Source organism: Zea mays, chromosome 2 (genome assembly GCF_902167145.1).
Source record: "Zea mays cultivar B73 chromosome 2, Zm-B73-REFERENCE-NAM-5.0, whole genome shotgun sequence".
In the NCBI taxonomy this organism is placed as follows: Eukaryota; Viridiplantae; Streptophyta; class Magnoliopsida; order Poales; family Poaceae; genus Zea; species Zea mays.
In genome coordinates this window covers 181,563,587-181,635,212 of record NC_050097.1, presented here as the reverse complement: position 1 = coordinate 181,635,212, position 71,626 = coordinate 181,563,587, and the positions used below count along the sequence as shown (strand labels likewise).

The window sequence follows — 71,626 nt, the reverse complement described above, 5'->3', positions numbered from 1 at the left end:
CCTTCGCTTCAGTCTATCATCCGCAGTCCAACGGGGTCGTGGAGCGTGCCAACGGGAAAATCTTCACGGCTGTCAAGAAGATGCTCCTCGATGAAAAAAAGGCAGATGGACTGATTTATTACCGGAGGCAGTCTGGGCGCTAAACACAACTGAGTGCAGGGCGACCGGGTTCACTCCTTTCCGCCTTCTATACGGATCGGAGGCAATGACCCCGCAAGAAATAAAGCACGGGTCCCCGCGTACAGTTCCGTCAGCCGTCCCCGACATGGACGAGCCAACTTCAAAAGATCTCATTGACGGAGACCGGGTCTTCGCCCTACAGGCCCTAAACAAATACCAAGCCCAGACCAAAGCATGGCGCGACCACGCAGTCATCCCAAGGGAGTTCAGCGAGGGGGACCTCGTACTCGTCCGAACAGCTCGGACGGAGTCTAAGGGCAAGTTGGAGCCCAAGTGGGAGGGCCCCTTCATAGTCAAGACAAAAGCTTCCCCCAGCGCTTACAGGCTCACAACGCCAAACGGCGAGGACCTGGAGCACTCCTGGAACATCGACAACCTTCGCAAATTTTTTGTTTGACCCTTTTAGGGCTGACTTCGCCCTTGTAATTCGCCGCAATCAAACTTATACCGGCCCGCACTCTTTTCCTCCCGGGGGGTGAGGTTTTTAACGAGGCGGAGCCATGTAATATATGTGAGAAAAATCCCCCGCAAAAACATGTGTCGAAAAAAGACCGCGACAACGGTCTTCGGCATTCGACCAATTCGAAGTCACCGCGAGGCTAAGCGCTAACCACCCTCGCGTGCGACAAATCCGCGCAGAAGTCGCCTAAGGGTGCAGCCGGACTAAGCACAACAAGTGCGAAAAAATTCGATGTCCATCGCGAAGACTATCCGCGCAGAAGTCGCCTAAGAGTGCAGCCGGACTAAGCACAACAAGTGCGAAAAAAATCCGATGTCCATCGCGAAGACTATCCGCGCAGAAGTCGCCTAAGGGTGCAGCCGGACTAAGCACAACAAGTGCGAAAAAATCCGATGTCCATCGCGAAGACTATCCGTGCAGAAGTCGCCTAAGGGTGCAGCCGGACTAAGCACAACAAGTGCGAAAAAATCCGATGTCCATCGCGAAGACTATCCGCGCAGAAGTCGCCTAAGGGTGCAGCCGGACCAAGCACAACAAGTGCGAAAAAATCCGAAGTCCATCGCGAAGACTATCCGCGCAGAAGTCGCCTAAGGGTGCAGCCGGACTAGCACGAGTACGAAAAAGCCCGAAGTCTATCGCAACACTCCGCGCAGAAGCCGCCTAAGGGCGCAGCCGACCTAGTACAACAAAAGCAGAAACGACAGCATCAAACCATCCGCGCCAAGACCGACTATAATCACAACGGCACAGCACAACCAACCATACCAGACAAAGTACACAGCGCCCTCGCAGGCACAGGCACGCGAGGGCACACAACTCCATCTTACAAGCCCTTACACATATACACGCGAGGGCACCACGCTCTACATTGGCTCAACCTTAGGAATAATTCCCATCTCCCTATAATTAAATAACATTATCCTAAGCTCTTCACCCGCAAAAAGACTGCGCAGTTCCCCTTCCCCTGTACCCACGGCGGCCGGCAAAGACAACAGCTCCTGCCGACCAGCCCTACTCACGCGAAGCCGAGCCCCTTCCTCCACACTAACCCTACGCTTTACAACCGCCCTTCGTCGTCGGCGCCTGGTACTAGGACCTGGCACGTCTGGCGCGTCCGCGGCGCGTGGCGAAGCCTCCGTCGCAGCCACATCCAAGGCCGCAAAATAATCCAAGTCCTCCTCCGACGACTCCTCAGTCCACTCAACCGAGCTCCCAGAGTCAGTAAAATCAGAAAACTCAGATACAGACCCACCATATTCATTCCCACCTTCCGCGGTCGAAGCCGCCAAAAACTCAGTAGTAGCGGTTGCGTGCGCAGGCCCAAAATCTTGAACCTGCGCAGCAACCAAAATTCAGCACAACATCCAAAAATTCCCCAACCCTAAACACCCACTACGCCACCTGCGAAGGCCCTGCCGCCGCGGGAGCCTCCGCCGTTGGCTCCGCCGCTGCTTCCGCCACCACCGCCGCGAGATCTTCAGCGCTCGGCGCAGCAGCTGCGGGGGCATCAGGCGCGCCTTCGGCCACCTTCGGGGGCAGGTCTTCGCCGGCCGCAGCAGATGTGGGGGCGCCTGGCAAGCCTGGCGCACCTTCCGCAGTCTCCGGGGTTGGTTCCAGGGTGACTCCAGTCGCAGCCTCCGCAGGGGTCGGCTCCGGGTCAGGCAGCGCGCTGTTCAGTGCCCCGAAGTCGTCCACCCGCTCGCCACGCTCCGCCTAAGACAAAACACACAAAAATTCAGCAAACACACGCACAGACCACATCCAGCAAACGCCGAACAAATGACAACGTTACCTGAGCCCTCGCAGCCTCGGCCCGCTCCCTGACCACCTCACGACCGCAAGGACCCCACATCCGGTCATAGAGGGCCCCGGCGGATTCCTTCACCACGGGGTCTTCGACCTCATAGATATCTCGCCCAAAATCTTCATCTGCCTGGTCGAAGGCCTCAAAGTGCCGGCACCCTTCGCGAGAGAGTGCGTTCATCGCCCCCTCGCAGGTGACCAGGGAGGTGAACGACATTAACCCCCCCCCCCCCCAAGACAGTGGGGAGCTCCTGCAGCTCCTCCTGCACCCATTCCAGACAGCGAAGCCCGGGCTCGCGCTCCGGCACCTCGAAGTCACCAGTCCGCGCACCCAGCTCGCGATATGTCGCCATCAGCTGTGTGCGCGTCCGTTCGGCCTCCGCTCGCATCGCAGCCTCGGCCCCCTTCGCGTGGCTCTCCAGGGCAGTAAGCCGCTGCTGCAGCTGACCGGCGAGCTCCTTGGCAATATTGCCTTCCGCCCTCGCCAGCTTGGCCTCCGCTTGCGCAGCCTGCTCTTTGGCGATGGCTTCGTTGGCCTCCCTCCTCTCCCCCGCCAGCTGGCGCCGGAGGTCAGCCTTCTCCTTCTCCAGGGCGGCCACCTTGTCCGCCAGTTTACGGCACTTGCTGTCGGAGGCCGACTTCTCACGGACAGCGTCAGCATGTTGCGTCCGAAGTCTCTCGACTTCGGCAGACAAAGCTGCCGTAAGGGCCCCCGACGCAGTACGGCTGGTGAAGTCAGCCACCTGTAGAGCACACGTAAGGCCGTTGCCTTAAAAAAAAAGAGAGAGAAGGGGGGTGGAGAGGGCATAGCTCAGCGGACCTGACTCAGCGCCTCCGTCACTCCCTTCAGCCGGCGGGTCGCCATGCCTGCCTCGTCCCTGACCAGCGCGAGGGCCGACACCTCGCCTCCAACGCCAAGGGTCTCACCCCTTGCCTTCGGCGCTAGCGCAGCTGTCGCGATCGCCGCGCCAGGCGCAACTAGAGCAAGCTGGCCCTCGTCCGACCCTGCAACGCGTCAACAAATTAAAAAAAATAAAAAAAATATATATATATATAGACTTACCCCCAAGATAATCATCCACATTAATCTCGGTGCCGAAGTCGGCAACGCGTTTGCCCGGCGGCGGCAACGTTCGAGCCGCCTTCGCAGCCTCCGCCACTCCGCTGGCCGACGGCACCACCTTCGTCAGTTTGGAGCCTCCGGCGCCCACCGTTGCCTCCGGCGCCTTGCTAGGTGCAGAGGCGCCCGCCTTCGCCGGCAGCGGCGGCTTGCCTCCGCCAGAGGCCACAGCCTTCGCCGTTCCCCGCTGCCTTTTCGGCCGGGCTTCGTGAATCCTGACAGTCGCCTGGCGTTTTTGCGCCGCCCCTTGGCGATCCTTGTCCATCACTGCCCACACAACAGCACCGATATTTCGCCCGTAAGGAAAAACTCTCCACTGATGAACCATACGAGATGTAAAACAGTCCTCCTCAGCCGCGCAGGGGATAGGAACATTTCTAGGCCAGCAACCCCCGGTAACCCTCAGCATCCGAGCCGAAGACTCCCGGAGCTCGGGCGAAGACATCCTCTCCCCCGGGGCCGCACACGTCCTCATTAACTCTCTAGCAAAACTATCAGACACCCCAAGTCCTCCCATCGCAGTACCTAATTTTCTCTTTTTTGAGGAGGGGGCGGCCGCCAGCGCAGGGTCGCCTCCAGTCTCCACCGCCGGCTTCTTCCCACGGCGGTCCGCTTCGTCTTGACCAGGGTAGCCGTCGTACGGCAATTGATTTAATTCGAAGACCCTGTTCAAACGTTCATTTGACCCGCGGATATCAAAGCTGCGCTGGCCTTCCGTCCTCGGCACGTAACGCCCCACGAGCCGCACCGCCAAGTCCTCCGCATCACGCACAAAGGCGGCCGGGTCACGGTTTCGCAAATTCAGTGCAAAGGCAGGACTTCGCACCACCCTTCCTCCGTGAAAAGGCATCTGGCGAGGGCACACTTCGCCCAGCGCCCAGCCGTGCGCCAAGGGACAAACCCCGTACGCCACGAACTCTTCAACTAAATCACGCCCACTGCTCTGGCCGGCGGCGCACCGAAGGGCCCCTTCGTCTGCATCCTCTTCTGCCACTTCAAAAGGCGGATACGCAGAGTAATAGTGAGAGCACATATCAGACACGGGGAGTCCTTCATGGCCTTCGACAGTAGCCTCAGCAACGTAAAACCAAAACTCATTCCAATTGCCCCACTTGTTGCGGGCGCACGGAACCAACTCCACTACTGGCATTATGGTCTTGCCGGTCTTCGGCGTGAATGTGCATGTCCCGAACTGGGCAACTCCGTCCTCAACCATCCTCTTCTGCCAATGCAAACAATAATTCTTCGCAAAAACTTCAACTGACGGCTGTCCACCGTACGAAGTCGTCGCCCAGACATACTTCGCCAGCGCCACCACGGCGTTCGGTGTCAGCTGATGTATTTGAACGTTGAATCTACGCAGGACTTCGCCAACAAACCGGTGCGCAGGCAAGCGGAGACCGGCGACGAAGAACGCCTCGAAAACAACCAACTCACCCTCCGGCTCAGGGACTTCCTCCGTCCCCGGAGCACGAGCGACTCCGCCGCCAAAGTAGCCCAACCGCTGCATATCTTCAATGCGGGCTGACGTCATCCGTGACACACCAAAATCAACAGAGTCGCCGGCGCGCAACTCCTCCACCATCACGCTACTCAACGTCTCCTCAGACGAGGCGGCGGCCGGCGGCGTGGCGTCGGCGGAAGAAGAAGAGGATGGCATTGCTACGTACCGTCGGCGGCGGCGGGCGGTCTGCTTCACTCGAGCCAGAACTCCGGCGAGCAAAAGGAGCAGCGGAGGAAGAGGAGCAGCAAGACGGCGGGCGGCTAGGGTTTTTACGGAGCGCGGAAGGCAAAGTTCAAACAGCGCCGACCCCCGCCCCCTTTTATAGGCAGGGCGCGGCTCTTCGGGAAACCCGCAATCCGACAGGGCGCGACGCTTCGGGAAACCCGCAATCCAACAGTACGCCGTCCATCAGCGGTCACATCAAAAACCCCCGCGGAACCACTTCGAGCGAGGGCAGCGTCTCCGCCATCTAGCGACGTCTTCGGCACCAGGTGACTTTGTCGAACTGGTCCCTCGGAGGGCAAATGTTGGGGCGAAGGCAAAGACGCCACCCTTCGCTCGAGGCCTCCGCCGCAGTCGCTGGTCCGACAGAGACAAAGCAGGCAGGGACACCCTTCGCTCCATTCGGCACTTTGACGAAGGCCTGCGGCGACGTCTTCCCGCGGCGCGGCCTCGTTCAGTCCTAAGGCCCACGCGTGATCTGGCCCATTGTAACGGGCCCTGCGTGGCCGCCTCTGTGTTACGGGCCTAACTTGTAAAGGCATACTTGTAATTACAGCTTGTAACCCTGCTTTATGGGAATATTCTGGGGATAAACCAGGTGTCTGAGGGCACATGCGTCCTTAACACAAGGCGTTGGGCACTCAGATACCTATAAATACCCCCGCACAGTGCCCGTGAGAGGCTAGATTAACAGAGCTCTTGCCCCCGAGCACGTAACCCTGTTGTCATCACTGTTCACCCTTGTTGGCCTCCTTGCTGCTGAGAGCAAGTTCCAACATGCAATATGGGAGTCGACTAGAAACATACCTACTATCACGCTGGGGGTTTCCTGAACTACTTCAGCCTCCAAGTGGTTCAGTTTCCCATGGTTATAGCGTGGCTGAGAGCGGTTGCCTGCTCCAGGCTGAGACACATTCTGCTTTGCTGGGGCGCCAGGGCCTGACTGCTGCTGGGCTGCCTTCTTCGGACATTGCATCACCCAATGGCCTTGCTGTCCACAGTGGAAACATGCCTGCTTCTGCCTTGAACTGGTGCTGCTTGATTGTTCTGCTGGTTTCTGGGACAGGAAGACGAGGTGCCTGCTGATTCTGCCTCTGGAACTGGCCTCCGCCTGACTGATTGTTCTGGCGATTCTGATGCTGGTGCTGAGGATACTGCCTTTGGAATTGCTGATGCTGAGGTGGACGCTGGTTCTGTCTGAACTGCTGAGGTGGATTGCCCGAGAAACGAGGGCGATTGCTGCTTCCAGGCTGAGGTCCACTGATCTTACGCTTGTGATCCTCCATTTCTTTACGCTTCCTCTCTGTCATGATTGCTCTGTCAATCAGGTGCTGGAATGTGGGGAAGGTATGATTCATCAGCTGATACTGCAGAGGGTCGACCAAGCCTCTCAGGAAACGATACTGCCGCTTGGCGTCGGTGTCGGCATCTTCAGGAGCATAGCGAGACAGCTGCAGAAACCTGTCTCGATACTCACTAACAGACATTGACCCTTGCTTGAGTGCCAGGAACTCCTCCTTCTTCACTGTCATCAGACCTGCTGGAACACGGTACTGACGGAAGCTATCTCTGAATTCTTCCCAAGTGATGGTGTCGGGGTTGGCATGAGTGGCGAGGTAAGACTCCCACCAAGACTGAGCTGCTCCTCTCAACAGACGGGGACCATACAGAACTTTCTCCCTGTCATCACATTGAGCGGTATGCAACTCCCGCTCCACAGTGCGCAGCCAGTCTTCAGCATCCATGGGGTCAGAAGAATGAGCGAACACTGGGGGATGACCTCTCATGAATTCAGCACGCTTGTCCTTGGGCATCTGAGGCATCTGAGGCTGAGGTGGTGGCTGCTGCTGCTGCTGAATGGCGGCTAGAGTCTGACCGATGGTTTGAACTGTCTGGGTCTGCATCATGAACATTTGCTCGATAGACATCGGGGGTGGGGGTGGCAGCTGCTGTTGCTGGGGTGCCTCATCCTGCGGTGCTGCCTGCTCCTGCTGAGCACGCCTTCCTCCTCTGCGCCTGTTTTCTGACATCTGCAGAATGCAATCACACATCAGAACTGATCTTGCAAATCTTGCAGCATAAGAAAAGAGTATAGAATTCTCCACAACACTGAACAGATGAACATCTTCACTGATCTCCAACACAGACCAACACAGCTTCTTAGATAAAGAGGAAAGTGGAATAAAAAGGCTTCCCAACAAGATAACTAACTTCATTAATATATAACAGAGAAACCAAAATGCAGGGGATACCCACACTCTGGTGACAGTCATTACAAAGATCCAACTCCGACATTGTTCATCATAACAAGCATGAAAGCACAGGATAAGAAAACTACCTTGTCTAACTAAGACTAACTAAGAGTAAAACTGAGGCTAAGACTAAGACTGAGACTAAGACTAAAACTTCTATATTAAGCATTTATTTTAGGACCCAACACTAACGATCTATGGTTCTAAATTTATCTTGGTCCTGCAGTCGGGGTTGCCATAATACTGGTGTCCACGCCGAGGTGAGCGGTACGGGTGCTGAGTCCCGACGGGAGCGGGGGAGCCATCCTCCAGGTGACGATGCTCCGCTCGCTCAGCCCGCAGCTGGGCGATCTCAGCACGAGCCCTACTCAGCTCGTCTAATGCATGGTCCAGCTTCGTGTTTAGCATGGCGGCTAGGTTGACTGTGCTACTCAACCTAGGATTGTCCTCGCCAACGGGTGAGACAATCACGCCTCCTGTGCTGCCAGATGGATGGCGGGGTAGTACTTCAGGTTGAGACCATCGGCTACCCCCCCGAGAACTAAGCAATAGTGCAAAAGCGCACGCCATGCGGATCTTGCATGGCCACCTCAGCTGAGTCCCGCTCAGAGATAGAGTAGTGCTATGAGCAGATCTCCGCACCCTGGAGGCTGTTCTCCGGACGACGCACCAAACAGGTCGCCTCTCAGCGGTCCGGATAGAACCCGCGACTGTGCTGGAAGACCACACAGCGATACTCGATTGACCAAGTACGCCGGTCGAGTGCCTGGCGTAGCAGGGTGTCGAGCGCGTCGTGGAAGTGACACCCGCGAGCAGCGTCGCGAGTGATGGGTCGAGCAACCCATCCTTCCGGCTCCTGGTCGATGGAAAGGTCTGTGCTGAAGCTCGAGCTATTGTCGCCACCTTCATCGTCTAGGTCTCCTCCAGCAGCTACTCCAGGGGCTAGGGCGCTCAGTGGTGGTGTAGGGGGTGCCTCCAGCGGGAGCACAGGGGAAGAGCTCCTCATAGACTCTATCTCCTGCTGGAGCGAGAAAGAAGAGCCATGTTGCTCCTGCTCCTGCTCTTGTCGTCGACGCTCCTGCTCCTCGTGCAGGCGGTGGTGCAGCCTCTCCAAGTGGCTAGACTGACCAGTCACTGGACGGCGAAGCGGACGCTCAGCGAGACGGGAGGGTAAGAAGGGGATGACAGACTTCCGTGCTGTGTGTCTAAGACGAGCCATCTACAAAAGACACTGTAAGCATAAGAGTGAGAACAGAACTAATATGACCAGCAAGTGAACCATAAATAAATGAATAAGGAATGAGAATAAACTAAACTTTAGCAAGGTATAATATATAGTAGAACATAGGTTTGGTCGATATGACCAACTTTTGAAGGGATACCAAAGTCAAGGTGATAATAGGGGTATATAATCCTTAGAACGACCATTCTACTTTAGGTTAGCGGTCCTACAGTCAACATGGCTTTGATACCACCTATGTCACACCCTGTTTTAGAAGGCAAACCGAATGCGAACCATGTACGTGCCAGGATCAGCAATTCACGTACACAGCAAATACATAACTGGACATCATCACACAGTGCTCAAATCATAGTATGAGAAGAGAATAATAGTCGATTACATCATATGTCTGAGACATCCACATAGTCTTTACATTAATCAAAGTGTGGAAAAGAAACGTAGATACACGCGGCCTTCACAGGCAGTACACTGGGGGTTGCCGCTAACCCACGCCTAGAACTCGTCGTAATCTTGGAACTCCTGGAAGTCTCCTTCCACGGCTTCATCTTCTCCTGAGCAGTGGTTGCAATGCTGACAACCTGGGGATGGGGGGTTGGTGTGTAGAGCAAGGGTGAGTACACATCAACATACTCAGCAAGTATCCTATTTGGCTGTAGTGGACTAGCTTTATGTGGGGATAAGTCAAGCAGTTGCTTTTAGTTGGTCAGATTATTATTACTAGTAGAGAGGGCCAAACTTTAGTATTAACCCACGTTATTAACCCAAACATACCCTTTCCAAACGGAAAGAATACCACTTACCATTACCATAGTCAAAACCATCATCCTCATTGCCACCTGTAATCCGAACATCTCTGATCAAGTATCACTAATCAATGGAGCTCCCTTGGCCGCTCACAACCGCGAGCATGGCTGATATATCAGTTTTCAAACACTCTGCAGAGGCTGCGCACTTTACCCACAAGCCGTGATTCCCTTTCTGCCCGGAGATCATGACTCTCTATTGATCACTACCAAGGTGACCCAGCAGGGTATCACTACGTAGCCTTTACAAAGATTCCCCGGGGCTGTAGCCGCCCGTTATGTTTCCTAAATGCACCGCACTCCTCCCCAAGGGGTGAACCAAACTTGGCAGAGTGAGCCGCATACACCGAGCCCCATTAACGGCACGACGGCTAAGCGAACTACACACTGGTTCCTCTAATTATTCAGCTAAGGGCGTCCCACTCCACCCTCATGGTTGCACTGTTTTCCCGGGCGGTCATCCAACGAACAGGTCCTTACGGAGAGGTACTCGAGAAACCGCTCGAGCCCCCTTAAATGCCACAAGTATAATATCATAATAAAGAAGGGAAACAACGTATCACTGATAAATCTCATCATGTTCATTGATTAGTGTTAAACACTAGCATGAAGCTAAACCATAATAATCCAACCCAAATAGGTAAACAAGGACATGGATAACAAAAGCTAGTCAATCCTTAGGTATAACTGTGTAAATGCGGGAAGTGAATATAGAATTGTATAGGACAGAGATAGGTCAAGGGACACTTGTCTCCACCAACCAGCTGCTGCTCAGAGGCTTCTCCTGCGAGTTCCTCGGACTCCTCAACCAGACCGTTCTCTATGCGAGCGCAAACATACATCCATCCATTTGAATTAGGAAATAAACAGTACACTATACAAGAGAGCAGATAAACTGAATATGCATAAGATATGACATACGATATTGCATTCGCCATGGCTAGAAAGAGAAGAAGGAAGGTCTCGCAGTGGTTAAAGCTATAATCGAAGCGTATTACGGGCAGATGCATAATTAGTCATTACGTGATCTAGTTCCACCTAGTTACACTAATAAGTGTTAATCACATGCACTGATAGAATTATCGTTATTTCCAATTGGTTGACATTAAACTAAGTTGATAATTAACTACATGAAATAACTAACGTAATCAATTTCTGAGTTGAGTTTCCATTTCATTGATATAAATAACGTGATCACTACACATGGAATACACGGGGGGTAGACGGGCGGCTAGGGGTAGACGGGCACGTCTAGGGGTAGACGAGCGCGCCGAGGACACGGCGAGCCGTGCCAAAGCACCGCGTGCACCACGTGAGCACGCGCGCGCAAGGCCGCGCTGACGCGCCGCGAGCAGGTAGCGGGGCCACGACGGTACCGAACGCGTGGGGCTGCGCGCTGGCCGAATTCAAGGCCGCGTGCCATAGGCACACCGGGCCGAGCTCAAGGCCGCATAGGGGCGAGCAGGCCGTGGCCACGCTGGGGGAGCAAGGCCGGGCCGCGCCGAGGTGAGGCCACGCCGGGATGGGGGCCGGGGCTGGGGAGCCGCGCAGGGCGGGGGCACGCCGCGCTGCGCCGCGAGTAGGGGCGGCGAGCCAGGCGGGCGCGCCACCGCCGTGCCGGGGCAGGGGCGAGGTCGGGTGGGGGGGAGCCGCGCCCTGGCGGGGCTGCACCGGGGCGGGGCAGGGGAGGCCGCGCCGGGCAGGGGCATGCCGCGGCCGCGCCACGGCCGCGCGCCATGGCCAAGCCGGGGCCGAGCCAGACGGAGGCGGGGCGGGGGAGGGGGAGCCGCGCGGGCGCGCCGCCGCGCTGAGCAGGGGGTCCGCGCCGCGGACGGCGGCCGAGCGGGCCGGGGCAGGGGAGCCGCGCCACGGGCGGTGCCGCACGGGCACGCCACTGCGTCGGGGAAGCCACGTCGGGGCCGGGCACGGAGAGGGCGAGCGCGCCGGGGCCGGGGAGGGCGAGCGCGTCGGGCCGCCGAGGCCGGCCACGCCGGGACGGGGGCCGAGGCCGGGCCGCGCGCCATGGCTGCCAACACCGAGGCGGGCGAGGCCGAGCCGGACCGCGCGCGAGGGAGGGGGCCAGGGCCGCGCCATGGCCGGAGAAGGGGAGGGGGGCTTACCGCGTGGGGGGGCGAGGGCAAGCGGCGGTTCGGCAGCGAGCGGGGGAGACGAGGGCGAGCGGGCGCGGGGAGAGAGAGAGAGATTTTGGGGGAAGGGAGGGGATGACGGGTGGGGCCCACAGGGAGGGGTGGCGGCGGCAGCGGCTAACTGTCGCGCGCTCCACGCGCGGGGGGAGCAAGACGACGGGGTGGGCCGCCGGGGCCGACTGGGCCGCGCGCCAGCTGGGCCGCGGGAGGGGGAAAGGGGAGGGGGGAAAGCTGAGCCGCGCTAAGAAGCCGGCCCAGGGATAGAGGGGGGCTTTTCTATTTTCCTTTTTGCTCTTTAAGCTCCAAATTCTCTCTTAATTAATAAATAAATACCCCAATGAAGACCAAGCGATTACACACAAAGGAAAAGATGCGTGGGTCGGCATGATGCAACAACCAAAGAAACCCACTTCTAGGATTTATTATTATTACACGACATAGAGTTTTTGGAAATGGGTAAGGTTTAGCGAAAAGAAATGGGAAAAGAGAGGTAACGCCCGAATTTATCGAGTGCTGGAGAAAGAAAAAAATCAACTCTCAAATTCGGGGTGTTACACTGGCGATAGCTTCGGTGTTTATTCTTATCATCCTTAGATCATATCTTCATCTTGTATGCCTTCATCATGAGGAAAAGACTTGCATCCTGAAGACGAAGCTCACTGTAATAGCTTATGCTGAAAACAAATGGAAGAGGAAGGCCCCCAACAGTGGACACAGGATAATTCGCCTCAGACCGAGGCACGAAGCTGTAACAACCAAAATTGTTATAATACTGTTCCTTTCCGGTTGCCTTCGTCTGATAAGAAAGCTCATGAATATTGTAGAAGCATCTTGCTTCTGGCTCCAGTCCTTGGCTCCTCATGGCCTATATAAAAACTCCCACTCTAATAAGAGCTTCGGGGGTAATCTGATGAAGGTATATTTCAAATGTCTTCAGAACTTCGACCAGCATCTTGTGGAGCGGAAAGCGAAGCCCAATTTTCATGAAGCTCCTGAAGACTACCACTTCATCACCTTCTAGCAGGGGAGCGGTGTCTTATCGTCCAGCCCTCACTATAGACACATCATGAAAGTATTTGCCTTTCATCGCTTCAATTTGACCTTGTCTGATTGTGAATTTCCCAAAAACAACGTGGCTTGGTCTCCACGGCCGATCTTCGACATTTTCATTCTCACTCTCAACATCGAAGCTTTCACAGTCGCTTGAATCACCAGATAGCTCAGCTAACATTTCGTTGGTGATCTTCTCTACATTGGTCCTTTCCATGGCTTCGTAAAAGCCAGCGAGTGTGGGATCAACGCTTTTCTTGTCCTCAGCCATTTCGGTGATGGTCATGGCAGAAAGCCAAAGCTCACAAACAATCGCACTCAGAGAATAGGAAAACTAAAATAACAACTGTAGCACGAAAGCTAGATGGCACGAAAAATATTTGCGACACAGCCTTCTATATATTTACTCAGAGCCCCACAGCTAGGTGGGTCCCATGGTTCAGAATGATTCGCTATTCTAGCAAAGGGAAGGTGTTTTTTGGATCTTCGACTAAAGGCCTTCGTTCACATCGCAATCTGAATTTGTTACATAAAAACAAATTAATACTGCGAGGGGCTACTGTTGGGGGGCCTTCCTCTTCAGAAGGTCCTCAAAAACATAATTAACCATTTGTTTTCAGCATAAGCTATTACAGAGAGCTTCGCCTTTAGGATGCAAGTCTTTTCCTCGTGATGAAGGCATACGAGATAAATATATGATCTAAGGATGATAAGAATAAACGCCGAAGCTATCGCTAGATTGACAGCTTCAGCTCGTAATGAAGATGGAGTATGATGATTGAAAGGGAATTAGGCTTACACCTATTTCCTAAATGATTTTGGTGGTTGAATTGCCCAACACAAATAATTGGACTAACTAGTTTGCTCTAGTCTATAAGTTCTACAGGTGCCAAAGGTTCACAATAAGCCAATAAAAAGACCAAGAAAAGGGTTCAACAAAGAGAGCAAGGGGTAACCGAAGTGCTCCCTGGTCTGGCGCACCGGACTGTCCGGTGTGCCACCGGACAGTGTTCGGTGCACCAGGGAACTCCAAGCTGAACTCATCACCTTCTCGAATTCTCAGAGGCGCTTCGCTATAATTCACCGGACTTTCCGGTGCCCCACCGGACAGTGTCCGGTGCCCCAAGGAAGAGCGACTCTGAACTCGCCAACTTCGGGAATCCACTCCGCTATAATTCACCGGACATGTCCGGTGCGCACCGGACTGTCCGGTGAGCCAGCGGAGCAACGGCTACTTCACGCGCAACGGTCGACTGCAACGCATTAAATGCGCGCCTGCGCGCGCAGAGGTCAGAAAACGCACGGGTGGCACACCGGACAGCCTACAGGGCCTGTCCGGTGCACCACCGGACAGCCAGGCGGGCCCACAAGTCAGAGCTCCAACGGTCGGAACCCAACGGCCGGGTGACGTGGCTGGCGCACCGGACACTGTCCGGTGCGCCATGCGACAGCAGCCTCCACCAAACGGCTAGTTTGGTGGTTGGGGCTATAAATACACCAACCACCCCCACATTCAAGTCATCCAAGTTTTCCACCTTCCAACTACTTACAAGAGCTAAGCATTCAATACAAGACACACCAAAGTGATCAAATCCTCTCCCAATTCCACACAAGGCTTTAGTGATTAGTGAGAGAGATTTGTTGTGTTCTTTTGAGCTCTTGCGCTTGGATTGCTTCCTTCTTTCATTCTTTCTTGTGATCATCTCAATTGTAAGCAAGGCAAGAGACACCAATTGTGTGGTGGTCCTTGCGGGACGTTTGATTCCCAATTGTTTTGAGAAGAGAAGCTCACTCGGTCCGAGGGACCGTTTGAGAGAGGGAAAGGGTTGAAAGAGACCCGGTCTTTGTGACCACCTCAACGGGGAGTACGTTTGCAAGAACCGAACCTCGGTAAAACAAATCCGCGTGTCACACTCTTTATTCGCTTGCGATTTGTTTTGCACCCTCTCTCTCGGACACGTTTATATTTCTAACACTAACTCGGCTTGTAGTTGTGATTAAGTTTGTAAATTTCAGATTCGCCCTATTCACCCCCCTCTAGGCGACATTCAATTGGTATCGGAGCCCGGTGCTTCATTAGAGCCTAACCGCTCGAAGTGATGTCGGGAGATCACGCCAAGAAGGAGATGGAGATCGGCGATAAGCCCACTACAAGCCACGGGAAGGCTTCATCGGAAGAGTCCCGTAACAAAGGGAAAGGGAAGGAGAAGAAATCCTCTTCCCACAAGTCGCATCGGAGTGGCGACAAGAAAAAAGAAGATGAGGAAGGTGGTCTACTACGAGACCGATACTTCATCACCTTCCACCTCCGGCTCCGACGCGCCATCCATTACTTCTAAGCGCCATGAGCGCAAGAAGTTTAGTAAGATCCCCCTACGCTACCCTCGCATTCCTAAACATACGCCTTTACTTTCCGTCCCATTAGGAAAACCACCAACGTTTGATGGTGAAGATTATGCTAGGTGGAGTGATTTGATGCGATTTCATCTAACCTCACTCCACAAAAGTATATGGGATGTTGTTGAGTTTGGTATACAGGTACCATCCGTAGGGGATGAAGATTATGATGAGGACGAAGTGGCCCAAATCCAACACTTCAACTCCCAAGCCTCAACTATACTCCTCGCCTCTCTAAGTCGAGAGGAGTATAATAAGGTTCAAGGGTTGAAAGGTGCTAAGGAGATTTGGGACACGCTAAAGACCGCGCACGAAGGAGACGAGGTGACCAAAATCACCAAGCGAGAAACGATCGAGGGGGAGCTCGGTCGCTTCCGACTTCGCCAAGGGGAGGAGCCACAAGACATGTACAACCGGCTCAAAACCTTGGTGAACCAAGTGCGCAACCTCGGGAGCAAGAAATGGGATGACCATGAAATGGTCAAGGTTATTCTAAGATCCCTCATTTTTCTTAACCCTATGCAAGTTCAATTAATTCGAGGGAATCCTAGATATACACTAATGTCTCCCGAGGAAGTAATTGGGAATTTTGTGAGCTTTGAATTGATGATCAAAGGCTCAAAGAAGATCAACGAGCTTGATGGCCCCTCCACGTCCGAAGCACAACCGGTCGCATTTAAGGCGACGGAGGAGAAGGAGGAGGAGTCTACATCGAGTAGAACACCCATCGACGCCTCCAAGCTCGACAACGAGGAAATGTCACTCATCATCAAGAGCTTCCGCCAAATCCTCAAGCAAAGGAGGGGGAAAGATTACAAACCCCGCTCCAAGAAAGTTTGCTACAAGTGTGGTAAGCCCGGTCATTTTATTGCAAAATGTCCTATTTCTAGTGACAGGGGCGTCGACAAGAAGGGGAGAAGAAAGGAGAAGAAGAAGTACTACAAGAAGAAGGGCGGCGATGCCCATGTATGTCGTGAGTGGGACTCCGACGAAAGCTCTAGCGACTCCTCCTCCGACGAGGACGCCGCCAACATCGCTGTCACCAAGGGTCTTCTCTTCCCCAACATCGGCAACAAGTGCCTCATGGCAAAGGACGGCAAAAGAAAGAAGGTGAAATCAAGATCCTCCACTAAATATGAAACCTCTAGTGATGAGGATAATGATAGCAATGAGGAGGATAACTTACGCATTCTTTTTGCCAACCTCAACATGCAACAAAAGGAAAAGTTAAATGAATTGATTAGTGCCATTCATGAGAAGGATGATCTCTTGGACACCCAAGAAGACTTCCTTATTAAAGAAAATAAGAAGCATGTTAAGGTTAAAAATGCTTACGCTCTAGAAGTAGAAAAGTGTGAAAAACTATCTAGTGAGCTAAGCACCTGCCATGATGCTATCAACAACCTTAGAAATGAAAATGCTAGTTTAATTGCTAAGGTTGATTCAAATGCTTGTAATGTTTTAATTCCCAATCTTAAAGATGATAATGTTGATTTACTTGCTAAGATTGAAGGATTAAATGTTACTCTTGCTAGCCTTAGGATTGAAAATAAGAAATTAATTGCTAAAGCTAAAGAACTAGATGTTTGCAATGTTACAATTTCCGATCTTAGAGATAAAAATTATATATTGCGTGCTAAGATTGTTGAACTTAATTCTTGCAAACCCTCTACATCTACCACTGAGGATGTCACTATTTGCACTAGATGTAGAGATGTTGATGTTAATGCTATACATGATCACCTTTCCATGATTAAACAACAAAATGATCATATAGCTAAATTAGATGCTAAAATTGCCGAGCATGAACTAGAAAATGAAAAAATTAAGTTTGCTCGAAGTATGCTTTATAATGGGAGACGCCCTGGCATTAAGGATGGCATTGGCTTCCAACAGGGAGGCAATGTCAAACTTAATGCTCCTCCTAAGAAATTGTCCAACTTTTTTAAGGGCAAGGCTCCCATGCCTCAGGATAACGAGGGTTACATTTTGTACCCTGCCGGTTATCCTGAGAGCAAAATTAGGAGAATTCATTCTAGGAAGTCTCACTCTGGCCCTAACCATGCTTTTATGTATAAGGGTGAGACATCTAGTTCTAGGCAACCAACCCGTGCTAAGTTGCCTAAGAAGAAAACTCCTAAGGCATCAAATGATTATAATATTTCATTTAAGACTTTTGATGCCTCCTATGTTTTAACTAACAAATCCGGCAAGGTAGTTGCCAAATATGTTGGGGGCAAGCACAAGGGGTCAAAGACTTGTGTTTGGGTACCCAAAGTTCTTGTGTCTAATGCCAAAGGACCCAAAACCATTTGGGTACCTAAAGTCAAGAACTAAACTTGTTTTGTAGGTTTATGCATCCGGGGGCTCAAGTTGGATTATCGATAGCGGGTGCACAAACCACATGACAGGGGAGAAGAAGATGTTCTCCTCCTACAAGAAAAACCAAGATCCCCAACGAGCTATCACATTCGGGGATGGAAATCATGGTTTGGTCAAAGGATTGGGTAAAATTGCTATATCTCCTGACCACTCTATTTCCAATGTTTTTCTTGTAGATTCTTTAGATTACAATTTGCTTTCCGTTTCTCAATTATGTCAAATGGGCTACAACTGTCTATTTACTGATATAGGTGTCACTGTCTTTAGAAGAAGTGATGATTCAGTAGCATTTAAGGGAGTGTTAGAGGGTCAGCTATACTTGGTAGATTTTGATAGAGCTGAACTCGACACTTGCTTAATTGCTAAGACTAACATGGGTTGGCTCTGGCACCGCCGACTAGCCCATGTTGGGATGAAGAATCTTCATAAGATTCTAAAGGGAGAGCACATTTTAGGATTAACAAATGTTCATTTTGAGAAAGACAGGATTTGTAGCGCATGCCAAGCAGGGAAGCAGGTTGGTGCTCATCATCCGCACAAGAACATCATGACGACCGACAGGCCGCTCGAGCTCCTACACATGGATCTATTCGACCCGATTGCTTACATAAGCATCGGCGGGAGTAAGTACTGTCTAGTTATTGTGGATGATTACTCTCGCTTCACTTGGGTATTCTTTTTACAGGAAAAATCTCATACCCAAGAAACCTTAAAGGGATTTTTGAGACAGGCTCAAAATGAGTTCGGCTTAAGGTTCAAGAAAATAAGAAGAGACAACGGGACGGAGTTCAAGAACTCTCAAATTGAAGGCTTCCTTGTGGAGGAGGGCATCAAGCATGAGTTCTCTTCTCCCTACACGCCACAACAAAATGGTGTAGTGGAGAGGAAGAATAGAACTCTATTGGACATGGCAAGAACCATGCTTGATGAGTACAAGACTTCGGATCGGTTTTGGGCCGAGGCGGTCAACACCGCCTGCTACGCCATCAACCGGTTATATCTACACCGAATCCTCAAGAAGACATCATATGAACTCCTAACCGGTAAAAAGCCCAATATTTCATATTTTAGAGTCTTTGGTAGCAAATGCTTTATTCTTGTTAAAAGAGGTAGAAAATCTAAATTTGCTCCTAAGACTGTAGAAGGCTTTTTACTAGGATATGATTCAAACACAAGGGCATATAGAGTCTTTAACAAGTCCACTGGACAAGTTGAAGTTTCTTGTGACGTTGTGTTTGATGAGACTAACAGCTCTCAAGTAGAGCAAGTTGATCTTGATGAGATAGGTGATGAAGAGGCTCTGTGCATCGCTCTAAGGAACATTTCCATTGGGGATGTGTGACCTAAGGAATCCGAAGAGCCTCCAAATGCACAAGATCAACCATCCTCCTCCACGCAAGCATCTCCACCAACTCAAAATGAGGATGAGGCTCAAGTTGATGAAGAAGATGATCAAAATGATGAGCCACCTCAAGATGACGGCAATGATCAAGGGGGGAGATGGAAATGATCAAGACAAGGAGGATGAAGAACCAAGACCGCCACACCTAAGAGTCCACCAAGCAATCCAACGAGATCACCCCGTCGACACCATCCTCGGCGACATCCATAAGGGGTAACCACTAGATCTCGTGTTGCACATTTTTGTGAGCATTACTCTTTTGTTTCCTCTATTGAGCCACACAGGGAAGAGGAAGCACTTCAAGATTCGGATTGGGTGGTGGCAATGCAAGAGGAGCTCAACAACTTCACTAGGAATGAGGTATGACATTTGGTTCCACGTCCTAATCAAAATGTTGTAGGAACCAAGTGGGTTTTCCGCAACAAGCAAGACGAGCATGGTGTGGTGACAAGGAACAAAGCCTGACTTGTGGCCAAGGGATATTCACAAGTCGAAGGTTTGGATTTCGGTGAAACCTATGCACCCGTAGCTAGGCTTGAGTCAATTCGTATATTATTGGCCTATGCTACTTACCATGGCTTCAAGCTTTATCAAATGGACGTGAAGAGTGCCTTCCTCAATGGACCAATCAAGGAAGAGGTCTATGTTGAGCAACCTCTCGGCTTTATTGTAGTGAGTACCCTAACCATGTTTATAAACTCTCTAAGGCGCTTTATGGGCTCAAGCAAGCCCCAAGAGCATGGTATGAATGCCTAAGAGATTTCCTTATCACTAATGGCTTCAAAGTTGGAAAGGTCGATCCTACTTTATTTACTAAAACTCTTAACAATGATTTGTTCGTATGCCAAATTTATGTTGATGATATTATATTTGGGTCTACTAACGAATCTACATGTGAAGAATATAGTAGGATCATGACACAAAAATTCGAGATGTCAATGATGGGGGAGTTGAAGTACTTCCTAGGATTTCAAGTGAAGCAACTCCAAAAGGCACCTTCATTAGCCAAACGAAGTATACTCAAGACATTCTAAACAAGTTTGGGATGAAGGATGCCAAGCCCATCAAGACGCCCATGGGAACCAATGGGCATCTCGACCTCGACACGGAAGGTAAATCCGTCGATCAAAAGGTATATCGGTCGATGATTGGCTCTTTACTATATTTATGTGCATCTCGACCGGATATTATGCTCTCCGTATGCATGTGTGCAAGATTCTAAGCCGACCCTAAGGAAGCTCACCTTACGGCCGTAAAACGAATCTTGAGATATTTAGTTTATACTCCTAAGTTTGGGCTTTGGTATCCTAGGGGATCCACATTTGATTTAATTGGTTATTCGGATGCCGATTGGGCGGGGTGTAAAATTAATAGAAAGAGCACATCGGGGACTTGCCAGTTCTTGGGAAGATCCTTGGTGTCTTGGGCTTCAAAGAAGCAAAATTCCATAGCTCTTTCTACCGCCGAAGCCGAGTACATTGCCGCAGGCCATTGTTGCACGCAATTGCTTTGGATGAGGCAAACCCTTAGGGACTATGGTTACAAATTAACCAAAGTTCCTCTTCTATGTGATAATGAGAGTGCAATCCGCATGGCGGATAATCCCGTTGAGCATAGCCGCACTAAACACATAGCCATTCGGTATCATTTTCTAAGGGATCACCAACAAAAGGGAGATATCGAGATTGCATATATTAACACTAAAGATCAATTAGCCGATATCTTTACCAAGCCACTTGATGAACAAACCTTTAACAAACTTAGGCATGAGCTAAATATTCTTGATTCTAGGAATTTCTTTTGATATCTTGCATACATAGCTCATAAATATACTTTTTGATCATGTCTCTTTCATGTGCTATGACTAATGTGTTTTTAAGTATATTTCAAACCAAGTCATAGGTATATTGAAAGGAAATTGGAGTCTTCGGTGAAGACAAAGGCTTCCACTTCGTAACTCATCCTTCGCCGTCCCTCCGGGCAACTCTCCATCTTTGGTATAATCTTCACTCATGTTTTATTTGCCAAAGGGGAGAAAGTAGTTCCAAAGGGCTCTAATGATTCCGTTTTTGGCGATTTATGCCAAAGGGGGAGAGAGCATGAGCCCAAAGCAAAAGGACTGCACCACCACCAATTTCAAAAATTTTAGTCTTTCAATTTGGTGTTAAAGAAGTATTTTCAAATTAGTATCTTATGCGTGATATAATTTCAAATTGGTATACCCTCTTCAAAACTAACATCAAAACCATCTTGAACACTAAGAGGAGGATTTCATTAAGGGGGAGTTTTGTTTAGTCAAAGGAAAAGCATTTGAAACAGGGGGAGAAAATTTCAAATCTTGAAAATGCTTCTCAAAATCTTATTCATTCACCTTTGACTATATTGCAAAAGGACTTTGAAAAGGATTTACAAAAGAATTTGCAAAAACAAAACAAGTGGTGCAAGCGTGGTCCAAAATGTTAAAAACAAAGGAACAATCCATGCATATCCTATGAGTATTTATATTGGCTCAATTCTAAGTAACCTTTGCACTTACAATTATGCAAACTAGTTCAATTATGCACTTCTATACTTGCTTTGGTTTGTGTTGGCATCAATCACCAAAAAGGGGGAGATTGAAAGAGAATTAGGCTTACACCTATTTCCTAAATGGTTTTGGTGGTTAAATTGCCCAACACAAATAATTGGACTAACTAGTTTGCTCTAGTCTATAAGTTCTACAGGTGCCAAAGGTTCACAATAAGCCAATAAAAAGACCAAGAAAAGGGTTCAACAAAGAGAGCAAGGGGTAACCGAAGTGCTCCCTGGTCTGGCGCACCGGACTGTCCGGTGTGCCACCGGACAGTGTCCGGTGCACCAGGGAACTCCAAGCTGAACTCATCACATTCGGGAATTCTCAGAGGCACTTCGCTATAATTCACCGGACTGTCCGGTGCCCCAAGGAAGAGCGACTCTGAACTCGCCAGCTTCAGGAATCCGCTCCGCTATAATTCACCGGACATGTCCGGTGCACACCGGACTGTCCGGTGAGCCAGTGGAGCAACGGCTACTTCGCGCGCAACGGTCGACTGCAACGCATTAAATGTGCGCTTGCGTGCGCAGAGGTCAGAACACGCGTGGGTGGCACACCGGACAGCCTACAGGGCCTGTCCAGTGCACCACCGGACAGCCAGGCGGGCCCACAAGTCAGATCTGCAACGGTCGGAACCCAACGGCCGGGTGACGTGGCTGGCGCACCGGACACTGTCCGGTGGCGCACCGGACTGTCCGGTGCGCCATGCGACAGCAGCCTCCACCAAACGGCTAGTTTGGTGGTTGGGGCTATAAATACACCAACCACCCCCACATTCAAGTCATCCAAGTTTCCACCTTCCAACTACTTACAAGAGCTAAGCATTCAATACAAGACACACCAAAGTGATCAAATCCTCTCCCAATTCCACACAAGGCTTTAGTGATTAGTGAGAGAGATTTGTTGTGTTCTTTTGAGCTCTTGCGCTTGGATTGCTTCCTTCTTTCATTCTTTCTTGCGATCATCTCAATTGTAAGCAAGGCAAGAGACACCAATTGTGTGGTGGTCCTTGCGGGAAGTTTGATTCCCAATTGTTTTGAGAAGAGAAGCTCACTCGGTCCGAGGGACCGTTTGAGAGAGGGAAAGGGTTGAAAGAGACCCGGTCTTTGTGACCACCTCAACGGGGAGTACGTTTGCAAGAACCGAACGTCGGTAAAACAAATCCGCGTGTCACACTCTTTATTCGCTTGCGATTTGTTTTGCACCCTCTCTCTCGGACTCGTTTATATTTCTAACGCTAACCCGGCTTGTAGTTGTGATTAAGTTTGTAAATTTCAGATTCGCCCTATTCACCCCCCCCCCTCTAGGCGACTTTCAATGATGATGCTGATCGAAGGAGAAAAAGACTACTTAGTCCTTAATGACTTGTACTATGGTCATAAGTGAATATTGAGGACATAAATGTACTTTTACCCAGGCTGCGTCTCGTGTCTATAAATAGATGAACAATAGCACCGTACTGTTCAGGCTGATTGGTAATCTCTCTCGCATCAATGCCTTTGAGCAAGCCGAAGGTATCATTGTAATGTAGATCTTGTTAATATGCATACATGTTCTGTGAAATGGAAATACAAATGAGTCGATGGGATACACTTGTTATTTTCGTCTCTTCGCATTATTGTTCATCTATGAAATGATGAAGGCATGTCCTTCATGACCTTCGTCTGATGATCATTATGTCCATGAGGAGATAATGCTTCGGAAGACGAAGGTCTCTAATATTTAACAATTGTGTTGTCTTGTTCTTAATTCACAGCATTTAAGAACAAGTGGCCAACAGAACTTGTATATTCTAGAGCTCTTGAGTAAAATATATACTAAACCCCTCCAACAGTGGTATCACCATTTAGAGACAAAATTACTTTGTTTCATCTTAATAACTACGTTCATTTTGTTACTTATAATGATGTAACTTCTAATTTGTTCTCTAATGAAGGACTTTGTTTTTTTATTATATGATAATTGGGCTACAGACTTTATTAATAACATATTCGCTTTCGACGATAACAGATATAACTCCAATGGTCCTCAGTGGTCATAATTTTTTGCTAGACAAAACTTAAGATATTTGCTTGTTTTGTACGTTATGAAATAATATTTTAATGTTGTTGAATGTAATGGTACAATATTGTTGAATGGATGAAATGTGGATATTGATGTTGAATGGATAAAATATGCATATTGATGTGATGGTATATTGTTGTTGAATGATATAATTGAGTTATGTTGAATGTAAATTGATCAAATGTGTATGTAATGTATATGGATATGCATGTGATTTGTATATGGGTGTGTAGGTAAATTTTGGACCCCTAAAATTGGTTATTTTTGGTGACTACCACTAGCCACCGAAAATAAACCTAACTATTTTTGACGGCCAGAGACAACCACAAAAAATAATCAATTTTAAGGTTATTTTTTACATCTGTCTATCAAAAATAAGACTTACTTTTGGCGTCCAATTTCCAATGTGGTGTTGTCGCCAAAAATAACACTAAAATTCAATGAAACTAGGCCACTTTCAGCGAGAAAAACTTATTTTTTGTGGTCCCTAACAACCGAAAAGTATCTATTTTCTTTAGACCCCACAACTAAATTTCCTCGATAGGAGTAGCGAGCAGTAAAGTTCTATCCAAACAAGGAGCCAAGCCATCAAAAACAATTCTGTTTTTTAAGGTGGTGTCTTTAGTTCTGATGGTGTTCTTATTTTTACATTTAGTCGTATTTTTTGCTCGGTTTTGCCCTTTCAGTGCTATAGAGCAGAAGGACAAAATTGAGCAAAAAATTCAACTAACGCCCCGTTTGGATCATTGGAATTAAATTCCATTCTAATAATAGTAATTTAGGCATATATCAATTAAGCTAATTCGCTTTTATGCAAAATATATTTGTATACTATTATTAGCAAGATATCGGAAATATTTATGTGCTACATTTTTACTATAGATGAGTGGAACGAAGAGTGTCATATAAGTTACAGAATAGAAACAAATTCTAGTAATGCATAAAATCATTTCCTATCCTCCACCCTATGAATTTGAGATAGTCTTATATCTGAACTTTGGAAAGTGGTGGAATGTCAAATTCCAAACTAAATAAGTTACTTTATTGAGTGAATTCCAATTCCTTTAAAATGAAGGGATTCAAACGCCCCGTAAGGGTAAAAATGAGGAAGGTGGCAAAACTAAGGGTATGAATTTAAATAGCCCAACACAATTCTATTGTGGTGTATCTATTTATAAGTATTTAGTATGAAACATAAGAGTGTGTTCTGTTAGCTAGACAAATATGAAGATGAGTTTAGAACCAACAACCATATTTTAAATCCCCATTTGCATTTGTGAATAGTTTATTTTTTATCATTTTAATATGGGAGAGCACAACTATGATAGTGTCGGCGTTTCAAGACCGGGGGGTCCCTGGGCCGACGAGTGAGTGTCGCCGCGTGCCCCAGCCCAGATGGGTCGAGCGCGAGGGCGAGCGCGAAGGGGGGGGAGAGCGAGGCGGCCGGAGACCGGCGTGAGAGAGGTGGGAATCCCGCGGCCTTCGTGTTCGTCCCGCGCCCAGGTCGGGTACGCTTGTAGTAGGGGGTTACAAGCGTCCACGCGGGAGAGGGAAGCGAGCGGCTCCAAGCGAGCGCCTGTCTCGTCCTCGTCCCCGCGCGGCCAACCCTCTCTAACAGGGCCCTGGTCCTTCCTTTTATAGGCGTAAGGAGAGGATCCGGGTGTACAATGGGGGGTGTAGCAGAGTGCTACGTGTCTAGCGGAGGAGAGCTAGCGCCCTAAGTACATGCCGTTGTGGCAGCCGGAGAGATTTTGGCACCCAGCTGGTGTGATGTCGTGGTCGTCGGAGGAGCGGTGGAGCCTGGCGGAGGGACAGCTGTCGGAGCGGTTGGGTCCTTGCTGACGTCCTCTTGCTTCTGTAAGGGGGCTAAGAGCCGTCGTCGTCATAGAGTATGCGGGGCGCCATCATTGCCTATCTGGCGGAGCTAGCCAGATGGGACGCCGGTCTTGTTCCCTGCGGCCCGAGTCAGCTCGGGGTAGGGTGATGATGGCGCCTCCTGTTGACGTGGCTGGCCTGCGCCCTAGGTTGGGCGATGTGGAGGCTCCTCCGAAGCCGAGGTCGAGTCTGTCTTCCGTGGCCGAGGCCGAGTCCGAGCCCCTGGGCGAGGCGGAGGCCGTCGGCTGAGGCCAGTGCGGAGTCCGAGCCCTGGGGTCAGGCGAAGCGGAGTTCGTCGTCTTCTGGGGCTGAGCCCAAGTCCGAGCCCTAGGTCGGGCGGAGCGGAGTTCGTCGTCTTCTGGGGCTGAGCCCGAGTCCGAGCCCTGGGTCGGGCGGAGCGGAGTTCGTCGTCTTCTGGGGCTGAGCCCGAGTCCGAGCCCTGGGTCGGGCGGAGCGGAGTTCGCCGTCTTCCGGGACTTAGCCCGAGTCCGAGCCCTGGGTCGGGCGGAGCGGAGTTCGCCGTCTTCCGGGACTTAGCCCGAGTCCGAGCCCTGGGTCGGGCGGAGCGGAGTTTGCCGTCTTCCGGGACTTAGCTTGAGTCCGAGCCCTGGGTCGGGCGAAGCGGAGCTTCCTATGGTGCCTTCGGCAGGGCCTGATTGCCTGTCAGTCTCACTCTGTCAAGTGGCACTGCAGTCGAAGTGGCGCAGGCGGCGCTGTCCTTCTGTCAGGCCGGTCAGTGGAGCGGCGGAGTGACGGCGGTCACTTCGGCTCTGCCGGGGGGCGCGCGTCAGGATAAAGGTGTCAGGCCACCTTTGCATTAAATGCTCCTGCGATTTGGTCGGTCGGTGCGGCAATTTAGTCAGGGTTGCTTCTTAGCGAAGGCAGGGCCTCGGGCGAGCCGAAAATATGTTCGCCGCTGGAGGGGGGCCTCGGGCGAGACGGAAATCCTCCGGGGTCGGCTGCCCTTGTCCGAGGCTAGGCTCGGGCGAGGCGTGATCGAGTCGCTCGAATGGACTGATCCCTGACTTAATCGCACCCATCAGGCCTTAGCAGCTTTATGCTGGTGGGGGTTACCAGCTGAGAATTAGGAGTCTTGAGGGTACCCCTAATTATGGTCCCCGACAGTAGCCCCCGAGCCTCGAAGGGAGTGTTAGCACTCGCTTGGAGGCTTTCGTCGCACTTTTTTGCAAGGGGACCAGCCTTTCTCGGTTGCGTTTTGTTCTGGTGGGTGCGCGCGAGCGCACCCGCCGGGTGTAGCCCCCGAGGCCTCGGAGGAGTGGTTTCACTCCTTCGAGGTCTTAATGCCTCGCGTAATGCTTCGGCTGGTCTGGTTGTTCCCTCATGCGAGCTGGCCGTAGCCCGGGTGTACGGTCGGGGCCCAAGTTCTCGGGCTGGTATGTTGACGCTGTCAACGGTTCGGCCGGAGCCGGGTTTGCGAGAGCAGCCCCCGAGCCTCCGCACAGGGCGAGAGGGCGATCAGGGACAGACTTGGCTTTTTTACATACGCCCCTGCGTCGCCTTTCCGCAAGGAGGAGGGGGGAAAGCGCCATGTTGCCCTTGATGGGCGCCGAACATGGTGTCTCCGGTGAGCTGCAAGCGGGTAATCCGAGTGGACGTCCGTGCCCCGTTCGTTAGGGGTCGGCTAGGGGCCCAGAGGCACGCCCAAAGGTACCTGCGGGTGATCTGCCGGACCCGGTCCCCTGGCGACGGGGTCTGAGGGCTCGATGCCTCCCTCTGATGGGATTCCGTTACAAGATCGCTCCCGCTGGTCTCGGAAATGTCCTAGGGTACCTCGGGAGCGCAGCCCGAGCCTCGGTTATGTATCGAACGTACCCATGGTCATCCCTCGCTCGGCGTCTGAGGCGGCTGTGAACCCTTCGGGGGCCAGCCTTCGAACCCCTGATCAGTAATGGGCGCGGAGCCCGAGTAGCCTGAGGCGGCCATGGAACCCTTCGGGGGGCCGGCCTTCGAACCTCTGACCAGTAGTGGGTGTAAGGCCCACGCGATCTGAGGCGGTTGTCGAACCCTTCAGGGGGGCAGCCTTCGAACCTCTGATCAGTAGGGAGGCTCGGAGCCTGGTTCCTTCCCGGGGTATCCCCCCTTTCCCGGTCCCTGTTGCAAGAGAGAGAGAAAGAGGAAAAAAGGAAAAGGATACGAAATCGAACGACGCGGCGTACCTTTGTTGGCGCGGTCATTATAGCGAAGGCGAAACGTCGCCTGCTTCTCCTGCCAGAGGCGCCGCCTGTCCCGCCGCGCAGTTAATGCGACGGGGCGAGTGGTTGGCGGGGCGGCCGTTGCGCGTGCGCGAGCCATTCGAGGAACGGATCACGGGCGCGTTGTCTTCACGCCGTGAGAGGGGGTTCTCTCGCTGCCCCCGGATGGGACGTGGGCTTGGCTGACAACGTGACTGCTGCTCCTGCCCGCCTGCTACCGTCATTACGGCCCGCCCATTTTTGGCCATATTGACCATCGCGCCAGGCTGGCGCTGCTGGGTCGTGCGCTGGGTCGCCTCGAGTCGCGGTATTGGTTCCGCAGTCGAGGAGGCGCGGTAGTGGCGCGAGTGGCGGTGCAGTTGCTTGCACGAAGCGTCCGGCGCGCCGGTTGCGTGACGCGTGGGCCTGGGCTTCCATGCTGGGCGTGTTGGGAGTCGGAGAAGCGCGCCCACTTGGCGCGGTTGCATGCCGCCTGCATGGCTGCCCGCCCCTTTCGCCTGTTAGTCTGGGCAAAAGTGGAGGGTCACTTGTAACCGCTGGGCGGTTGTGCGCCACCGCGCACGGCGGTTTGGCTTCTTCTGCTCCGAGCCGGCTTGCATGACATGTGGGACCCAGCCCCCGCGCCGCAGGGGAGGACCTTGGAGTGTGTGGGAGAAGACTCAACCCGTGACGGCTGGGGACGCAAGTAGGGATAGTCGCCTTTAAAAGGAGGGTGACCCCCTTGGAAGGCGACCATGTCTTCGCGCTCCCTTATGCATCGTGTCTTTCCACCTTCCAAGCCCCCGGATGGGGGATACCCGCCGTCTTTTCGCCTCATCGTTGGAGGAACGCAACTCCGTGGGAGTTGGTACCTTTCAGCCATCGTTCAGCTTCAAGGATTTTCATCATGCAGCCCAGCCGCACCCCTCCACCGGCGGTCACCCAAGATGGTGACCTCCAGCTTGATGGTGGGGGAAAGCGAGCCGGGCTGCGGCCTCTGCCCCTCCCTCAGCCTCAAGGATTTTCATCACCAGGGCTGGGGAGGGGAGTGTGCCGAGTCGGGGCCGACCCCTACGTGGGCGGTGGCCCGCTCCTTCACTCAGTGATCAGAGGGAAGGGCGGTCGTCGTCCGTGGCGCTAGCAGCTGCACTGTGCCTGGCTCTCGGACGCGAGTGGCTTCGGAGCCGCTCGCGGCGTCGGCGTCTGCCACGGCAGCTGGAAGAGGTTCTTCCACCGACGAGATAGCCAGGGCCGCCCACGGACCGACCTCCAACTCTACGGCCTTCTGCCCGTCCTTGCCTCACGAGTTTGGGCATGGGCGGGGGCCTCTTGGCAGCAGCATCCACCCTGAGGTCAGTGCTGTCGCTGTTCGGCCCCCCGGGACAGAAGTCGTCGTCGTCGCTGCTGTTGGAGCGGGCGACGGCGCGCCGTTCGTCGGTCTTCTGTTCCTCCGCAGGCCCTCCCCCATCGAGTGGGGTTGTTCATACCTGCGGAGGTGGAACCGGAGTTCCGTTTGTAATGGCACTTTGAATGTCAGTGTTTTTGTTCATTACGGCTGTCGAGGCCTGAACATGTATGTAATTTTGGCACGGAGCCGTGTTTTTTCCTCATTTTCGAGCACTAAGACTCGCCTGTTGGTTGTCTGAACCGCTTCACCAAGCGTGAGTCGCCCCGTGTCAAGGTGACGAGTGAGGTATCCATATCTCGGAGGCGTAGGAGTCCCTCGGCTCGGTCGGCCTTGTTGTCCGAGGCTCCTCTAGCTCAGTTAAAGGGACCCCTTGGCCGCTCTTGGATGAGCCGAGGCCAGGGGTAGCAATATCAGCATGAACAGGGGCAGAGTTGGCTCAAAAATGAAACCTGGTTGGCCGGAGCCTAGCCGGGTCGTCCGTTGGCGGGACCGACGCTGGAGTTGACCAGCTGACGCCTCGGGTCGGACTGGCGCCCTTGGTGGAATGCTGGTCGAGGCCCCGGGGCGACCGGCCGAGCCGCCCGCTTGGGCCGGGTTCCCGGAGGAGACCCTGGCAGCGATGGCCCGGGCGTGGCGATGACGTCGTCCTTCAGAGCGGAGATCCTCGGACCGCGTCACCGTCCGAGGCTGGGTCGGACCTCGCCGAAGGTGTCGTCGATGCCGAGGGTGCTGCTGCCCCCTTCCAGCGTCAAGACCTGAGCCTGTAGGATCAGATTGTCTTGTAGCGTGTGTCTCCTGCGGCCGCTGAGGCCAGAACACACACCCTCGCTATGTTGTAAAGTTGCGTCTCTTTTCCTCTTGTTTCGAGTATCTGGAATTTTTTGTCGGTAACAGGTATGTTTGTGCGAGCGAGAGTTGCTTCTCGCGGAAGGTGATGAGTGAGGTATCCGTATCCCGGAGGCGTAGGAGTCCCTCGGCTCGGTCGGCCTTGCCGCTTACGCGCACTTTTACCCGTCCATGAGGCTCTGTCACCGACTCAGTCGAGAAGGCTCGAAGGATCGCTTCGGCAGAAGAACTTCCGAACGTGAAGACTTGTTCGGTCCGCGGAATCACTTATCCGAACGTGAGTTACTTATCGCAGAAGCTGATGAGTGAGGTATCCGTATCCCGGAGGCGTAGGAGTCCCTCGGCTCGGTCAACCTTGGCTGCTTACGTGTACTCCGTCGTTTTCAGGATCCACTTTTCGAAGTAGTCAAAAAGCACGAAAGACATTCTAGCAGAAGAGATCTTTTTTTCGAGGAAAATCTCAACGCAGAGGGGGTTTCCCCCCCTTTTAGCCCCCGAGGGAGGGTCGGGCTTTGCCGAGGCGAGGCCGACCCTTCCTTGATGACTAAACTTTGCGTGGGTGCGAGGTATATGAACAACTTGAAAACATCTTAAGGGTAGAAGCGACGTAGCTGTTGGATGTTCCAAGCGTTGTCGTAGACCTCGCCTTGACTGTTGGCCCGCTTTTACGTTCCGGGCTTCAGAACCTTGGCGATGACGAACGGTCCCTCCCAGGGGGGCGTGAGCTTGTGCCTCCCTCGGGCGTCTTGTCGCAGCCGAAGCACCAGGTCGCCCACCTGGAGGTCTCGGGATCGGACCCCTCGGGCGTGGTAGCGTCGCAGGGACTACTCGTACCGCGCCGAGTGTAGTAAGGCCTTGTCTCGAGCCTCCTCCAGCTGGTCCAGCGAGTCTTCTCGGCTAGCTTGGTTGCTTTGATCGTTGTAGGCCCTCGTCCTCGGGGAGCCGTATTCCAGGTCTGTGAGCAAGACGGCCTCGGCCCCGTAGACTAGGAAGAACGGCGTGAAACCCGTGGCTCGGCTTGGCGTTGTCCTCAGGCTCCAGACCACCGAGGGGAGTTCCTTCATCCATCGCTTGCCGAACTTGTTGAGGTCGTTGTAGATCCGAGGCTTGAGCCCTTGTAGAATCATGCCGTTGGCACGCTCTACTTGCCCATTTGACATGGGATGAGCCACGGCGGCCCAGTCCACCCGGATGTGGTGATCCTCGCAGAAGTTCAAGAACTTTCTGCCGGTGAACTGGGTGCCGTTGTCGGTGATGATGGAGTTTGGGACCCCGAAGCGATGGATGATGTTGGTGAAGAACGCCACCGCCTGCTCGGACCTGATGCTGTTCAGAGGTCGGACCTCGATCCACTTGGAGAATTTGTCGATGGCGACCAGCAGGTGCGTGTAGCCCCCGGGTGCCTTCTGCAAGGGGCCGACGAGGTCCAGACCCCACACAGCAAAGGGCCAGATGATGGGTATCGTCTGCAGAGCCTGAGCGGGCAGGTGGGTCTGCTTCGCATAGAATTGACACCCTTCGCAGGTGCGGACAATTCTAGTGGCGTCGTCCACCGCTGTCGGCCAGTAGAAGCCTTGTCGGAAGGCATTCCCGACAAGGGCTCGAGGCGCTGCGTGATGGCCGCAAGCCCCCGAGTGTATCTCCCGCAGGAGTTCCTGACCTTCGGCGACGGAGATGCATCGCTGGAGGATGCCTGAGGGGCTGCGGTGGTAGAGCTCCTTCTCTTCGCCCAGCAAGACGAACGACTTGGCGCGCCGCGCCACCCGCCGAGCTTCGGCTCGGTCGAGGGGTAGCTCTCCTTGGTAGAGATATCGCAGGTACGGGGTCTGCCAGTCTCGATCAGGCGTGGCCCCGCTTCGCTCCTCCTCGACGCGCAGTGCCTCACCCTCGGGGGCCGAGGGTACCTCGGGCTGAACCGAGGGCGCCTCGGGCCGAGCTGATGGTGCCTCGGGCTGTGTCGAGGGTACCTCGGGCTGGACCGAGGGTACCTCGGACTGGGCCGAGGGCGCCTCAGGCTCGGGCGTGTCGTCGATCTTGACGGAGGGTTGATGCAGATCCCGGGAGAAGACGTCCGGGGAACCGTTGTTCGCCTCGAGGCTATTTTAGCCAGCTCGTCCGCAGTCTCGTTGTAGCGCCGAGCGATGTGCTTAAGCTCGAGCCCGTAGAACTTGTCTTCCAGGCGCCGAACCTCATCGCAGTAGGCCTCCATCTTCGGGTCGCGGCAGTGGGAGTTCTTCATGACTTGGTCGACGACGAGCTGTGAGTCACCGCGGGCGTCGAGGCACCGGACCCCTAGCTCGATGGCGATCCGCAACCCGTTGACCAGAGCCTCATACTCAGCCACATTGTTGGACGCCGGGAAATGGAGGCGTAGCACATAGCGTAGGTGTTTTCCGAGGGGCAAGATGAAGGGTAGGCCTGCGCCGGCTCCCGTCTTCATCAACGACCCGTCGAAAAACATGGTCCAGAGCTCCGGTTGGATCGGAGCCATCGGTAGCTGGGTGTCGACCCATTCGGCTACGAAGTCCGCCAAGACTTGGGACTTGACGGCCTTCCGAGGGGCGAACGAGATTGTCTCGCCCATGATTTACACCGCCCACTTTGCAATCCTACCCTAGGCCTCTCGGCACCGGATGATCTCCCCCAGGGGGAAGGATGACACCACAGTTACCGGATGAGACTCGAAGTAGTGTCGCAACTTCCGCCGCGTCAGGATCACTGCATACAGCAGCTTCTGAACTTGCGGGTAGCGGATCTTGGTTTCGGATAGTACCTCGCTGACGAAGTAAACTGGCCTCTGAACGGGCAATGCATGCCCCTCTTCTTGCCTCTCGACCACAATCGTGGCGCTAACCACCTGAGTGGTCGCGGCGACGTAGACCAAGAGGGCTTCTCCGGCAGCTGGAGGCACCAAGATAGGCGCCTTTGTGAGGAGCGCCTTCAAGTTCCCGAGAGCTTCCTCGGCCTCGGGGGTCCAAGTGAAGCACTCGGCCTTCCTTAAGAGGTGGTACAGAGGTAGACCTCTTTCGCCGAGGCGTGAGATGAAACGGCTCAGAGCCGCGAGACATCCCATGACCCTCTGTACGCCTTTCAAGTCCTTGATGGGCCCCATGCTGGTGATGGCTGCGATCTTCTCCAGGTTGGCTTCGATGCCCCGCTCAGAGACGATGAACCCCAAGAGCATGCCTCGGGGCACCCCGAAGACACACTTCTTGGGATTGAGCTTGACGCCTTTCGCCTTGAGGCATCGGAATGTCACTTCAAGGTCGGAAAGGAGGTCGGAAGCTTTCCTTGTCTTGACTACGATGTCATCGACGTAGGCTTCGACCGTGCGGCCAATGTGTTCGCCGAACACATGGTTCATGCACCGCTGGTACGTCGCGCCCGCATTCCTCAAGCCGAACGGCATGGTGACATAGCAGTACATGCCGAAGGGCGTGATGAAAGAAGTCGTGAGCTGGTCGGACTCTTTCATCCTAATTTGATGATACCCTGAGTAGGCATCGAGGAAAGACAGGGTTTCGCACCCAGCAGTGGAATCCACGATTTGATCGATGCGAGGCAGAGGGTAGGGAACCTTCGGACATGCTTTGTTGAGACCAGTGTAGTCTACACACATCCGCCATTTCCCCCCTTTCTTTCTCACAAGCACAGGGTTGGCAAGCCATTCGGGATGGAATACCTCTTTGATGAACCCTGCCGCGCATTAGCTTGTGGATCTCCTCGCCTATGGCTCTGCGCTTCTCTTCGTCGAATCGGCGCAGAGGCTGCTTGACGGGTCGAGCTCTGGCTCGAATGTCCAGCGAGTGCTCGGCGACATCCCTCGGTATGCCGGGCATGTCCGAGGGACTCCACGCGAAGACGTCGGCGTTCGCGCGGAGAAAGTCGACGAGCACTGCTTCCTATTTGGGATCGAGCCCGGAGCCGATCCGGATCTGCTTGGAGGTGTCGCCGCTGGGGTCGAGGGGGACGGCCTTAACCGTCTCCACTGGCTCGAAGTTGCCGGCATGACGCTTCACGTCTGGCACCTCCTTAGAGAGGTTCTCCAAGTCGGCGATGAGGGCCTCGGACTCGGCGAGGGCCTCGGCGTACTCCACGCACTCCACGTCACATTCGAACCCGTGTTTGTACGTGGGGCCGACGGTGATGACCCCGTTGGGGCCCAGCATCTTGAGCTTCAGGTAGGTGTAGTTGGGGACGGCCATGAACTTCGCGTAGCATGGCCTTCCCAGTACCGCGTGGTAAGTTCCTCGGAACCCGACCACCTCGAACGTCAGAGTCTCCCTTCGGAAGTTGGAGGGCGTTCCGAAGCAGACGGGAAGGTCGATTTGTCCGAGGGGCTGGACGCGCTTCCCGGGAATGATCCCATGGAAGGGCACAGCGCCTGCTCGGACGGAGGACAGGTCAACACGCAGGAGCCTGAGGGTCTCGGCGTAGATGATGTTGAGGCTACTGCCTCCGTCCATAAGGACCTTGGTGAGCCTGACGTCGTCGATGACGGGGTCGACGACGAGCGGGTATTTCCCCAGGCTCGGCACGTGGTCGGGGTGGTCGGCTTGGTCGAAGGTGATGGGCTTGTCGGACCAGTCTAGGTAGACTGGCGCCGCCACCTTCACCGAGCAGACCTCCTGACGCTCTTGTTTGTGGTGCCGAGCCGAGGCATTCGCCGCTTGCCCACCGTAGATCATGAAGCAATCGCGGACCTCGGGGAACTCTCCTACTTGGTGATCTTCCTTCTTGTCATCGACGCGGGCCCTGCCACCCTCCGCGGGTGGCCCGGCCCTGTGGAAGTGGCACCGAAGCATGACGCACTCCTCAAGGGTGTGCTTGACGGGCCCCTGGTGATAGGGGCACGACTCCTTGAGCATCTTGTCGAAAAGGTTTGCACCTCCGGGGGGCTTCCGAGGGTTCTTGTACTCGGCGGCGGCGACAAGGTCCGCGTCGGCGGCGTCGCGTTTCGCTTGCGACTTCTTCTTGCCTTTCTTCTTGGCGTCGCACTGAGTTGACGCCTCGGGAGCATCTTCCGATGGGTGGCCCTGGGGCTGCTTGTCCTTTCGGAAGATAGCCTCGACCGCCTATTGGCCGGAGGCGAACTTGGTGGCGATGTCCATCAGCTCGCTCGCCCTGGTGGGGGTCTTGCGACCCAACTTGCTCACCAGGTCGTGGCAGGTGGTGCCGGCGAGGAACGCGCCGATGATATCCGAGTCGGTGATGTTGGGCAGCTCGGTGCGCTGCTTCGAGAATCGCCGGATGTAGTCCCGGAGAGACTCTCCCGGCTGCTGTCGGCAGCTTCGGAGGTCCCAGGAATTCCCGGGGCGCACGTACGTGCCCTGGAAATTGTCGGCGAAAGCTTGGACTAGGTCGTCCCAGTTGGAGATCTGCCCCGGAGGCAGGTGCTCCAACCAGGCACGAGCGGTGTCGGAGAGGAACAGGGGGAGGTTGCGGATGATGAGGTTGTCATCGTCCGTTCCACCCAGTTGGCAGGCCAGACGGTAGTCCGCGAGCCACAGTTCCGGTCTCGTCTCCCCCGAGTACTTTGTGATAGTAGTCGGGGGTCGGAACCGGGTCGGGAACGGTGCCCGTCGGATGGCCCGGCTGAAGGCCTGCGGACCGGGCGGTTCGGGCGAGGGACTCCGATCCTCCCCGCTGTCATAGCGTCCCCCACGCCTGGGGTGGTAGCCTCGGCGCACCCTCTCGTCGAGGTGGGCCCGACGGTCGCGGTGATGGTGCTCGTTGCCGAGGCGGTCCGGGGCCGCAGGCGCGGTGTTGCGCGTGCGCCCGGTGTAGACCGAGGCTTCCCGCATGAATCGGGAAGTCACGGCATGAGGTTCTGAGGGGTACCCCTGCCTTCGGGAGGCAGAGTTCTTGGCCCGTCGGACCGCGGCGCCTTCCAGGACATTCTTGAGCTCCCCCTGGATTCGCCGACCCTCGGTGGTTGATGGCTCCGGCATTGCGCGGAGAAGCATCGCTGCTGCAGCCAGGTTCTGGCCGACCCCACTAGATGCGGGTGGTGGCCTGACCCTGACGTCGTCGGCGATGCGGTGCTGGAAGCCCTGGGGCAGATGGCGTATTTCTCCGGCCGGAGGTTGGCCCGCCCATGCCTGCCCGACGTCCCGGCGGATCGGCTCAAGCACTCCTGCTCCCTCGTCGAGCCTGGCCTGCACCCCGCGGATTTGCTCGAGCTGTGGGTCATGGCCCCCCGCCTGAACGGGGACCACAGCTAGCTCCCGCGGGATGTCAACGCGGGGCACCGGCCTAGGGAGATCACCGTCCTCCGGCATGCCGAGATGATTGCCTTCGGAGGGACCCCCTAGATCGACGTGGAAACATTCGCGGCTTGGACCGCAGTCCTCGTCGCCGAGGCTGTGGCTAGCGTCGGAACAGTCGGAGAGGCAGTAGTCACATGTGGTCATGAAGTCCCGCAGGGCCATGGGGTTGCCAAGTCCAGATAAATCCCAACAGATGCTGGGCTCGTCGTCTTCCTCGGACCCAGAGGGCCCGTAGGTCGAGACGTCCGTCAGCCGGTCCCAAGGCGACCGCATGCGAAACCCCAGAGGGTTTGGACTCGCCTCTACGAGAGCACCCGCCAAAGCGAGGTCGCTAGGCGGGTTGAGGCTGAATCCAAATGACGTGGGATGGGAATCGGTCGGTACCTCTTGGTCGACGAGCTGCGATAAAGTCACGTCGGGGACTGACTGCACCGTCGTCTCAGGTACGAGGGCGACGTCCAGCAAGCTTTGCGCAAGCGCGCTGGCGCCGTCCGCTTGCTCGGGATTGGCGTGTCGCGGGGAGACGGCGCTCGTCTTCGTCTCAAGCGCGAAGTCGATACCCGGTGCGCCCCCCGTTGGGGTGCCGGCGCTGTCGACTTGCTCGACAGCCGACGAGGCGCTGCCTCCTGCTTGGCCTTGGTTGCCCTGCCTTTCCCTCCATCGGCGGGGAAGAAGGCGGGACGAGGTCGAAAGTTGTTCTTCCACCACGCGAGGAAGACGTCGTCGATTCCGCCGCCGGCGGGCGGGCTGTCGGCCGCCATTGTCGTCGTCGCGCGGCGGGGGAAGGAGTATCATGTCGTAGCTGCCGTCGAAGGACATGAACTAAAGACTCCCGAAACGGAGCACCGTCCCGGGTTGGAGAGGTTGCTGGAGACTGCCCATCTGGAGCTTGACGGGAAGCTGTTCGTCAACACGCAGTAGGCCCGTACCTGGCGCGCCAACTGTCGGCGTTTCGAGACCGGGGGGTCCCTGGGCCGACGAGTGAGTGTCGCCGCGTGCCCCAGCCCAGATGGGTCGAGCGCGAGGGCGAGCGCGAAGGGGGGAGAGCGAGGCGGCCGGAGACCGGCGTGAGAGAGGTGGGAATCCCGCGGCCTTCGTGTTCGTCCCGCGCCCAGGTCGGGTGCGCTTGTAGTAGGGGGTTACAAGCGTCCACGCGGGAGAGGGAAGCGAGCGGCTCCAAGCGAGCGCCTGTCTCGTCCTCGTCCCCGCGCGGCCAACCCTCTCTAAGAGGGCCCTGGTCCTTCCTTTTATAGGCGTAAGGAGAGGATCCGGGTGTACAATGGGGGTGTAGCAGAGTGCTACGTGTCTAGCGAAGGAGAGCTAGCGCCCTAAGTACATGTCGTTGTGGCAGCCGGAGAGATTTTGGCACCCAGCTGGTGTGATGTCGTGGCCGTCTGAGGAGCGATGGAGCCTGGCGGAGGGACAGCTGTCGGAGCGGTTGGGTCCTTGCTGACGTCCTCTTGCTTCCGTAAGGGGGCTGAGAGCCACCGTCGTCATAGAGTATGCGGGGCGCCATCATTGCCTATCTGGCGGAGCTAGCCAGATGGGACGCCGGTCTTGTTCCCTGCGGCCCGAGTCAGCTCGGGGTAGGGTGATGATGGCGCCTCCTGTTGATGTGGCTGGCCTGCGCCCTAGGTTGGGCGATGTGGAGGCTCCTCCGAAGCCGAGGTCGAGTCTGTCTTCCGTGGCCGAGGCCGAGTCCGAGCCCCTGGGCGAGGCGGAGGCCGTCGGCTGAGGCCAGGGCGGAGTCCGAGCCCTGGGGTCAGGCGAAGCGGAGTTCGTCGTCTTCTGGGGCTGAGCCCGAGTCCGAGCCCTGGGTCGGGCGGAGCGGAGTTTGTCGTCTTCTAGGGCTGAGCCCGAGTCCGAGCCCTAGGTCGGGCGGAGCGGAGTTCGTCGTCTTCTGGGGCTGAGCCCGAGTCCGAGCCCTGGGTCGGGCGGAGCGGAGTTCGCCGTCTTCCGGGACTTAGCCCGAGTCCGAGCCCTGGGTCGGGCGGAGCGGAGTTCGCCGTCTTTCGGGACTTAGCCCGAGTCCGAGCCCTAGGTCTGGCGGAGCGGAGTTCGCCGTCTTACGGGACTTAGCCCGAATCCGAGCCCTGGGTCGGGCGAAGCGGAGCTTCCTATGGTGCCTTCGGCAGGGCCTGACTGCCTGTCAGTCTCACTCTGTCAAGTGGCACTGCAGTCGAAGTGGCGCAGGCGGCGCTGTCCTTCTGTCAGGCCGGTCAGTGGAGCGGCGGAGTGACGACGGTCACTTCGGCTCTGCCGGGGGGGCACGCGTCAGGATAAAGGTGTCAGGCCACCTTTGCATTAAATGCTCCTGCGATTTGGTCGGTGCGGCGATTTAGTTAGGGTTGCTTCTTAGCGAAGGCAGGGCCTCGGGCGAGCCGGAAATATGTTCGCCGCTGGAGGGGGGCCTCGGGCGAGACGGAAATCCTCCGGGGTCGGCTGCCCTTGTCCGAGGCTAGGCTCGGGCGAGGCGTGATCGAGTCGCTCGAATGGACTGATCCCTGACTTAATCGCACCCATCAGGCCTTAGCAGCTTTATGCTGATGGGGGTTACCAGCTGAGAATTAGGAGACTTGAGGGTACCCCTAATTATGGTCCCCGACAGATAGAAACCATGGGAACTAGCCCAGAGAAAAGAACTATTCTCCAATATGGCCCTTTTTGGGGCAGCTGTTGCTTGTTGGAAAAACAGTTTATCTGTGAAGCTGATGAAAAGCAGTTTCTACTTGTTGGTTGCTTTTATTTCATTCCGAGAAACAGTTGAACTGATAAGCTATTGCAGAAGCGTTCTGTTTGACACAACTTTTTAAATATGTAAAGATCCATAGACCTACTCTTTGAAATAATCTAAACAAAAAACTCCTATGAAGACCCAAGAAATGGTAGATTCCTCAACTAGGCACCTCTGCCTGAGCCCTCTTCTTGACGGTCGATCAGTCGAACACATGAATAATTTACTTGTATATGTTTCAGAGTAAGGAGAATTGAGGGGATTGAAGAGAATAAAATCCTTTGATAATTAATTTTAAATAGCAATGAGATTTTAGTTCCTCCAATCCCTTCAATTCCTTTTGCTCTCAAATATGCCCTTATGTTTATAGATTTCTAAATTAGAACCCTATCTCTAGACGAGGGAGACCTCTTCTTGTTGGTCGATCCAATCATATGGCTAGTCGATCGGTCAGACATATGGAGTGTTTGGTTTGAAGAATCATTTCATTCTAGATGAAGTGATGTATCATAAGTTATTCTATAAATTTAGTGGGATAAACTCATTCCTCGTATCAAATTAGGCTCCTTTGAAAGCACCTAGTTTTTAAAAAACTGGTTTATAGAAATTAAGATGGTTCCAAATATAACAGTTTATGTCTCAGTTTATAGAACTTGGAATCATAATTTCTTAAAAAACAAGAAACTAACTTCTCCTAGCTAAAAAGATAAAAATCGGTTTCTTAAAAACTAGGTTGCTTTTAAACTAGACCTTATTTCATTCCATAAACCAACCATAAACCAAACACGCTAATAAAGAATTTACACTTCAATTTGTAGATTTCTCGGTTGGACCCCTCTCTCTGAATGAGGGAGCCGCCTTCTTGCTAGCCGGTTACAAAGAATTTACACTCGTCAGGAACCCAAAGATTTCCAAATCTCATAAGGTAAGGGCCAATGGAGCTCAGTATTTTTTATACTTTTAAGATTAAACCAGATTTTAAGATTTTAATTATATAATAACATTGTCCAATTTACAATGCCACCAGTCAGCTCTGTGGAAAAAAAATTAACGCCCCAGCATGCTGACACGATCATCGTCCATTTTTGCCACATGAACACATGGTACAACGGGGTTCCATTCAAAATTCATTCACAATTCAAAACACAGTAGAGCGAAGCAGAATGTTTTTTTTTTTCTAAATGAAAACAGCAAGATCAAATGCAGCTTGCTGTAAACATCAGAACGCCGACAAGACAAGGCGAACTGAGAATAGAAGGGTACCGCAGAGACAGGACAGAGGTGTTCAAAACATAGAGCTAACAACAGTCAATAATGTTTCAGTAGAGCCTTCCACAGCAATCCGAGGCGCCACAGTAGCAATGTTTAACCTTCTCCTCGCCATTTATGTAGACCTCCCCTATCTTATAGTTATAGTGGTAGGTCAGCTCCTGTAGTGGCGGGATATTCTCAACAGCAAAAAACATAACATGTGGCATCCTCATATCATCATGGTCCCAGAGAACATTTTGGGCATAGAGGTTTGGTGAACAACTATGGTTGATAAATCTTCCCACATTGCCACACTCAGATGCATCTATTGTGAAGCCTTCCATGGTCTCAGAAGATGAGGTAGCAGATCCTAGACCAACCACTGACTTCAGCCCCTCCCAAAGTTCTTTATCATGGTAGTTATGACCAATATCAAATAGATACTCATCATTCTCTCTCTTTTCAGCTTCTTCATCTTCCAATAGCTCACCGGTATACTCACATATGAAACTGCCTGATGATATAGAACTGAGGGATCTTACACCCCAACCTGTCTTGCCTGTCTTGAATATTTCTAGTGGAATTTTGACACCATGCTGACTCACCCTGTTGTGGCATGTTGGCGGGCACCTGCAAGTAGTGGTTAAAAATTGGTTAGCCTACATGTATTTAAAGCTAGATTACTATCTTGGTTTTAAGATAACTGTCTGGTGTGCATCAATATGTTTGCTTGTTGACAAAGATCTCTATAACTTTCAGGAGAACAGGTAAACTCTGTGAAACCATTTTTCATATGCCAGACACCTGCTGTTGTTCTTAATGTTTCATAATGTGTCGCTATCATCTGGACCTAAAACCAACCATAAGCCTTAATGTAACATCACATAGACATAGAAGTTCCATCGAATAGAATATTTCTCATGGTTGAAAATTTGAATACAGGAACTACAAAAAACCAATAGAAAACTAGATAACAAACGAATATTTTCAGGTCAGCAGTTATTTGGATTGTTTAAGTCTTTGCACAACCATACCTGCATGATGGACCACACTCATATATGAGAGGCCTGGCCTCGACGATCGCACCGTTGAAATTGAACATGATTTCCCCTCCATTTTTCACTGCACAAGCACATGTAATAGAGTCCGAGCAGCCGTTTGTACAGTTGCAACCTTTTGGTGGTTCTTTTTCATACCAATCTGGATATATGACTTCGGTAATGTATTTAAATGGTGCTGGCTTCATGTCATCAATTGTGTTGATGACACATATGGGTATCCGCTCCCTTCCTTGAGATATATCAGGCAAACAAAGACCTTCACGAACTTTGGACTTCCTCGTTGCCTTAACTGCATGTAGGGCTAATTCAGGTTGCCCTGCGATCCTCTGTAACTTGTACTTGAAGACCCTCTCGCCTTTTGGGCCTTCTTGCCAACATTCCAACACTTCGTACAATCCATCATATATAAATATTGAAGTTTGCTTGCCTTTAGAATGACCAATTTCACTTCTATTTTGGCCTTTGAACCCATGAATCACACGAACCGGGGTCTTGGTTTCAATGCAATTCTTCAAGGCAAGATTACCCCGCTCAAGCTTTTGATCATCTCCTTCTTTATTCCCACCAGCCTTCCCTCCGGAACCAGTGTATATTAGTTCATCTGAGCTTGATAATTCATCAGGATAGCCACCAGAGGCAACGATACTTATAGCAACATTGATACCATTCACCTTAGAAGTGGCAATACCTGCTTGAAGTGGGCCATGGAGACCAATTATGGACAGCTCAACTCTAAAATGAAATTCATCGCCAACTTCGACACCGGGAAAATTTCCCACAACAGCCCCAAGCTTTTTATAAATAGGGTCGTTCTTTAGTGCCTTAGCTGCTTCAATGTCAATCCTTCCAACTTTGCGTTTACCTTGTTCCTCAACTTGTGTAAGCTTTCGGTATGTCGCCTGGAATAACTGGAGCAACTTCCTAACTTTGCTTCGAGCATCTATATCATGGTCCCGAGATTGCTTGTGGTGTGACCCGGAAGGAACAACCGGAAGAACCGTGAGACACATTTCTTGTTTTTGTCCATACACAACTAGCGCCCTAGAGTTGTCATCATCTTCCAAGATAATGCCATCATTGTCATCCATTGCCTCATCATTGCTCGAGTCACAAGATACCACTTTCCCTACTGGTATATCATTTGGAGTAGCATCTAGCTTGTTCACAGGAACAAGCCACTTGGAAGTACTATCAATAGGTTCTCTTCCTCGTGTCTCATTATCATCCATTGTCTCATCATTGATCGATTCATTAGAGGTCACTTTTCTTGCTAGTATATCTTTTCGAGTGGTGTCCTTTTCCTTTATCTTGTTCATACGAACAAGAGACTTGGAAGCACTACCATCCTTTCCCTTAAGCTTGTTCCTAGGAACAAGAGACTTGGAAGCACTAGCAAATGACTTTCTTCCTCGTGTCCAAGGGCAATTATCAGGAGCCATCAATGCTTGTACAATTATTTGGTTAGGCTCTTCAATTTGATTGATTGCAACATGTGTTCCAAGCTTGGACTCCCTAGCGGACAAATGCAAATTACCCTTGCTTGTGTCATCACTCTTCAACTTATGAGCAAACTTATTTTGCTTTGTGTTCATATTTGAGGACACTTCCTTTTTAGCACTCAGAGTCTTACTTTGCATCTTCCCACCTGCAGAGGACCTTGCATTACCAAGCAATCCAGCATTCATCTTGCCACTATCCAACCTCTTTACCTTTACATCAATGGGATTGCTCAAAGGTGTCCTAAGATTACTTCTTTGCAAGCTACTTTCAAGTTCATTTTTCATCTTATGATCCACCATTTCTTGTGCTACCTGCTCCCCTTTATGTGCCGAGAATTTCCCATTCATCTTCTCATCAGAAACATTCCTCTGTGTAGCTTTTGAAACAACATTTCGCTGGTCACCGTCTTGTTTGGTACCGGCAAAATCATCTCGAACTTGGACCCTATTGTGAGCCTTGCTATGTCCTTCATCCACTATTTTCTTGCTTTCCACTTTCTTATTGGATGCCTCTATTGCTGAAGTTGGAAAAGCCGATTCTCCTAAAACTAAAACCGGAATTGCCACCAAGGCATCACCATTGTTGACAGGGGTGGCTTCTGAAGGCAACCACTCCCTATCTCCACTGCCTGTGGTATTAACAGCAGACATCCCAAAACTAGGAGCAAATGAGCGTATAGGTGAGACCTCCAAAACACCACTGTCTGCGGTGGTAACAATAGTCCTCCCACAGCCAGGTGGAAATTTGCGTACGGCTGAGACTGCCCTCCTCTTAGGCAGCGGATTCAGAGACGATTCCGACGACCACCGTTTTGTTCTGCTTCCTGCAATTCCATTTTCCTTTCCCTGTAACTCACCAGTGCCTGTTTTGTTTTCAATCTCTGTGAAATCATTAGCAGCAACCTCCTGCCCCATATCGCTGCTGCCACCACAGCCCTTCTCTGCTGCCACCAACAAGCCATCCCCCTCGCCACCGTTCTGCATAGAACTAGCACCAACAGTGGTACAGCTCCCCAGTACTTCTAACGTTGGCCCTGCCACCTGCACCACCCTGTCCCCTTGCTGACCATCCGATGACAGCTTGACTGCACCGCCCACCAATTGCACCTCTCCGTTCTCCCCACCGTCTCCATCCTGCCTAGCCCTCTCCGGCCCTGACTGAGGCAGGGCATGTGGGAGGGCGCTGCTGCGCGCTGCAGGCAAAACAGCTGAGAGATCGTCCACCTTATCATCCTCTTGGTGAGGCAGGCCGCAACTCTGAGCCACAGGTGAAACGGCGGCAGGATCAGCCACCTCTTCCACCTTATCCGACCCCTGCTGCCGAGGCGGGGCGCCATTCTGAGGCAGAGGCGAAACTGTGGCGGCGGCGACGGCCTCCTCCACCTTATCCGAACCCTGCTGCCGAGGCGGGGCGCCGTTCTCAGGCAGAGGCGAAACTGTGGCGGCGGCCTCCTCCACCTTATCCGACCCCTGCGGCCGAGGCGGGGCGCCGTTCTCGGGCAGAGGCGAAACTGTGGCGGCGGCGACGGCCTCCTCCACCTTATCCGGGCATCCGTTCTGAGCCGAAGGCGAAATGACAGCGGGGGCGGCCTCGTCGTCGGCCCTGCCGCCGACGATGGTGAAGGCGCCATCAACGCCATTCACCTCAGGACCTGCCGCGGCCGGAGAGGCCGGCGCGGGCAGAGGCGCAGGGAACCGACCGCACCCGGGCGGCCAGGACCGCTTGGCGGAGACTCTCGAAGGTGTCAACCTGCGCGGCGGTAGCCCCGTCGCGGCCTCGACTGGCGGCGCCGGCGGCTTCACACCGGCCCCGGGCATCCCAAGAACCTGCAAAATCAAGATCGAAATTAGAGGACGGATCTCAATCGAATCGATGGGGCACCCGTAAATAACCGCAATCAAACCCTAGAACCCCCATCCCACCCCCATCACTGAGTCCGCATCACGGCATCAGGCAAACATTTTTCTTCTCTTTACCTGATAGCGCAACCAAAGGAGGAGGAGGAGGAGGGGCGCGCGATGGGCTCACCTTTCTTTCCCCCCGATATGAGCGAGGGGCCGGCGCGAGATTACTCTGCCACGGCGAGTTTGCGCGGAGAAAGAGGAGGCCGCAGGGGAGGCAGGGAGCGGATCTCTCCCGAGGAGGAGGTTGGAGTGGAATGGGAAGTGGTGAACGGGAGGGTGTCCGCCAGCGCCAGGCAGGCACGCGCGCGGCTTCGCGCCCTTGGAGACTGGACGCTTCAGTTCGGTTTTCCGGGCTCGGGGGCGTCCTCCGGTTTCTGGCTATGGATCACTTACTAGTGGCGAAGCCAGGACCAGGCTATCAGTATAAAACCGAATATAACATTAAAAATAATGTATAGGTTTTTAGACACTAAAAGCTAGCTCTTTTGACAGCAGTCACAGCTAACCATACTGGCTGGTATATGGATCTTTAGAGGCTATTTAGTCCACTGGCCATAGGTCGGTCTCCGCCCCCTCTCTTACCACCAAACCAGCCATAAATGTTTCTGGTATGTTTGAGTCTTATTTGAGCTATTTTTCATATAGAGAAGACCTATTTGATTTTGTGTGTGTCGTTACTTTTCATTATGTCAAAGTTGACCTATTCTTTTTTTAAATTATATATATAGGGTGATGGATCTAACATTCCATCACCTGGACCACCATCACGCGTCTACCCACCCGACCGTGTGGCTCGGCTCTCTTTATGCCACACGTGGCTCCTTTTCCTACGCTGCTCCCTTTCACGCCACGCGCGGCTTGGCTCTCTTCGTCCAGTAAAACATTAAGTCATTCTTGTTTTTCAAGAAAATATTAAGTCATTTTTTGTTTTTCAGACATTCTTCGTGTTTTCTGAGGCATTTCTAATTTTTTTCAGCAATTCCAGATTCTAGGCAACATTAAGATATTTTTTGTTTTTTCAATCATTTTCATGTTTTCTCAGACATTCCTTGCTTTTAGTTCAGCCATTGTACGCAACATTAAATCATTCAATTGTTCAGGCAACAGTAAGTCATTAAGCGCCATGAAAACATTAAGTCATTTCGAGCGCGTTAAGTCATTCGAAGAGGAGGTGGCTCGGCTCACGGTAACTATGAGAAAAACCAAGATCCCCAACGAGCTATCACATTCGGGGATGGAAATCAAGGTTTGGTCAAAGGATTGGGTAAAATTGCTATATCACCTGACCATTCTATTTCCAATGTTTTTCTTGTAGATTCATTAGATTACAATTTGCTTTCCGTTTCGCAATTATGTCAAATGGGATACAACTGTCTATTTACTAATGTAGGTGACACTGTCTTTAGAAGAAGTGATGATTCAATAACATTTAAGGGAGTGTTGGAGGGTCAGCTATACTTGGTAGATTTTGATAGAGCTGAACTCGACACTTGCTTAATTGCTAAGACTAACATGGGTTGGCTATGGCACCGCCGACTAGCACATGTTGGGATGAAGAATCTTCATAAGCTTCTAAAGGGAGAGCACATTTTAGGATTAACAAATGTTCATTTTGAGAAAGACAGGATTTGTAGCGCATGCCAAGCAGGAAAGCAAGTTGGTGCTCACCATCCACACAAGAACATCATGACGACCGACAGACCACTGGAGCTCCTACACATGGATCTATTCGGCCCGATAGCTTACATAAGCATCGGCGGGAGTAAGTTCTGTCTAGTTATTGTGGATGATTATTCTCGCTTCACTTGGGTGTTCTTTTTGCAGGAAAATTCTCACACCCAAGAGACCTTAAAGGGATTCTTGAGACGGGCTCAAAACGAGTTCGGCTTAAGGATCAAGAAAATTAGAAGCGACAACGGGACGGAGTTCAAGAACTCTCAAATTGAAGGCTTGCTTGAGGAGGAGGGTATCAAGCATGAGTTCTCCTCTCCCTACACGCCACAACAAAATGGTGTAGTGGAGAGGAAGAATTGAACTATATTGGACATGGCTAGAACCATGCTTGATGAGTACAAGACATCAGATCGGTTTTGGGCCGAGGCCGTCAACACCGCCTGCTACGCCATCAACCGGTTGTATCTACACCGAATCCTCAAGAAGACATCATATGAACTCCTAACCGGTAAAAAGCCCAATATTTCATATTTTAGAGTCTTTGGTAGCAAATGCTTTATTCTTGTTAAAAGATGTAGAAAATCTAAATTTGCTCCTAAGACTGTAGAAGGCTTTTTACTAGGATATGATTCAAACACAAGGGCATATAGAGTCTTTAACAAGTCCTCTTGACAAGTTGAAGTTTCTTGTGACATTGTGTTTGATGAGACTAACGGCTCTCAAGTAGAGCAAGTTGATCTTGATGAGATAGGTGTTGAAGAGGCTCCGTGCATCGCGCTAAGGAACATGTCCATTGGGGATGTGTGTCCAAAGGAATCCGAAGATCCTCCAAATGCACAAGATCAACCATCCTCCTCCACGCAAGCATCTCCACCAACTCAAAATGAAGATGAGGCTCAAGTTGATGAAGGAGAAGATCAAGCAAATGAGCCACCTCAAGATGACGACAATAATCAAGGGGGAGATGCAAATGATCAAGACAAGGAGGATGAAGAACAAAGGCCGCCACACCCAAGAGTCCACCAAGCAATCCAACGAGATCACCCCGTTGACACCATCCTCGGCGACATCCATAAGGGGGTAACCACTTGATCTCGGGTTGCACATTTTTGTGAGCATTACTCTTTTGTTTCCTCTATTGAGCCACACAGGGTAGAGGAAGCACTACAAGATTCGAATTGGGTGGTGGCGATGCAAGAGGAGCTCAACAACTTCACTAGGAACGAGGTATGGCATTTGGTTCCACGTCCTAATCAAAATGTTGTAGGAACTAAGTGGGTCTTCCACAACAAGCAAGACGAGCATGGTGTGGTGATAAGGAACAAAGCTCGACTTGTGGCCAAGGGATACTCCCAAGTCGAAGGTTTGGATTTCGGTGAAACTTATGCACCCGTAGCTAGGCTTGAGTCAATTAGTATATTATTAGCCTATGCTACTTACCATGGCTTCAAGCTTTACCAATTGGCCGTGAAGAGTGCCTTCCTCAGTGGACCAATCAAGGAAGAGGTCTATGTTGAGCAACCTCCCGGCTTTGAAGATAGTGAGTACCCTAACCATGTGTATAAACTCTCTAAGGCGCTTTATGGGCTCAAGCAAGCCCCAAGAGCATGGTATGAATGCCTTAGAGATTTCCTTATCACTAATGGATTCAAAGTCGGAAAAGCCGATCCTACACTCTTCACTAAAACTCTTGAAAATGACTTGTTTGTATGCCAAATTTATGTTGATGATATTATATTTGGGTCTACTAACGAGTCTACATGTCAAGAATTTAGTAGGATCATGACACAAAAATTCGAGATGTCTATGATGGGGGAGTTGAAGTACTTCTTAGGATTTCAAGTGAAGAAACTCCAAGAGGGCACCTTCCTAAGCCAAACAAAGTATACTCAAGATATTCTAAGCAAGTTTGGGATGAAGGATGCCAAACCCATCAAGACACCCATGGGAACCAATGGGCATCTCGACCTCGACACGGAAGGTAAGTCCGTGGATCAAAAGGTATATCGGTCAATGATAGGCTCTTTGCTATACTTATGTGCATCTCGACCGGATATTATGCTTTCCGTATGCATGTGTGCAAGATTCCAAGCCGACCCTAAGGAAGCTCACCTTACGGCCGTAAAACGAATCTTGAGATATTTAGTTTATACTCTTAAGTTTGGGCTTTGGTATCCTAGGGGATTCACATTTGATTTGATTGGTTATTCGGATGCCGATTGGGCGGGGTGTAAAATCAATAGAAAGAGCACATCGGGGACTTGCCAGTTCTTGGGAAGATCCTTGGTGTCTTGGGCTTCAAAGAAGCAAAATTCCGTAGCTCTTTCTACCGCCGAAGCCGAGTACATTGCCACAGGCCATTGTTGCGTGCAACTACTTTGGATGAGGCAAACCCTTAGGGACTATGGTTACAAATTAACCAAAGTTCCTCTTCTATGTGATAATGAGAGTGCAATCTGCATGGCGGATAATCCCGTTGAGCATAGTCGCACTAAACACATAGCCATTCGGTATCATTTTCTAAGGGATCACCAACAAGAGGGAGATATCGAGATTTCATACATTAATACTAAAGATCAATTAGCCGATATCTTTACCAAGCCTCTTGATGAACAAACTTTTAACAAACTTAGGCATGAGCTAAATATTCTTGATTCTAGGAACTTCTTTTGTTGAATTGCACACATAGCTCATTCATATACCTTTGATCATGTCTCTTTCATATACTATGACTAATGTGTGTTCAAGTGAATTTCAAACCTAGTCATAGGTGTGTTGAAAGTGAATTGGAGTCTTCGGCGAAGACAAAGGCTTCCACTCCGTAACTCATCCTTCGTCGTCGCTCCGAGCAACTCTCCGGCTTTGGTATAATCTTCACTCATATGTTTTATTTGCCAAAGGGGAGAAAAGTAGTTCAAAGGGCTCTAATGACTCCGTTTTTGGCGATTCATGCCAAAGGGGGAGAGAGTATTAGCCCAAAGCAAAAGGACCGCACCACCACCTAATTTTAAAAAGAGTTTTTCAATTGGTATGATTTTTCAAATTGGTATCTCATTGTGTTCAAAAAGGGAAGAGAGTTGTATTTTCAAAATCAATATCTTAAAACCCTCTTGAACACTAAGAGGAGGAATTTATCAAGGGGGAGTTTTGTTTAGTCAAAGGAAAAGCATTTGAAACAGGGGGAGAAAATTTCAAAATCTTGAAAATGCTTCGCAAAATCTTATTCATTTACCTTTGACTATTTGCAAAAGGACTTTGAAAAGAATTTACAAAACAATTTGCAAAAACAAAACATGTGGTGCAAGCATGGTCCAAAATGTCAAAAATTAAAGAAACAATCCGTGCATATCTTATAAGTATTTATATTAGTTCAATTCCAAGTAACCTTTGCACTTACATTATGCAAACTAGTTCAATTATGCACTTCTATACTTGCTTTGGTTTGTGTTGGCATCAATCACCAAAAAGGGGGAGATTGAAAGGGAATTAGGCTTACACCTATTTCCTAATTGATTTTGGTGGTTGAATTGCCCAACACAAATAATTGGACTAACTAGTTTGCTCTAGTCTATAAGTTATACAGGTTCCGAAGGTTCACACTTAGCCAATAAAAAGACCAAGAATTGGGTTCAACAAAGAGAGCAAGGGATAACCGAAGGCAGCCCTGGTCTGGCGCACCAGACTGTCCGGTGCCCCAGGGGACTCCAAGCCAAACTTCGCACCTTCAGGAATTTTCAGAGGCGCTTCGCTATAATTCACCGGACTTGTCCGATGCACACCGGACAGTGTCCGGTGCTCCAGAGGAGAGCGACTCTGAACTCGCCAGCTTCGGGAATCTGCTCCGCTATAATTCACCGGACTGTCCGGTGAGCCAGCGGAGCAATGGCTACTTCGCGCCAACGGTCACCTGCAGGAGCAATTAATGCGCGCCAGAGCGCGCAGAAGTCAGGCACGCGCAAAGTGGCGCACCGGACACTCTACAGTACGTGTCCGGTGTGCCACCGGACATCCAGGCGGGGCCAGCAGTCAGAGCTCCAACGGTCGGAACCCAACGGCCTGGTGACGTGGCTGGCGCACCGGACTGTCCGGTGCGCCATGCGACAGCAGCCTCCACCAAACGGCTAGTTTGGTGGTTGGGGTTATAAATACCCCCAACCACCCCCACATTCAAGTCATCCAAGTTTTCCACCTTCCAACCACTTACAAGAGCTAGGCATTCAATACAAGACACACCCAAGTGATCAAATCCTCTCCCAATTCCACAAAAGCTTTAGTGTTAAGTGAGAGAGATTTGTTGTGTTCTTTTGAGCTCTTGCGCTTGGATTGCTTTCTTCCTTCTCATTCTTTCTTGAGATCAATACTCACTTGTAACCGAGGCAAGAGACACCAATTGTGTGGTGGTCCTTGCGGGGAAGTTTTGTTCCCGGTTGATTTGAGAAGAGAAAGCTCACTCGGTCCGAGGGACCGTTTGAGAGAGGGAAGGGGTTGAAAAAGACCCGGCCTTTGTGGCCTCCTCAACAGGGAGTAGGTTTGCGAGAACCGAACCTCGGTAAAACAAATCCGCGTGTCACACTCTTTATTCGCTTGCGATTTGTTTTGCACCCTCTCTTGCAGACTCGATTATATTTCTAACGCTAACCCAGCTTGTAGTTGAGATTAACTTTGTAAATTACAGTTCCGCCCTATTCACCCCCCCCTCTAGGCGCCTACATGGAGCTGCTGCTCGCTGTGGCTGCAATACTAACATTGCACATGACGTCCATGTACCATCGTGTACCGACATAGCAACGCCCTCCACAGGAATGGGTGCTGGCTTCGACTACGATCACGACGAGATAGGACCTTCACAGCTTCAGGGGGCTCCTTCGACACAACCATTACAACCACAAGATCGTAGGCGACACCGCTCTCCACAACGTTACACTCCAGGCACCGACGCTTTAGGCAAGGGTAAGACTAGGAGACGTTGACTTGGTTTGGACTCTATGGACTTGTTATGTAATGTATGAATTATATGGACTTGTAATGGACTTATTTGACCTCTACGGGCTTGTATGGCATTTTTATGGACTTTATGAATTCTATGGACTTGTAATGCACTTGTTTAGACCTTTATGAGCTTGCTTGGAATTTTTAAAAATTGTATGCACTTGTATGTTATGCTTATCTATGTGTATATGTTGGATTGACAAAAAACAGAGAAAACTCTGCCGAAATTTTGTGAAATCTTTGATTATGTCATGTAGCCTTAACAGGACTATTACATAGCCTTTTTAGAAGCATCAATTTTTGGACTAGCATCTAGACTTTTCAGATCCATTTTGTAGCCTTTTCAGGAGTGTATATATAGCCTTTTCAGGATTGTATATATAGCCTTTTCAGAATCAACAATATCCTACATTATTGTAGGACATGTAGCCTTTTCAGAAGCAGAACATAGCCTTTTCAGAGTTTTTGTACATATCTGTTATCATAATCCATTACACTACCTATCCTTTCGCCTATATATACACGATCCTTTGTACATTTGCTTTATTGTGCAATACAATGGCTTCAGGGTCTTCTAGGGGCAAGGGTGCGGGAAATGAGAGACGAAAGGATGGAGGGAAGTTAACTCCAATGTGTTTCGATGGCCCTCTTGGTCCAGATTTTTTTGAAGAGGCGGTTTTTAACTTTCCAGTTCAAAGTAAAAAAGATTTCAACAAAGAGGTTAGACTTAGGTCATACGATAATAGGAGAGAAGATTGGCCGAAGTGCATGCATGGTGAGGATTGCTTCGTGCAGATGTTCGTTGAGGGTGGAATTGATGGAGGTCGGCGTTTCTTCAGATGTCCTTATGCATATGTAAAAATTAATTTCTAGTCCTTTGTTCTAAATACTTTTGTTGTTCATTGAAACTAACTATAAACATTTATGCAGCATTCATTGGTCAAGGAGAATTGTGGGTTCACTCGTTGGGTAGATCCTCGTCCGATTTTCCCTCATGCGGAATACATATCCTACCTACAGAATAGGATATTTGATCTAGAGAGGGAAGTAAGCAACAGAAATGACGAGGAAGAAAGAGACAACAACAATGGTGGTGCTTCACAGGTGCAAGTATGTCCAGATCCATATTGTTGCTGCCCTTGTCACAACAAGAATGTTGGTCCTCCGTCGTCTCCACCGCACCCACAGCAGACAACAACAATTGGAGGATACTATGGAGAAGGGTCCACACAATTTGGAATGTGGGAGCACTACTAGAAAATTCTTCTGTATCAATTGCTCTCAGCGTGTTGATTATCTTTATCAATTGCTTGAAGTCGCCTTCAACAATTGCTTTAAATGTAGTTTTCATCAATTGCGTATTTATGTCGTTTTTCATCCATTTGACGGTAATTCATTACGAAATATCATTGTTCGAAAATACATAATACCGAATAATAAGTTCATTATTACATAACTTCAAATAAAACACCTAGACTACTGAGTGCAACGGGGCCATTTGCCCTTGCGAAATGCATCAGGGTTCTCCTCCATTGCTTCCTTTGCACGACGTGCACGCTCAAGCTTCTTCTCCTTCTCTTCCCTGCATTCAGCAACACGCCTCATTTCTTGTTCGTCTTCACGTTGTTGCTCGGTAGCAAGCTCCTCTCATCTTTTCTCCATCCTCTCTTTGTCCTTCGCATCCCACTTTTTAAGATTCTCCAACCACTTCTTGTCTTTCCCTGATATTTCTGTGTCAATCCACTGCTCAAAATCACATAGCGGTGGAGGAGTCTACAAAAGATGCAATTATTAGTAGGCAAAAAAACATTCTCAGACTTGTTAACATATTACAAGACTATTCTCACCATTAAATTCATCCGACGTTGAACAATAGTTGGCTCAAATGCAAAGTTAGCAGACATCCAATACCTCTGTCGATAGGTGTCATGATCCTCAGACTTATCAACCTTACAAGGATCACCACAAAAACACATAGGCACTGGAACACCACTTGGCAAAGGCAGCGGGTCGAAGGCAGTTCCGGTCAAAGGACCCTTCTTAAATTTCCATAAGCTCTATAACAATCACAAATATAATAGACTCACAAAATAAGAGGCGGATCCAAAACTTACCTTTGTTTAGCAGATTTACCACGCCTAGACACCCTATAAATCAGGCTGATATCTCTAGTTTCGAAGAATTGGAATGAGCACACCAACCAGTCAGACGTAGGGTCCTATTTATAGGCACGTACCTCGGCGCCATAGATCTTGGCGCCGAGGTAGGCGTCGTTGACCGGGTGCCTACCTCGGCGCCAAGATCTATGGCGCCGAGGTACGTGCCACGTAGATTTCAGGTCATACCACCATCTGACGTATGCACGCCAAAAATGTTGGCGCCGGCACACACAGGCTAGGCGCCAATGATAATGGCGCCGAGCATAGAGTCTATTTTTTGAAATGAAACTGTTAGGGGCATAATTGTGCAAAAAATCTGAAAAGGACCAATTTGCAAAAAAGTTGGCAGGAACTCCTGCAAAAACTTCCAAAAGCACAAGCCATGAATGTCTATTTTTATATCAAATATAGTGTATAAATCGTTGAATCTGTTTTTATATATCTTTTTCAAATCTACTCGAAATTGAGATGAATATCATAGCAACATTTATTTTATTTTGAGAAGACAGAGTAGGCCCCCAAAGCAAAAGGTTTTAGAAAACTGCATATCGTCATTGGAACTTAGGAGTTAGGACACAGCCGGTCGTTACTGTTCATGTTACCAATCACACTACCGATCATGTTATTATTCATCATCAGTTTTTATCTACCAGTGTTTCAGTGCATAGTGTTTCAATGCACAACCTTATCATTTTTACATACTTTTATTTTAAATGAATCGCGATATTTTATTAAATAAAAATTCATCCAATCACATAATTAAACAAAAAATATAATTAGAACAAAATAAATAAATAATATATATTATAAATTACATAGCTCGTACTACTACTTTTTTGTCGTCTTTCTCTTCCACCTCTTCCATATTTTCTTTCTCGACTAATTTTAATTATTTGGTCAACTTTTTTATAGTCAACTAGTAGGCTTTTTTATGTCATCGTCCATGTCGATGGTGGATTGATCCATCAAATTGGTGAATTGCTCAAACAAATTTTGATTGAGTCATCCTCTGGATGGTCTTGTATAGCTTGTTCAACATGTCCTTCTCGATGGATGGCAGGGGACTCCCTATTACTCGTTGCTAGCCTCTTCCCTTTGTGTTGCGCTCTTGCCCTAGAGCGACCATTAAGTCGCGTCGATACAACATTGTCCGGTGTTACGGAGCTATAACCATCATCCAAGTTAAGGAGATACCTTTTGGTCCCATCGCTAGAGTCGTTGTCAACGTGCCACGCACATCATTTAGGCTGATGATGAAGAGCGTGCCACATGTGCTCTAGCTTGAAATCCGTTTCACCAGGCTTATTGCGGAATCTATCCTTTGCCGCTTCGAGGAGCATTGTGTTATCTGCTTTGCTCGATCGGTCGTAGATAAGCAATTGTAGATGCCATTGAAGAGGATGACCTTGCAATTGTCTGTTGACCACCAATCCTACGGCTGTTTGGAAGTACGATGGCGAGGAGGTTCTATGGAGTTGTACATGTTGACTATTTGGCCCCAAAAGGTTGATCCCTTCTTGGTTGTCCTCAATAGGATTCATAGAGTGCAGTAGCCACGCGTGGACATACAAATTCATAAACTCAAAAATTGATGTCTGAAAGTCGCCTATAGGGGTTGAATAGGCGAAACCTGAAATTTAACACTTAAAACACAAACTTTGATCCTCGATTAAGCATTAGAATGAGAAGTAATACAAACTCTCTTCTCGAGTGAATCCAAAGATCGAACTCAAGCTCTCTTCTCTTTTCTCAAGTGATCAAGAGACCTAATTCTCCCGCAATGTACTCCACAACATTGGAGACTCTTACTAGCCTTTACAGTCTCAATGGGAGTCAAAACTCTAAGCTTAAGGGCACAGAAAGCAACAACACACTCTCTACTAAGTTTCTCACAAGGCACTTTGATATTCAACTCACTAATCACTCAATTGTGGCACTTGGAGACTTGATCGCTTTGTGAGGTGTTGCTTTGAATGTGGGAGTGAATGCTCTAGCTCTTGTGTTGTGTATGAGTCAATGAATGCTTGTATGCCATGAATGGGCTTGTTGGGGGTATTTATAGCTCACAACCACCCATATAGTCGTTATACCTTTTCTCCCATCTCTGCACACTAGTAGACGGTCTGTGGCCTAGGCCCAGATGGTCCGCCCCTCTCATAATGGTTGGATCTGTCAACTCAACTGATATAACTGACAATCCAATGTCTATTATTGATAGATCAATGGCTATCTGAGCTTGGTGATGTCATGCATGCGATCCGTGGGCTATTCCCGGATGGTCCGCGCCTCTCACAACGGTAGGTTATGATAGCTCAACGGATATAACTGACAGATCAATGACTATCTGAGTTTGGTTACATCATACGAACAGTCTGCGAGCTAAGCCCGGTCGATCTGTGCCTCTCACAACGGTAGGATGTGATAGCTCAATGGATATAACTGACAATCCAATGGCTATAACTGACAGATCAACGACTATCTGACCTTAGTGACGTCACGTGAACGGTTCGCTCTGTAGTCCTGGACCATCTATGACTTGTGCTAAATTTTATTTCTTCAACTTTGGGTTGAATCAATATTGAACAGACGTACTGTCGGCGTTTCGAGATCGGGGGGTCCCTGGGCCGACGAGTGAAATGTCGCTGCGTGCCCCAGCCCAGATGGGTCGGCGCGAGACGGAGCACGAAGGGGGGAACCAAAGGAGGGAGACAGGCCAAAAAGGGGAAACTCGCGGCCTTCATGTTGTCCTGCGCCCAGGTCGGGTGCGCTTGCAGTAGGGGGTTACAAGCGTCCGCGTGGGAGAGAGCGAGGGACTCTGCGCGTCGTCCCGTCTCCCCGCGCGGCCAACCTCCTGTAAGAGGCCCTGGTCCTTCCTTTTATAGGCGTAAGGAGAGGATCCAGGTGTACAATGGGGGTGTAGCAGAGTGCTAATGTGTCTAGCGGAGGAGAGCTAGCGCCCTAAGTACATGCCATCGTGGCAGCCGGAGAGGTTTTGGCACCCGGTTCGTGTGGTGTCGTGGCCGTCGGAGGAGCGCTGGAGCCTGGCGGAAGGACAGCTGTCGGGGCTGTCGAGTCCTCGCTGACGTCCTCTTGCTTCCGTAAGGGGGCTGAGAGCTGCCATCGTCACAGAGCGTGCGGGGCGCCATCATTGCTTATCTGGCAGAGCAAGCCAGATGGGACGCCGGTCTTGTTCCCCGTATCCTGAGTCAGCTTGGGGTAGGGTAATGATGGCGCTTCCTGTTGACGTGGTCGGTCCGCGCCCTAGGTTGGGCGATGTGGAGGCTCCTCCGAGGTCGAGGTCGAGTCTGTCTTCCGTGGCCGAGGTTGTAACACCCTGAATTTGGGGGTATAAAATTTCTTTGCTCATATTCACAAATTCAGGTGTTACTTCCCTTTTCTCATCCTTCCTCATTCTTTTCTTTCTTATTTCTATAGGAGAAAAGTGCTTATTTTATTTGTAATTATAGTTTAATAGGTTAAACCCTAAGGGAGTATGAATTGTTGCATCATGTTGAACCCTAGATTTCACTTTTGCTTGGTGCATAATTCTTGGAAAGTCTAATTTGAATTTTTGGCTTATTTGGATTTGAATCAAATAGAGAAAATAAAAAGAAAAGAGAAAACAATTCCAGAATAAAAGAAAAGAGGAAAGAAGCCCAACCCCGCCGCCACCTCGGCCTTTCGGCCCACTAAGCCCATCCCCCGCGCGCGCGCTCTCCCTCCCCCGCTCTCTCTGCCCTGGCGGGCCCGCCCGTCAGCGCAGCCGCCTTCCGCGCGCCCGCCCCCGGTCTCCCCTCTCTCTCTGCTCGCGGGCCTGGCTTGTCAGCCCCGTCGTCCTCGCGTAACTGCCGCCCGAGCTGCGCGAGGCCGCCTTCTCCGCGCCCACGTCGCGCGTGGAGCTCGCAACCGACCCGCCCCTGGCCACTTGAGCCCCGAGCCCCACTCGCCCTCTCCCCCTCCCTCTTTTGCGCCCCAGCAGACCCCCCTTCCACCTCTCCCTCGCTGCGCGCACACCAGAGCGCCGCCGCCACAAATCCCCGCCGTCCCGAGCTCGTTTCCCGGCCGCCGTTGGAGCTCCGTCGTGTCCGTTGCCACGGTGAGCTTCGCCCCGGCGTCCGCAACCCGGGACGCGCCCCAATTCCCTCTCCCCTCCCTATTTCTCTCTGCCCGCGCTCACCCGCCGTTCCCCGTGCAGCCGCGGAGGTCCGCCACCGTCGCCCCGGGCCACCGTCGCGCCATTGCCGCCGCCGAGGAGTCCCCGGAGCCCGCCTTGAGGTAAGGAACCTCTCCCGCCCCTATCGACCTTTGTTTTGCTCTCTGCCGCGTTTAATTCCTCGCCGGAGTAGATTTATGCCGTCGCCGAGCCGCTCCGCCGTGAACCGCCCCCCTCCGGTGCCCCTGCCCCGACCCAGACCCCACCAGAGGATTCCCCGTGCCCTCCCCAACCTTCCCGGCCACTCAGGTCGCCCCAGAGACCCGCCAAGCGCCCGCGCCCCTCGTCTCCGGCGAGTCCTCCGCCGCGGGGACGAGCGCCGCCGCCCCAGCTAGCCGTAGAAGAAGCCCAGGCCGGCCACCCGATCCCCACCGTCCGTCCCAGATCGGACGGTCCCGTTTTAATTAGGTCAAGCCTAATCCTGGCCGTCCGCCAGAGATCCAGCGGCCCAGGCCCGCTTCCCCCACACCCCGTCCCCCTGCCGTTTGGGCCCCGCCTGTCAGTCCGCCCGCGCGCTCGCTCTGCCCGCCGGCCCCGCCTGTCAGCCCGCCCGCGCGCTCGCGCTGCCCGTCGGCCCCGCCTGTCAGCCTGCCCGCGCCCCGCGCTGCCCGCCCGGTCCCGCCTGTCAGCCTGCCCGCGCCCCGCTTGTCAGCCGCCCAGGCCGCCGCGCGCTCGCGCGCCCGCCCGCAGGATCTAATCCTGGCCGTTCGCCTGAGATCCGACGGCCGTAGTAGCCCGATACCCCTTCGCCGGCGCATTTTCTTAAAGAGACCCCCGATTTTCTGGAATTTGAACCCGCCGTCCCTAGTTTCTCTCAGTTAGGCCCCTGGACCTTTTATTTAATTCAAAATAGGTATTTAGGGTATATTTTTAACCCCTAAACTTGTAAAATTCATAACTTTGTCATATGAACTCCAAATTAGGTGCTTCAAATTGCAAAATGCTCATGATGTTTTTGTCTATCTATTTAAACAATGTTTCCCTGTTGTTTCCATGTACCAATTAATAGCTAATCACTAGGATAGGATTAAGGCTATTGGAACCCTATTTGAAATAATTAAAAGTTGGTAGACTTTAATAAAAGTTAGAATACTTAAGTTTATGGACTTAAGCACCCAAGTTCAGGGACTTAAAACCATGTAAGGATTTAACCCCACCACTGACTTAAACCTGATTAATGGATAATGAATCACTTTGTATAGTCCTCTACCTTAGACCTAGGGAACACCAGAGTGCCAATCCCTTCTATTATGAACTTGTGATCTCTCTGCTGCATATGTTTGGTATATTGCTTTTTGTTTGTTATTTCCCAAGTGCATAGTGTGAATGATTACTTTACGTAGACAACGAGCAGTCTGTGTTTCCCGAGGAGGTTGCAGAGGAAGTCCCTGACCAGCAGTTTGGTGAAGGCAAGTGTCCTCTGTCCCATTATGTCCTATTCATTTATAACTTACTACCCCGCATTACTTACTTGAAACCTAAGGATTGACTAGCTTTACACTTTACTTGATCCTTGATGACCTTATGGGCTGTTATGGTTAGCACTCTGCTATTGCCTTAACTTAATCAATGAACATGATGTGACTATTTATGATACTGTTATCCTGATGATGTTGATGATCTTGTGATACTCTAGGGGGCTCAGGCTGTTTCCTGAGTACCTCTCCGTAAGGACTTGTTCGTTGAGAGACCACCCGGGATAACAGTGCAACCATGAGGGTGAAATGGGATGCCCTTAGCTGATTAATTAGATGAACTAGAGGTGTAGTTGCTTAGTCGTCGTGCCGTCAATGGGGTCCAGGCACAGTGCTTGCTCTGCCGAGGCTGAGTGCCGAGGTTCTTTCGTTTTGCTCTTTGTTAGTCACTCTCCTGCGGGGAGGGGTACTGTGTTTATCAAACTGGAGAAACCTAACGGGCAGTTATGATCTCTAGGGAGTCTTTGTAAAAGCTACGTAGTGATGCCCTGCCGGACCACCTAGGTAGTGGTCAATGGGGATTAGCTCTCCCCAGGTAGAAAGGGAATCATGACTCATGGGTAAAGTGTGCAACCTCTGCAGAGGGTAGTGAAACTGATATATCAGTCGTGCTCACGGTTAAGAGCAGCCTTGGGATCCTCTTTGATTAGAGATACAGATGGTTCAAGATACAAGGATTATGTTATGGTTTTGGTTCGACTATGATGATGTTGTTCCTCGATGAGGAAATGGTTTACGGGTTGGATAATGCTAAAATCTGGCTTCTACTAATGATAAATACCTGACCAACTAAAAGCAACTGCTTGAGCCTAACCCCACATAAAGCTAGTCCACTTCAGCCAAACGGGACATTTGCTGAGTACGTTGATGTGTACTCATCCTTGCTTTACCACAAAAACACCAGGTTGTCCGCATTGTAACCACTGCTCAGGAGAAGGTGAAGCCGTGGAAGGAGACTTCCAGGAGTTCCAAGAATACGACGAATTCTAGGTGTGGGTTGGCGGCAACCCCCAGTCAGCTGCCTGTGAAGGCCTTATCTTTACTGCGTTTCGCTAGCACTTTGATTTACCTGTTAAGACAATGACTATGTGGATGTCTATGACTCTGTGATGTAATAAGTTAATACTCTTTTATGTTATTATTCGAGCATTGTGCGATGATGTTCATTTATGTAATCGCTGTGTACGTGAGTTCTGATCCTGGCACGTACATAGTTCGCATTCGGTTTGCCTTCCAAAACCGGGTGTGACATAAGTGGTATCAAAGCCGTGCTGACTGTAGGACCGCTGACCTAGAGTAGCACTGGTCGTACTAAGGACTATTGACCTTCCCTCTCATCTTGACCTCTGATGTTACTTCAAAAGTCGGTCACCTCGACCAACCCTATGTTTTACTACATATATATACTATATTATACCTTGTCAAAATTTTTTATCTTATTCTGTCTATGGTTTATTCACTTGTCGTATTAGTTCTGCTCTTACTCTTATGCTTACGGTGTCTTTTGTAGATGGCTCGTCTTAGACACACTGCACGTAAGTCGGTGATTCCTTTCCTGCCGTCTCAACTTGCGGAGCGTCCTCTGCACCGCACCGTGTCCGGTCAGTCGAGTCACCTGGAGAGGCTGCACCACCGCCTGCGTGAGGAGCAGGAACGCCGGCGTCAGCACAGAGAGCAGCAGGGCTCTTCCTCCCCACCCCAGCAGGAGGTGGAGTCCGTGAGGCCCCGTTCCTCTGTTGCCCAGCTGGAGGCGCCCCCTGCACCGCCGCGGGACGCCCCGGCTGTTGGAGGAGCCACTGGAGGAGGTCCTGGAGGAGACCCCGACGACGACGACTCAGACCACAGCACGGAGTCCTCTGAGCCGCAGGAGGCGGAAGGATGGGTCGCCCGACCCATCACCCGTGACGCCGCTCGCGGTTGTCACTTCCACGACGCACTCGACACCTTGCTGCGCCAGGCTTTCGACCGGCACACCTGGTCGATCGAGTATCGTTGTGTAGTCTACCAGCACAGTCGCGGGAGGTATCCGGACCGCTGGGAGGCTACCTGCCTAGTTCGCCGTCCGGAGGATGACCTCCGGGGTGCGGAGGCCGTTTCGGAGCACTATTCCATCTCCGAGAGGGACACTGCAGAGGCGGCTATGCAGGATGCAGCACGGCGTGCACTCTCCCAGTACTGTTCCTTGTTCGGTGAGGTGGCCGACGGTCTTAACCTTCGGTACTACCCCCGCCGCCCTACTGGCAGCACAGAGAGTGTGGTTGTCTCACCTGTTGGTGAGGCTAACCCTAGGTTGAGCAGCACAGTCAACCTAGTCGCAGTGCTTAACACTGAGCTGGATCACTCTCTGGACGAGCTAAGCAGGGCTCGAACGGAGATTGCGGAGTTGCGTGCTGAGTTGGCAGAGCGCCATCACCAGGAGGGTGGTTCTCCCGCACCTGTTGGGACTCAGCACCCTTACCGCTCACCGCCACGTGGTCACCACACTTATGGTTCCCCTGTCTGTAAGACCAGGATAGATCTGGATCCTTAGATCGTTAGCGTCGGAGTTTGTAATAATTCTTAAGTCAGATGTCTCAGTCTTAGGTAGTCAGTTTAGTTTGCTTATCAGTTGCTTCCATTTAGTTTAGTTTGCTTATCAGTTGCTTGCATGCTTGTTATGATGAACTTGTGCTGGATTTGAATCTTTGTAATGACTGTAGCCAACATGTGGGTTTCCCCTGCAGTTTGGCTTAGCTAGTAATGTTAATGAAGTCAGTTGTTTAGTTGGGAAACCATTTACTTCTACTTTCCTTTCTATCTGAGAAGCTGTGTTGAATCATAATGAGGATCAGTGAAGCTCTTTGTTCACTCAGTGTCATGAAGAATTCTGTATTCTCTTTTCTTATGCTGAAGGGTTGTAAGATCAATGCTGATGTATGAATGTCTTCCACAGATGTCTGACAACAGGCGCCGATGCAACAGGCGTGCTCAGCAAGAGCAGCATGACCAGCAGGAGGAACAACAGAGGCAGCCTCCCCCACCACCCCCGATGTCAGTGGAGCAGATGTTCTTGATGCAGACTCAAGCAGTGTAGGCCATTGGGCAGACTCTGGCAGCCATGCAGCAAGCTCAACAGCAGCCCCAACCCCAATTGCAAGTGCAGATGCCCCAGATGCCACGGGATAAGCGTGGTGAGTTCATGAGAGGGCACCCTCCTACCTTCGCCCATTCTGCTGACCCCATGGATGCAGAAGACTGGTTGCGTGCAGTGGAAAGGGAACTGCGCACCGCCCAATGTGACGACAGGGAGAAGGTTCTGTATGGCCCCCGTCAGCTGAGGGGAGCAGCCCAGTCCTGGTGGGAGTCCTACCTCGCCATCCATGCTGACCCCGAAGCCATCACCTGGGAGGAATTCAGCGAGAGTTTCCGTCGGTACCACGTGCCCGAGGGACTGATGATCGTGAAGAAGGAGGAGTTTCTGGCTCTAAAGCAGGGACCCCTGTCTGTTAGTGAGTACAGAGACAAGTTTCTGCAGCTGTCTCGTTATGCACCTGAGGATGTCAACACTGATGCTAAGAGGCAGTACAGGTTCATGAGAGGTTTGGTGGATCCCCTGCATTACCAGCTGATGAATCATACCTTCCCAACCTTCCAGCACCTGATCGATAGGGCAGTTATGACTGAGAAGAAGCGTAAGGATATGGAAGATCGGAAGCGCAAGATGAGTGGCCCCCAGACCGGAGGCATCAGTCGTCCACGTTTCTCAGGCAGTTCATCTCAGCAAGGCAGGCCTGGTCACCCACAGGGATATCAGAATCAGAATCAGCGTCCGCATCAGCAGCAGTTTCAGAGGCAGTACCCACAGCAGCAGCAGCAGCAGTATCGTCAGCACAGTCAGCAGGGAGGTAATCAGTATCAGAAGCAGAACAACCAGGCACCTCGCCTTCCTGCCCCCGCAGCAAACCAGAGCAACCAAGTAGCCCCAGCGCAAGGAGGAGGCAGAGGATGTTTCCACTGTGGAGATCAAGGCCATTGGGCGATGCAGTGCCCAAAGAAGATGGCTCAGCAGCAGGCCAACCCCAATGCTCCAACAAGGCAAGGTGTACTGCAGCCGGCAGTAGGCAATCGTAACCAAGCGTACAACCGTGGAAAGGTGAACCACTTGGAGGCCGAAGCAATCCAGGATGCACCAGATGTGGCAGTAGGTATGTTCTCAGTCGAATCTCATCCCGCAAAAGTGCTATTTGATACTGGTGCAACTCATTCATTTGTCACTGCAACATGGGTAGAATTGCATAACATCTCAGTAGAGGCAATGATGCCGCCCATGAGGATTAATTCGGTTGGTGGCAAGGTGCAAACAGATAAAATATGCTCAAATATAATGGTGGAAATAAGGGGGATAGGATTCCCCAGTGACTTAATAGTAATAGACACCCCTGGGATAGATGTTATTCTAGGGATGAATTGGTTAATGAAGTATGAAGCAAATGTTAGTTGTGACAAGAGGACCGTAACATTGAAGTCCCCGTCAGGAGAAGAGGTAGTGGCCGAGCTAAGGATGCCTAAGTCAGAAGAGGGAGTCTGTCACCAGATTTCAGTTGATAGTAAGGAGCCTAACCCGCTCGAGGCTATCAAGGTTGTGTCGGACTTTCCGGACGTGTTTCCTGAGGAGCTAACGGGCATGCCACCCGAGAGAAAAGTCGAATTTGCCATAGAGCTTATCCCTGGTACCGCCCCCATTTCCAAAAGAGCCTATCGAGTGTCTGGACCAGAACTGGTGGAACTCAAGAAGCAGATAGATGAGATGTTAGAGAAGGGTTACATCAGGCCAAGCACCTCGCCTTGGGCCGCTCCAGTGTTGTTTGTAGAGAAGAAAGATGGTACCAAAAGGATGTGCATAGACTACAGAGCCTTGAATGAAGTCACTGTCAAGAACAAGTACCCTCTGCCAAGAATAGAAGATCTGTTTGACCAGCTCAGAGGTGCCAGCGTATTCTCGAAGATAGACCTGAGGTCAGGTTACCATCAACTCAGAATCCGACCCTCGGACATACCGAAGACAGCATTCATCACCAAGTATGGGTTATATGAGTTCACAGTTATGTCCTTTGGTTTGACAAATGCGCCAGCCTTCTTTATGTACCTGATGAACAGTGTGTTCATGGATTATCTGGACAAGTTTGTGGTAGTTTTCATCGATGACATTCTCATATACTCTCAAAGTGAGGAAGATCATGTAGAGCATTTGAAGATGGTATTGCAAAGGCTTCGAGAGCATCAGTTGTATGCCAAGCTGGGCAAATGCGAGTTCTGGATTCATGAAGTCTTATTTCTGGGTCACATCATAAATCAAGATGGGTTAGCAGTGGATCCAAAGAAAGTAGCAGATATCCTGAACTGGAAAGCACCGAAGGATGTTCGTGGGATCAAGAGCTTCATTGGAATGGCTGGATATTATAGGCGTTTCATTGAAGGCTTCTCAAAGATTGCTAGACCAATGACAGCGTTACTAGCGAAGAAAGTTGAGTTTAAATGGACTCAAAAATGTCAGGAAGCATTTGAAGAACTGAAGAATAGATTGACTACAGATCCTGTGTTAGTCCTGCCTGATGTTCACAAGTCATTCTCAGTGTATTGCGATGCTTCGTACACCAGATTGGGATGTGTGCTAATGCAAGAAGGAAGAGTGGTAGCATACTCATCTCGACAGCTGAAGATCCATGAGAAAAATTATCCCACACATGACCTGGAGTTGGCAGCAGTGGTTCATGCTTTAAAGACCTGGAGACATTACCTGTATGGGCAGAAGTGCGACATCTACACAGATCATAAAAGTCTGAAGTACATATTCACCCAGTCAGAGTTAAACATGAGGCAGCGAAGATGGTTGGAATTGATCAAGGACTATGAGTTGGAGATACATTACCATCCAGGCAAAGCCAATGTTGTTGCAGATGCTCTGAGCAGGAAGAGTCAAGTCAATATGTTGGCCTCGTACCCGATGCCGTATGAGTTAGCCAAAGAGTTCGACAGACTGAGCCTCGGTTTCCTGAATAGTACGCAAGGAGTAACAGTGGAATTAGAGCCCACCCTAGAGCGGGAGATCAAAGAAGGGCAGAAGGACGATGAAAACATCAACAAGATCCGGCAGCTGATCTTAGAAGGAAGAGGCAAAGACTTTCGAGAGGATGAAGAGGGGGTAATATGGTTCAAGGACCGACTGTGTGTTCCCGACCTCAAACCTATCCGGGAACTGATCCTCAAGGAAGCTCATGAGACAGCTTACTCCATACACCCAGGGAGTGAGAAGATGTACCAGGATTTAAAAAGGAGGTTTTGGTGGTATGGCATGAAAAGAGAGATCGCGGAATATGTCGCCATCTGTGATAGCTATCAGAGAACCAAAGCAGAGCATCAAAGGCCCGCCGGATTGTTGCAGCCATTGCGGATTCCTCAGTGGAAGTGGGATGAGATCGGGATGGATTTTATAGTTGGCCTACCTCGTACCCGGGCCGGCTATGATTCCATCTGGGTGGTTGTGGACCGCTTAACAAAGGTGGCCCATTTCATACCTGTGAAGACGACATACACCGGAGCAACGCTAGCTGAGTTATACATGTCACGGATAGTCTGCCTTCATGGTGTGCCGAAGAAGATAGTGTCAGATCGAGGAACGCAGTTCACCTCTCATTTTTGGCAGCAGCTACAAGAAGCTTTGGGCACACATTTGAACTTCAGCTCAGCTTATCACCCGCAGACAGATGGTCAGACTGAAAGAACTAATCAGATCCTAGAAGATATGTTGAGAGCCTGTGCGTTGCAAGACAAGTCAGGATGGGACAAAAGGTTACCTTATGCAGAATTCTCCTACAACAATAATTACCAGGCCAGCTTAAAGATGTCGCCGTTTCAGGCACTCTATGGACGGAGTTGTAGGACTCCGCTGCATTGGGACCAGCCTGGAGAGAGACAGGTGTTTGGCCCCGACATCTTGCTTGAAGCCGAAGAGAATATCAAAATGGTTCGGGAGAACCTGAAGACAGCCCAGTCAAGACAGCGAAGCTATGCGGACTGAAGGAGAAGGGAACTGAGTTTTGAAGTGGGAGACTACGTCTATCTGAAGGTGTCACCTATCAGGGGAGTCAGAAGGTTCGGAGTTAAAGGCAAGTTAGCACCCCGGTACGTCGGACCATATCAGATTCAAGCAAAGCGTGGAGAAGTGGCCTACCAGCTTGACCTACCAGAGAGCTTGTCAGCAGTGCACAATGTGTTCCATGTGTCGCAATTGAAAAAGTGTCTGCGAGTACCAGAAGAACAGTTGCCAGTGGAGGGATTGGAGGTCCAGGAGGATCTGACATACATAGAAAAGCCAACGCAGATTCTGGAGTTTGCGGACAGAGTCACCCGGAGGAATACCATCAAAATGTGCAAAGTCAGATGGGGTCACCACTCCGAAGAAGAAGCAACCTGGGAACGAGAAGATGATCTGAAGGCCAAATACCCTGAACTCTTTGCTGACCAACCTTGAATCTCGGGGCGAGATTCTTTTAAGGGGGATAGGTTTGTAACACCCTGAATTTGGGGGTATAAAATTTCTTTGCTCATATTCACAAATTCAGGTGTTACTTCCCTTTTCTCATCCTTCCTCATTCTTTTCTTTCTTATTTCTATAGGAGAAAAGTGCTTATTTTATTTGTAATTATAGTTTAATAGGTTAAACCCTAAGGGAGTATGAATTGTTGCATCATGTTGAACCCTAGATTTCACTTTTGCTTGGTGCATAATTCTTGGAAAGTCTAATTTGAATTTGTGGCTTATTTGGATTTGAATCAAATAGAGAAAATAAAAAGAAAAGAGAAAACAATTCCAGAATAAAAGAAAAGCGGAAAGAAGCCCAACCCCGCCGCCCCCTCGGCCTTTCGGCCCACTAAGCCCATCCCGCGCGCGCGCGCTCTCCCTCCCCCGCTCTCTCTGCCCTGGCGGGCCCGCCCGTCAGCGCAGCCGCCTTCCGCGCGCCCGCCCCCGCTCTCCCCTCTCTCTCTGCTCGCGGGCCCGGCTTGTCAGCCCCGTCGTCCTCGTGTAACTGCCGCCCGAGCTGCGCGCGGCCGCCTTCTCCGCGCCCACGTCGCGCGTGGAGCTCGCAACCGACCCGCCCCTGGCCACTTGAGCCCCGAGCCCCACTCGCCCTCTCCCCCTCCCTCTTTTGCGCCCCAGCAGACCCCCCTTCCACCTCTCCCTCGCTGCGCGCACGCCAGAGCGCCGCCGCCACAAATCCCCGCCGTCCCGAGCTCGTTTCCCGGCCGCCGTTGGAGCTCCGCCGTGTCCGTTGCCACGGTGAGCTTCGCCCCGGCGTCCGCAACCCGGGACGCGCCCCAATTCCCTCTCCCCCTCCCTATTTCTCTCTGCCCGCGCTCACCCGCCGTTCCTCGTGCAGCCGCGGAGGTCCGCCACCGTCGCCCCGGGCCACCGTCGCGCCATTGCCGCCGCCGAGGAGTCCCCGGAGCCCGCCTTGAGGTAAGGAACCTCTCCCGCCCCTATCGACCTTTGTTTTGCTCTCTGCCGCGTTTAATTCCTCGCCGGAGTAGATTTATGCCGCCGCCGAGCCGCTCCGCCGTGAACCGCCCCCCTCTGGTGCCCCTGCCCCGACCCAGACCCCACCAGAGGATTCCCCGTGCCCTCCCCAACCTTCCCGGCCACTCAGGTCGCCCCAGAGACCCGCCAAGCGCCCGCGCCCCTCGTCTCCGGCGAGTCCTCCGCCGCGGGGACGAGCGCCGCCGCCCCAGCTAGCCGTAGAAGAAGCCCAGGCCGGCCACCCGATCCCCACCGTCCGTCCCAGATCGGACGGTCCCGTTTTAATTAGGTCAAGCCTAATCCTGGCCGTCCGCCAGAGATCCAACGGCCCAGGCCCGCTTCCCCCACACCCCGTCCCCCTGCCGTTTGGGCCCCGCCTGTCAGTCCGCCCGCTCGCTCGCTCTACCCGCCGGCCCCGCCTGTCAGCCCGCCCGCGCGCTCGCGCTGCCCGCCGGCCCCGCCTGTCAGCCTGCCCGCGCCCCGCGCTGCCCGCCCGGTCCCGCCTGTCAGCCTGCCCGCGCCCCGCGCTGCCCGCCCGGTCCTGCCTGTCAGCCGCCCAGGCCGCCGCGCGCTCGCGCGCCCGCCCGCAGGATCTAATCCTGGCCGTTCGCCTGAGATCCGACGGCCGTAGTAGCCCGATACCCCTTCGTCGGCGCATTTTCTTAAAGAGACCCCCGATTTTCTGGAATTTGAACCCGCCGTCCCTGGTTTCTCTCAGTTAGGCCCCTGGACCTTTTATTTAATTCAAAATAGGTATTTAGGGTATATTTTTAACCCCTAAACTTGTAAAATTCATAACTTTGTCATATGAACTCCAAATTAGGTGCTTCAAATTGCAAAATGCTCATGATGTTTTTGTCTATCTATTTAAACAATGTTTCCCTGTTGTTTCCATGTACCAATTAATAGCTAATCACTAGGATAGGATTAAGGCTATTGGAACCCTATTTGAAATAATTAAAAGTTGGTAGACTTTAATAAAAGTTAGAATACTTAAGTTTATGGACTTAAGCACCCAAGTTCAGGGACTTAAAACCATGTAAGGATTTAACCCCACCACTGACTTGAACCTGATTAATGGATAATGAATCACTTTGTATAGTCCTCTACCTTAGACCTAGGGAACACCAGAGTGCCAATCCCTTCTATTATGAACTTGTGATCTCTCTGCTGCATATGTTTGGTATATTGCTTTTTGTTTGTTATTTCCCAAGTGCATAGTGTGAATGATTACTTTACGTAGACAACGAGCAGTCTGTGTTTCCCGAGGAGGTTGCAGAGGAAGTCCCTGACCAGCAGTTTGGTGAAGGCAAGTGTCCTCTGTCCCATTATGTCCTATTCATTTATAACTTACTACCCCGCATTACTTACTTGAAACCTAAGGATTGACTAGCTTTACACTTTACTTGATCCTTGATGACCTTATGGGCTGTTATGGTTAGCACTCTGCTATTGCCTTAACTTAATCAATGAACATGATGTGACTATTTATGATACTGTTATCCTGATGATGTTGATGATCTTGTGATACTCTAGGGGGCTCAGGCTGTTTCCTGAGTACCTCTCCGTAAGGACTTGTTCGTTGAGAGACCACCCGGGATAACAGTTGTTGGGGACTTGTTCTCAAATGCTAAGAATTAAGAACAAGGCAACACAAGAAATGTTAGGTGTTAAGGTCCTTCGTCCTCCATAACAATATATCCCTTCGGGATATAAAGCATCTCGGACGAAGGTTACGAAGGACATACCTTCGTAAGCATAACAACGAAGAATGAAGCATTTGCATAAATCATGGAATATGAAATAAACATTTGAATATTGTCATAGAATTATCTCTACTTGTATTAATGAATATAAATGACTTCGAATTACAAATGTACCTTCGGTCCTGCGGAAGGCAAAAGTACAAGCGTGATGCGAAAGCAAATGACAGGTTCACGTGAATAGTACAGAGGTACTGTTCATCTATTTATAGGCACAGGTCGCAGCCTGTGACAAATTACAATTATGCCCCTTGCGAAAGTTTATAGCATTGACTCAGACCTATATGTGTAAAAAGGTCATTCTATCTCTATGTCGGTTCAAAACGCCGAAGCTCCATGAAAAGGGACCTTCGGCCATCTCTTGGAGACGACTTCAGCCGAAGCTGCTTCTTCGTGTGAGACCTTCGGCGCACCGAAGCACGACCCCAACAGTAGCCCCTTTCGCGGTGCTAGATCGTTCTTCGTAACGAGCTTGACCCGTGAAAAAAAAACCTCTTCAGCTTCGGGAAGCCGAAGGTCCAAAAAACACCTTCCCTGAGCTCGTTGCGGAGAAGCGATCCGACTTCCGAGCGCGTGTCGGTCCCACCTTGCAGAGTTACTGTTTGATACTTGCGGTCCACTGCGCAGCGGGTACGAGTTACTGCGCGCCTGGTGTAACAATTCCGCCGCTTCGCGTTCTTACCTGCAGCACTATATAAACTGACAAGTAGTTGTGAAGTTACTACAGCATTCATTGCTATTTGCACTGTTTTGCTGCCGAAATTTTTCATCATAGCCGAAGCTTAAGTCCCAAAATCGAACGAAGGTGCTTCTCAACGTCCGCTTCGTCAGAAAGAAGAGCTTCGGAGAGAAGAAAAAAGTAAAAAGTTTCTGACTTCCCAAACTTAAAATCAAATGGCGAGAATTCGATCTACTGCCAAAGTTGTACGTGAGGGAGACGAAGCCGAAGGTTCAAACACTGTGCCCATCTCCGAAGCGATGCAGCGCTCCGGTCTAGTGACTGCGGAAGAGAGGCCTGGTGCCGAAGCAAACCCGACAACAGCCGAAGAAGAAAACATTGATGGGACTGACTCCGGAGATGACTACCACATGGCTACACCCAGCAAGCCCAGTCACCTGGATTTTGGAAAATCAACTGTTTCAAAGGCTGACCTTGCGAAGATGGTAAAAGCAGGTTTTTTCAAAGAAGATCAGAAAAAGCTACTTCGCTTCGGAGGAGAGGAGACTACCCCGAAGCCAGAGAAGGATGAGATTGTAATTTTCAAAAGCTTTTTAAAAGCTGGGCTGAGATTTCCTCTCCATGGAATTATTGGAGATGTGTTGCAAAAGTTTGGCATTTATTTTCACCAATTGACTCCTAACGCCATCGTTAGACTCAATGTTTATATCTGGGCCCTCCGAAGCCAAGCTGTGGAACCGTTTGCCGACAGCTTCTGCCGAGCCCACGAATTACATTACCAAACAAAGGCCAGAACAGACGGACTACATGATAATTTCGGCTGTTACAATTTTGCCTACCGGAAGACAACAAAGTGTCCTGTCATCAGCTACCGAAGCAAATGGCCAGCAGGCTGGAAGTCTGAGTGGTTCTACGTAAAAGTTGACGAAGACAGAGAAAAATTGGTACAAAGCCCTCTGGAATTAATCTTCGGAGAGACGAGGCCACGCTGCCACATCGGCGATTTAAAGGGTCCTACCTGGGCCGCTCTGGGTGAATTCGAAATTATTTCAGAACATATTGGCACCAGGGATCTGGTTCAGGAATTTTTGGCATTCAGAGTTTTCCCTACTTTAAAAGAGTGGGAGATGCCGAAGCTGGAGGGAGAGAAGAAGGAGGGGGAGCTTGTTCGTCTGCCTTATCACTTTAAATTCAAGAAGTACTTTAAGAAACCCTGCAAAGAGTGGTTGGACACAGTTGAGACAATGTGCAATGAAATCTTGGGGAATTACTCCAAAAAGGAGGATCAATTAATGACAGCAGCCTTCGGCACCCGACCGAAGCGAAGGCTGAACCGAGTATTCGATGCCCTGGGCTTCGAGTATCCAGACTATGAGCAGTTGAATAAGGGTGCCGAAGGCCACAAAAGAAAAAGAGTGGCTGAAATTCTGACGAAGGATGAAGAGCAACCAGCAGCAGAGAAGAAAATTCCGAAGAAAAG

General features: G+C 51.2%; 1 protein-coding gene across 1 annotated transcript; it reads right to left on the bottom strand.

The window, feature by feature from the left end:
* Positions 1-40,026: 40,026 nt before the first annotated feature.
* On the bottom strand, positions 40,027-45,066 carry LOC103647380 (Histone-lysine N-methyltransferase H3 lysine-9 specific SUVH5). Its single transcript, XM_008671923.2, has 3 exons — positions 44,766-45,066; positions 41,211-44,563; positions 40,027-40,806 (listed from the first exon to the last, which is right to left on the bottom strand). Exons 2-3 carry the CDS (start codon positions 44,552-44,554, stop codon positions 40,245-40,247), a joined length of 3,906 nt encoding a protein of 1,301 aa, XP_008670145.1. The 5' UTR covers positions 44,555-44,563; positions 44,766-45,066; the 3' UTR covers positions 40,027-40,244.
* Between the last annotated feature and the right edge of the window lie 26,560 nt (positions 45,067-71,626).

Bases quoted from the DNA above. Each gene is read 5' to 3' on its own strand.
- LOC103647380 (XM_008671923.2), bottom strand. From the start codon at position 44,554: ATGCCCGGGGCCGGTGTGAAGCCGCCGGCGCCGCCAGTCGAGGCCGCG. The intron at 40,807-41,210 runs GTATGGTTGTGC...CACTACTTGCAG, and splicing joins GAGTGTGGTCCATCATGCAG to GTGCCCGCCAACATGCCACA.